Source organism: Gobius niger, assembly GCF_951799975.1.
Source record: "Gobius niger genome assembly, chromosome: 3".
Lineage (NCBI taxonomy): Eukaryota > Metazoa > Chordata > Actinopteri > Gobiiformes > Gobiidae > Gobius > Gobius niger.
In genome coordinates, this window is record NC_136854.1 from 43,681,634 (window position 1) to 43,753,110 (window position 71,477).

Below are 71,477 nucleotides of genomic sequence, written 5' to 3' on the forward strand. Positions count from 1 at the left end.
TGCGGAGAAGCAGCGCATGTACTCCGTGACCCAGGGGCCGTCGGCCACCGAGAGCTGGCTCCTCCGGATCTTCTCCAGGTCGGCGGATCGGGCCCGGCGCATGAGGGAGCGCAGTCCCGTTTTAGGACGTCCCGTTTGGACACAGGCGTCCGACGTGTGGCTCTGAGGGACACACGCAGGAGACACGTTCAAAAAGCGCAGAGGAAACATCACCGTCAAACCTTTGCCTGGACATTACACACTTATTACTCCCAAGTTTGATTCCTCGGCTACCAGGAGTAGTTCGAAATCCGCACAGTAAAGTGAAGATTACTGTGCGGATGCCAAACTACTCCTGGTATTATTACGCCTTACAATATAGTCCCCCCTTTTATCCGCTTAGAAAATCCACATTGTTTAATTGTGTGTAATTATACTTTGTAGTGGAACACTTCACGTAACCATATTTAAATAGGGGAAACGTGGAAGAGCTTGGTAGCTTCTATCTTGACCTGTTTTGGAGCTATAGAGGAGAGAGGGAGAGGCTAAATGCTAACGCCGTCTGCGCTGTGTTTACGTGACTGAAGATCAGACAGGTCCTAAAGAACTCGTCACAGCTCAGGTAAGAACATATCTCAGTGTGGAAAAACGGTGGCCTGTTCCTTTAAGCTCGTGCATGAGGCACTTCGGACCCGAATCAACGCCTTTTTTAAGTGACAGTGCAGGATTTTAGAGGCTTTAAAAACAAAAAGTGTCGACAAATCACAAAATAATGAATATACCAGACGAATTTGCTTTGTTTTTTTCCAGTGTTTTTAGAACCCTTTTTGCAATTTTTTAGAAAATGGCCACACTCTCTGTCACTACTGGCAACTCCTCCGTAAACAGTTCACACTTTTACGTGGATTTCAAACCCACAAACATGTGACTTTATGTCAGAACTGAGACACGTTAAACTTGTGTCGAGTTGTCGTCGCCCACGCTCAGTTTCACTTGCACTGTCGCCGGTGTAAAGTTCAGACGTGTTTCCGAACTCCACACGGCTCTGGCTTATTAATGAGGCGGCTCCAGTGTCTCAGGGGGATCTGGTGTCCTGGAGGAAAAGGCTTTACTGACCCACATCCCCCACGTTCTACAGGAGCGCCAGGACTAGCACTTCAGGAACCGCTAGAGCCGTGGTAGTTTTTAGTTTACAGATATTGTTTCAGTGGAGAAAACGCTCCTAAAGGGGGATTTGGACCATTATATTATCTTACTGTTAGGGCTGTGCAATTAATCGAAATTCGATTACGATTTCGATTACAACAGTAAACGATTACAAAATTAGCATAATCGCAAAAAATCGATTATAATTTTTTTTTTCAATGTTTTTTTTTTTTTCAATGTTTTTTTTATTATTTTTTTCCACATTTTTTTTCTAATTTTTAATTTTTGGATTTTTGTCACTTTTTTATATGGATTTTTTTCTTTTTTTTGATGGATTTTTTTCTTTTTTTTTAATGGATTTTTGTCTTTTTTTTAATGGATTTTTGTCTTTTTTTATGGATTTTTGTCATTTTTTTATGGATTTTTGTCATTTTTTTAATGGATTTTTGTCATTTTTTATGGATTTTTGTCATTTTTTAATGGATTTTTGTCATTTTTTTAATGGATTTTTGTCATTTTTTTGATGGATTTTTGTCTTTTTTTTAATGGATTTTTGTCATTTTTTTGATGGATTTTTGTCTTTTTTTTTGATGGATTTTTGTCTTTTTTTTGATGGATTTTTATCATTTTTTTTGATGGATTTTTGTCTTTTTTTTATGATTTTTGTCATTTTTTTGATTGATTTTTGTCATTTTTTTTATGGATTTTTATCATTTTTTTTATGGATTTTTGTCTTTTTTTTGATGATTTTTGTCATTTTTTTTATGGATTTTTGTCACTTTTTTGCTGGATTTTTGTCATTTTTTTGATTGATTTTTATCATTTTTTTTGATGGATTTTTGTCTTTTTTTTATGGATTTTTGTCTTTTTTTTGATGGATTTTTGTCTTTTTTTTGATGATTTTTGTCTTTTTTTTGATGGATTTTTGTCATTTTTTTGATGGATTTTTGTCATTTTTTTGATGGATTTTTGTCATTTTTTTGATGGATTTCTTATCATTTTTTTGATGGATTTTTGTCTTTTTTTATGATTTTTGTCATTTTTTTGATTGATTTTTGTCATTTTTTTTATGGATTTTTATCATTTTTTTTATGGATTTTTGTCTTTTTTTTGATGATTTTTGTCATTTTTTTAATGGATTTTTATCATTTTTTTTATGGATTTTTGTCTTTTTTTTGATGATTTTTGTCTTTTTTTTGATGGATTTTTGTCATTTTTTTGATGGATTTTTGTCATTTTTTTGATTGATTTTTGTCATTTTTTTGATGGATTTTTATCATTTTTTTTGATGGATTTTTGTCTTTTTTTTTATGATTTTTGTCATTTTTTTGATTGATTTTTGTCATTTTTTTTATGGATTTTAATCTTTTTTTTTATGGATTTTTGTCTTTTTTTTGATGATTTTTGTCATTTTTTTAATGGATTTTTGTCACTTTTTTGCTGGATTTTTGTCATTTTTTTGATGGATTTTTGTCATTTTTTTTGATGGATTTTTGTCATTTTTTTTGATGGATTTTTGTCACTTTTTTGCTGGATTTTTGTCTTTTTTTGATGGATTTTTGTCACTTTTTTGATGGATTTTTGTCATTTTTTTTGATGGATTTTTGTCATTTTTTTGATGGATTTTTGTCATTTTTTTGATGGATTTTTTTAAAGGCAACAAATAATCGTTTGAATAATCGTGATTTCAATTATGACAAAAATAATCGTGATTATTATTTTTTCAATAATCGAGCAGCCCTACTTACTGTTACTTGTTATTTTCATGTAACTGTGAATCACTTTGAGCACATTTCACTCAGTGACCTTGAAGACTTTCTGACGTCCCGTGGAAACCCTGTGGTCACTCACGTTGTTGGGCGTGCGCCGGGCCTCCATGTGCGTCTCCGTCCAGTCCAGCCGGTCCCGGTCCCGGCTGCTGGTCGGGGGCTGGCTCTTGGCTCTGGCCTTTCGTGCCACGGCGTCGCAGCTCTCCCCGTCCCTCAGGGTTTGAGCCGTGGCCGACCGCGGGGGGCGCCGTCGAGGCCTCTGTCTGGGCCGCGGCCGCAGGACCTCCCCGTCGGACGAGGCGCTGTCGACCGGGCCGTTGTCTGTCGTCGTGTCGTTGTGGAAGCCGTTCACGTTGTTCACTTCGCTGGGGCCGTTTCCTACGACTGTCGCCTCTGGTTACACACAGATCCAGCAGAGAACGATGAAGTTAGAACAGGAACATCACAGGAACATCACAGGAACATCACAGGAACATCACAGGAACATCACAGGAACATCACAGGAACATCACAGGAACATCACAGGAACATCACAGGAACATCACAGGAACATCACAGGAACATCACAGGAACATCACAGGAACATCACAGGAACATCACAGGAACATCACAGGAACATCACAGGAACATCACAGGAACATCACAGGAACATCACAGGAGCATCACAGGAACATCACAGGAACATCACAGGAACATCACAGGCCCAGCACTGGGACTGCACAACACTGAAGAAACATACATGTGTGCAAAAGGATTTTTCACAAACCGCTTCAACCATGTTCCAATTCAAACAAATCATACATACTGTCATTTACGGCCTATAAGACACTTCAATATATACTCAAATATCAACTCAAATGAGAGTCAGCATCATTTTCAAGTCTTTCACTGTTAGAGGATCATTTAAATGTAAATTCAATTCTGTTTCAATACCTTTTAAAGCTTGTAATGAACTGAAAATGGTCATTTGTCATCCTAAAGGGGCCGACCATCTCTCTCCTCATGATTCTGACTCCGCCCCCTCCTTACTGACGTCACAGCCTTGTTGGGACATTGTGGTCGTTCACCTCCATCCACTCCTCCATCCATCTGACCATCCAGGGCTACACGGCCTCATCAGTGAACAAGACTGTTTGAAAATGAGTCTCATGTATTTCTGAGCCACTGCAGCCGTTTCTGCTTCAGCTTCAATGAAAAGCTAGCAAAACTATGTGTATGTTTTTCTCTAAGTCGGCAACCAAAGAGAGCGACCCAATAGTCCTGGTGGACGGGCAAGCACTACAAGTGGTGCAAGAATACAAGTATTTAGGCGTCACCATGGATTCCCAATTATCATTTAAAAAACATGTTAAGAAATTGCGGAACAAAATTAAATTCAATTTAGTGAATTTTAAACATATTAGAAATAACTTAACGGCTGATGCTTCAAAATTGTACCTAAACGCCACAATTCTCTCGCATATTAATGACGAGCTGGTCTCAGGCCAACAAGACCACACTGTGCCTGTAGAAAGACTTTATAAGCAGACAGTAAAAACATTAGACAAAAAGAACAATTCTTATCATTACTGTAAAGTCTTTACCAAACACATTTTTTTGTCTTTTTATGTCTCTGTGATGGTGTTTGTCCTGTCATGGCATCAACCTGCCAGGGGACGATGGATGAAAATTAGCCTATATGTCTAACTCCGGCACATTTACATGTTGAAGAAACACATGTTGATTAATGTGCACTGTCCCAATTCAAATAAAGATATAAAAAAATAAAAATAAAAAAAAGAACAGTTTAGGGGAGGCCGGATAGAAGGTTTATGCACAACTGCAGCCTCTGGAGGGTCCGACCCCTTCATGTTCAGAGACTCCAGAGGCACCAGCAGCTTCAAATACCTGTCTGCTGTTTTGTAGCAGCTGTTCTCTTAATCTGATGTGTTTGTCTGGCAGAAACCGTCCATATTGTGCCTTTATCTGCACAAACCTGTGTGTGTCTGAATCATCCACATATCTCTGATCAGTTCGATGATTACGCTTCATCTTTCATGAAATATCGAAGGTTTTCATACCTAGACCAAGACATTCAACTATTTCACACTTTTCTTCAGCAGAAAGATCCTTGTTCTTTCCCATATTGCTTGAAAATGATGATCTGCTTAATAAAGTGGAACATCCTTTTTCAGTAGTTTTTCCCTTAACTGGGCTTAACCTGAAAACTAATCATCCCAGGTCTCTGAGATTAATGTCAGTGATTCAAAGAGACACAAAACCATCCTTTTTTTTAACCTTTTTGACACTGAAATACAGTTTGCATAATAATTTGGACACATTAGGACATGGCTGGAACATGCAGGGGGAGTAAAACACATCATTGTAACATTTTGAAACCCCTTGTAGAGTCCCTTTAACCTGGACCGTCTCACCTCCTCCGCCTCCTCCTCCGCCTCCTCCGCCGGGCTCCCCCTCCGGCTCCTCGGCCCCAGAGCAGCGCTTCGATCCCGGGCTGGTCCTCAGCTCCATCAGCCTCCGCGTCACCTCCGCCGTGTCCGGAGGCGGCATGGCGGCGGGGGACAGGGGGCCCACGCGGTGGCCTCTGCCCCGGGGGGTGGACCAGCCGCTGGACTCGGAGCTGCTCTCCCAGCCGCCCCACAGCCAGGGCCGGTGGCTGCCCTCCATCACGCGGCGGGACAGGCGGTACTTCACACAGTCCTCGTAGCACTTGGAGAAAGAGTCCCACTTGGGGTCTTTGAACTTCTTCATGTACTCCGTCCTCGACTTCTTGGTCGCCATGGCGCCGCGGCGTTGTCCTCGGCTGAAAGAGGAACTGGAAAACCAAGACAGGGCGTTTAGTGACATTTCAACAGCACCTTATTCAGTCCAAATGATGAAACAAACACTTAATCCTAGGGCTGTGCAATTAATCGAAATCCGATTACGATTTCGATTACAACAGTAAACGATTACAAAATTAGCATAATCGCAAAAAATCGATTATAATTTTTTTTTTTCAAATTTTTATTTTTTTTTCAATTTTTTGTTTTGGTTGTTTTTTCCACATTTTTTTCTAATTTTTAATTTTGGGATTTTTGTCACTTTTTTTTATGGATCTTTGTCTTTTTCTGCTGGATTTTTGTCTTTTTTTGATGGATTTTTGTCATTTTTTTAATGTATTTTATCATTTTTTTAATGTATTTTTGTCTTTTTTTTTAATGGATTTTTGTCTTTTTTTTGATGGATTTTTGTCTTTTTCTTGATGGATTTTTGTCTTTTTTTTGATGGATTTTTGTCTTTTTCTTGATGGATTTTTGTCTTTTTTTTGATGGATTTTTGTCTTTTTTTTGATGGATTTTTGTCTTTTTCTTGATGGATTTTTGTCTTTTTTGATGGATTTTTGTCATTTTTTTAATGTATTTTATCATTTTTTTTAATGTATTTTTGTCTTTTTTTGATGGATTTTTGTCTTTTTTTGATGGATTTTTGTCTTTTTTTGATGGATTTTTGTCTTTTTTTGATGGATTTTTTTAAAGGCAACAAATAATCGTTTGAATAATTGTGATTTCAATTATGACAAAAATAATCGTGATTATTATTTTTTCAATAATCGAGCAGCCCTACTTAATCCATTATGAAAACTAGACAATAATCTGATGTTTTGACTTGACTAAACCAAATTTTTTACCAAATTATTCCCCATTTTTCCCCACACATTTCTTGACATTGGAGATGAAGATGGAGATTTCACATTTAATTGTTCTTTTTAGATAACAAATATTTTAGTATCGGTCTCGGAAAAAGCATCGTTCAGGTTTCGGCATCGAAAACCAAGTATTGTTAAAGTACAGGTGTAAAAAAACACTATTATTACCCCACATCTGTGCCTTTTCGGTTTCAAAGAAATCCACTCAACAAACTGCTGAAAGTGAACTCTGACGTGATGAATTTACATCAGTTTTTTGTCATATTAATCCATTTAAACCAATGTGATCAACACTTTGAGTACAAATGTTGTCAGGCCTGTCCTGAGGTGTGATTTCTCTTCTTGGTGAAATGTGTGAACGTTGTACATAGAACTACAAGAAAACCAAAACCACCGGCTGGACTGGACGGAGACGCACATGGAGGCCCGGCGCACGCCCAACAACGTGAGAGACCACAGGGACGTTAGAAAGTCTTCAAGGTCACTGAATGAAATGTGCTCAAAGTGGTTCAGAGTTACATGTAATAACAAGAAGGTAAATCAGTCCATGAAACAGTGATATAATATAATGGTCCAAATCCCCCATTGAAACAATATCTGTAAACTAATAAATGAATGAAACTTATTCATAAAGCAGCAGTTATTCATAAGTCACAAAGTGCTTCACAATGAAATGAGTGACTAAAAGCTCGTCTGTACAGCTGTTTTTTTAAAGGATCAACAGAGGAAAGTCACACCACAGTTTAGGAGCAGCGGCTTCAAAGCACAAGCCTCCTCTGGTTTAAAAGTGGGTCACTGGGACAGGGAGGAGGTTCTGGCCGAGGACTGGAGGAGCGACCGGAGGAGCAAAAGGCCACAGCAGGTCAGACACATAAGGCCTGACCACACAAGGCTCTGAAAGTCAAAACTCTCATTCACTCTCATCAATCTCACTTTGAAATGATATGGAGTCAGTGCAGAGAATAAAAGTCCAGACAGAACATCCTAATATAACTAAAGATCTGTCAGATCTTTAGTTATATTAGGCTATATTATTGTGCAATGTATTTTTGCAAAAACTGAAAGACTGAAACAGCAAACGGCAGACTGAGAAAGTCTGTGGAGAAGTTCATGCCTTTGGAGCATTACTAAAGTGATACACCTCAAAAGGTTGTGTTTATAGAAAATTGTAGTAGTAGTAGTAGTAGCAGGAGTAGCAGTAGCAGCAGTAGCAGTAGCAGCAGTAGTAGTAGTAGTAGTAGTATTGTTAGAGGTAGCTTAGTAGTAGCAGCATATAAACTAAATTACTGCGTCTTTAAAGCAGCATTATGAACCTTTTATGTAAAAGAGTTATAACGAGTGCTAACCGCTGCGCCACCGTGCATTATACATATACGTAACCATGGATACGGGACGGGTCAATCAGTGAAAACCTAAAAAACAATCCTGGAGCGTCCCACAGGTCATCGGGACGGCTGCGCGAACCACCCAAGCATCCGCGGGGTCACTAAAGGTCAAACACGTATTGGAACAAAATATCGGATCCAATACCAAATATCGATACTTTATCTAGTGTCAAAATAGGGACAAAAAGTGACAAAAATATGACTAAAAAGTGGGGAAAAAAGTGACGAAAAATGTGACGAAAATGTGACAAAAATGATAAAAATATGATGAAAAAGTGACAAAAAAGTGACAAAAATGTGACGAAAAAGTGACAAAAAAGTGACAAAAAATTGACAAAAATGTGAAAAAAAAATTGACAAAAATGTGACGAAAATGTGACAAAAGTGATAAAAATATGATGACAAAATTGGTGAAAATGTGACAAAAAAGTGACAAAAATGTGATGAAAAAATTGACGAGAATGTGACAAAAATGTGACGAAAAAGTGGAAAAAAAAAATATGAAAAAGTGACGAAAAAGTGACAAAAATATGATGAAAAAGTGACAAAAAAGAGACAAAAATTTGACAAAAATGTGAAAAAATTGTCAGTGTCACAATAATTTCAATGCTCCTCGTGTTTGGAGGCATTTTGATCCTGCACTTTGTTACGTTTTCAGTCACAACTCGTCAATAAATGTTCAATGGAAGCTGGTTTATAAACTCTGGACACATAATATTTTTTTTAACATAAAAAGTTGCACAGTGCACCTTTAATGTTTGATCCGACCGGGTGTTTTAGCAGCAAAAACCCCTTTAATCCACAGGTTTGCTTGACCTCCCCGTGAACATCCTTCAGCAGCAGATTAGGGCGAGGATGAGCCTGATTATGGACTAACTCCAGCTCTCTCTGCTGCACACGAGCACACTGCCTCATTATCTCACTCACCTGCTCTAATTACCTGCACATTCACCACAATAACGCTGCCAACGCTTTAAACACGGCCATTAGATCAGCAACAAATAAAAGAGTTGCATGATAATTCCCCATCGGGCCCTTTGGATCATACAAAACACCAAAGCTTTTCAGTGAGATGTGACACTGTGCCTATTAGGGCTGTGCAATTAATCGAAATTCGATTACGATTTCGATTACAACAGTAAACGATTACAAAATTAGCATAATCGCAAAAAATCGATTATAATTTTTTTTCTCAATTTTTTTTTTTTCTTCAAATATTTCTTTTTTTTTCAATTTTTTTTTTCACATTTTCTTTTCTAATTTTTAATTTTGGGATTTTTGTCACTTTTTTGCTGGATTTTGTCACTTTTTTGATGGATTTTTGTCACTTTTTTTGCTGGATTTTTGTCACTTTTTTGCTGGATTTTTGTAACTTTTTTAATGGATTTTTGTCACTTTTTTAATGGATTTTTGTCACTTTTTTAATGGATTTTTGTCACTTTTTTGATGGATTTTTGTCACTTTTTTTGCTGGATTTTTGTCACTTTTTTGATGGATTTTTGTCACTTTTTTGCTGGATTTTTGTCATTTTTTTGCTGGATTTTTGTCACTTTTTTGCTGGATTTTTGTCACTTTTTTAATGGATTTTTGTCATTTTTTTGCTGGATTTTTGTCATTTTTTTGCTGGATTTTTGTCACTTTTTTGCTGGATTTTTGTCTTTTTTTTGCTGGATTTTTGTCACTTTTTTGATGGATTTTTGTCTTTTTTTTGATGGATTTTTGTCACTTTTTTAATGGATTTTTGTCACTTTTTGTTGGATTTTTGTCACTTTTTTAATGGATTTTTGTCATTTTTTTGCTGGATTTTTGTCACTTTTGTTTGCTGGATTTTTGTCACTTTTTTGATGGATTTTTGTCTTTTTTTTGCTGGATTTTTGTCACTTTTTTGATGGATTTTTGTCTTTTTTTTGATGGATTTTTGTCAATTTTTTTTGCTGGATTTTTGTCTTTTTTTTGCTGGATTTTTGTCACTTTTTTGATGGATTTTTGTCACTTTTTTGATGGATTTTTGTCATTTTTTTTGATGGATTTTTGTCACTTTTTTGATGGATTTTTGTCTTTTTCTGCTGGATTTTTGTCATTTTTTTGCTGGATTTTTGTATTTTTTTGCTGGATTTTTGTCTTTTTTTTTGCTGGATTTTTGTCACTTTTTTGCTGGATTTTTGTCACTTTTTTGCTGGATTTTTGTCACTTTTTTGCTGGATTTTTGTCATTTTTTGCTGGATTTTTGTCTTTTTTGATGGATTTTTATCATTTTTTTGATGGATTTTTGTCTTTTTCTGCTGGATTTTTGTCTTTTTTTGCTGGATTTTTGTCTTTTTCTGATAGATTTTTGTCACTTTTTTGCTGGATTTTTGTCTTTTTTTTTGCTGAATTTTTGTCACTTTTTTGCTGGATTTTTGTCTTTTTTTGCTGGATTTTTGTCTTTTTTTTGCTGAATTTTTGTCACTTTTTTGCTGGATTTTTGTCTTTTTTTGCTGGATTTTAGTCACTTTTTTGATGGATTTTTGTCTTTTTTTTGATGGATTTTTGTCTTTTTTTTGCTGGATTTTAGTCACTTTTTTGATGGATTTTTGTCTTTTTTTTGATGGATTTTTGTCTTTTTTTTTGCTGGATTTTTGTCACTTTTTTGATGGATTTTTTTAAAGGCAACACATAATCGTTTGAATAATCGTGATTTCAATTATGACAAAAAATAATCGTGATTATTATTAGCCCTAGTGCCTATAATGTATAAATACCCACACACACACATGGGCCTGGTATGGTTTTAATGCGATTGTATGACGACAAGCGGCGCCTTTACCGCTGTCACCTGACATGGGGGGGCTTTGTGCACGAGCGATGCTGCAAATGTATCGTATCTGAAGGTGGTGAAAACAACAGCCTGATAAAATAATATTACAACTTGCGATTTTGTGGGTGAATTTTGCTTTTAGAACGGTCCAGACCCGCCGCTCACCTGCGCGCGCTCCTGCGTAAAAAGCAACAGACGGAGCGAGAATCTCCCGTGTCACGGTTTAGTTTCTGCTCAGGTTTTATTGTTGGGTAAACGTGGACTCACCGAGGCTTTTGTCCGAGGATGTGGAGGGTTTTACAGCCAGTTATTCCCGTTTGGAGCCGCGGGCATCGCTGCTTTCTCCGTTTGACAGAAAACAGCGAGACGCACGAGTGAAGTCAGACACGGAGGCGGAGCTGCTTCCGGGAGGCGCTTTCACAATAAGAGACAGGATCGCGTTAAAGGGGGTGTAGTTTGGATTTTTAACATGAGACAAGATAATCCTGTGTTGAGCTCACAATGGAGAGATTCTTATTTTCTGCTTTACCCAAATCTAAAAGATTCTTGAAAAAAGTGTCAAAATAAGGACAAAAAATGACAAAAATATGACTAAAAAGTGATGAAAAAGTGACAAAAAAATAAAGAAAAAGCGACGAAAATGTGACAAAAAATTTACGAAAAAGTGACAAAAATGTGATGAAAATTTGAAAAAAAGTGATGAAAAAGTGATGAAAAAGTGACAAAAATGTGATGAAAAAGTGACAAAAATGTGATGAAAAAGTGACAAAAATGTGATGAAAAAGTGACAAAAAATTTGACAAAAATTTGACAAAAAAGTGACAAAAATATGATGAAAAAGTGACGAAAATGTGACAAAAATGTGACGAAAATGTGATGAAAAAGTGACAAAAATGTGATGAAAAAGTGACGAAAATGTGACAAAAATGTGATGAAAATGTGACAAAAATGTGATGAAAAAGTGACGAAAATGTGACAAAAATGTGATGAAAAAGTGACAAAAATGTGATGAAAAAGTGACGAAAATGTGACAAAAATGTGATGAAAAAGTGACAAAAATGTGATGAAAATGTGACAAAAATGTGACAAAAACGTGATGAAAAAGTGACAAAAATGTGATGAAAAAGTGACAAAAATGTGATGAAAAAGTGACGAAAAAGTGATGAAAAAGTGACAAAAAAATTGACAAAAATGTGATGAAAATATGACGAAAATGTGACAAAAATGTGATGAAAAAGTGACAAAAATGTGATGAAAAAGTGACAAAAATGTGATGAAAATGTGACAAAAAAGTGACAAATGTGACAAAAAAAGTGACAAAAATATGATGAAAAAGTGACAAAAAAAGTGACAAAAATGTGACAAAAAAAGTGACAAAAATGTGATTAAAATGTAAATCACAAAAAAGTAAAAAATAAAATAAAAATAAACTGACTTTTTGCTGTTGTGTTCTATCCTTTGATCAACTATGTCGTTTATTACAAATAAAGTTGGATTGGAACTGTTGTCAGAGTCTTATTTTGAAGGAAAGGCTTTCAGCTTGAATGTGCGAGTCTTCCTTGGAGCTTTATTCCCTTCTATCATAAACAGAGGAGAGTAATAACTACAGGACCTGCTCCGTAAAGATGCGGGAGCCTCTTCTGCGCATGCGCACCATCTGTTCAGAGGTGAAGAGGTCCACCTGCTGACCACGTGACTTCATAACACTTACTTAATTTACAATTGTTTAGAAGCATCAATAAAATGAATTAAAATGCCCCGACAAACAGAGTCAAATGCATAACAATCATTTATTTAAAAAAGAGGCAGTTTCTCGATACAAAACACATTAAACATTCTTTCTAAAGCTCATGGAGGCGCAGCGGTCCGGCCCCGTCACATCTGGATCTGCAGATAATGTTCGTAATTCGCTCGAAGCACAAACTCGAAATACGGTTTGGACTTTAAGACGCTCAGTTCGTCCAGATCCAGGAGGTCTTTGACGTCAGGGAGATACGTCTGCAGAGGCACGCCTACAAACAGAACAAACCGTCAGGGGCGTTATGGGCTGGTATTGGTTAAGGTACGGCTTTGTAACAGGAGACAAAACACTGAGAACTATTACTTTCTAAGAGTTATTGAAAAGACAGATGCTTTTTAAATCGATATATTAATTTAAAGAGGGGGTGTTCTGCTTTTGTCAGTCCCATAGCACCAGTCTATATCTCACTACAATGATGACAAACCTTCTGTTGGTCTGTAAATGCAGTAAATTAGAATAACTGCCTTGTATAAAATGTCTCTCTCAAAATGGCTGTCGTGAATGTCTTGAAATAGGCCTCTGTCTCTTTAAGAACCTCTGAGCCTTTAGACACGCCCCCTCCACACGCTGTCTGTGGCATCAGTGGGGAGGGGGCTCTGCTGAGGAGCAGTGGTTGGTTACTTTTTACAGATTACTCAGAAATACGTGAATCTGCCAAGGCAACACTTCAGCCATGTTTTTAATGAGGGAATGACATAATAACATGATGGAAAGCTTGAAAAAGTCCATTTTGCAGAATACCCCCCCTTTGAAAGCCTTAAACTATGGAAGCCCGTTTCCGCCATGTTAAAAAAATAAAAGCCCAACAGGAAGTCGAAATTACGAGTTTAAATCTCAAAATTTTGAGTTTAAATCTCGAAATTTTGAGTTTAAATCTCGAAATTACGACTTTTAAAACTCAGAATTTCGAGATTTAAACTCGGAATTACGAGTTTTTCAGATCCGTGATCATAGACGTCTGTACGGCGGGACAGCGGAACCACTGGTGCAGATGTAAACAAACAGTCATGGAGGTTTAGCTTCATCGTGTTGTGAACCGGAGCTACAGCAACTCTGGGACAAAGACACAGAAGTGTTTATTTTACCTCAACACCCAGGATTAAAAGCAGTGACAAGAAAAGTTATTAAAAATGTCTGTATCCACGATAGGAATGTGTTTAGGCCTTGATGATGCAGGACATTCCCAAAGCTAATGCTACGATCGCTAACATTATGAACTTCGATGAACTTCGGATGATCATGATCATGTGAAAATGGGAAATACGCCTGAATAAAGTCAATAAAACCACCGTCTACATAAAGCATCCCTTTAACACCGTCTACATAAAGCATCCCTTTAACAACGATCACACACTGAGCCGGGCTGGTTGAGTTTGCAGTTTATGGCCGTAGCCGATTGCTTAGCACCCGGAGCTAACTAGCTTCTTAGCAGCTCTAGCATCAGCTCCAATAATGGATCTTGTGGAATTAGGTATTTTACACTAAACACGTCACTAAAGCCGTAACCACATAATGCAGCCTTGAAGATGATCACACACTGGTTCAGGATTGGTGCATTGGTGGTTTTATCAACAATGAGGTGTTTTGCACATGCTAACCGGGCAAACTAGCCATTGTCCACCGGCATCGCCCTTTTATCATGGGGGAGACCATGGGGGGGTCCATAAGACATGACAGAGGCAAAGAGGCACGAGTTTGCCCCAAACTAGCAGTTGTTTTTCAGGCATGATACGATTCCAAGACACGGCTCTGCCAGATCAAGCTCCACAGTTCAGACGCATCAGACAGGAAAGAGAACGGCAACAACATCCGGATTTTCAAAGTAAAATAGGGCTGACGTCTATGATCACGGATCTTAAAAACTCAGAATTACAACTTTAAATCTCGAAATTATGACTTTTAAAACTCGTAATTTCGAGATTTAAACTCGAAATTTTGTGATTTAAACACGAAATTATGACTTTAAATCTCGTAATTTCGACTTCCCGTTGGGCTTTTATTTTTTAACATGGCGGAAACTGGCTTCCATATTAAACTGACTATAGGTACAGTACAGTGTTAATTTTGACAACATATTTTAATTTAGTTTGAGTCTTAGTTAGTCAAAAAAAAAACTTTTTACTCTAGTTTTAGTCGACTAAAATTGCACGTCAATATATCATGGAGCTGCTGCACATGAACAAAGCACAGCCCTGATCCTTTGGCAATGAATGTAAATGATCTGAGGCTCTTTCAGACGCTCAATAGAAGTTTGGATAATTTTAGTCGCTCCTTTTCATTTTTATTTAGTCTTATTTTAGTCGACATTTCAGTCATAGCTTTAGTCTCATGAGAAACTTTTAATTTAGTTTTAGTCCAATTTTAGTCGTCAAAAACATCACCTTGACTAAAATTAAGACAAAATATTTTAGTCGACGAAATAAACACTGGTACAGTATCAATAAAAATCTAGGCTGCAATTCAAGAAAAAAAGCTACAACAGCTCCAAGACGTGTGATCAAGAATCTCTTTTTCTGGGGAGTGCCGGCCACAGAGGGGAACCTGTTGTTGATGTTTTTAGTGAAGCCTAGACACGGGGAGAACACACAAACTCCACAGAAACAAGTAGGGCTGCTCGATTATTGAAAAAATAATAATCACGATTATTTTTGTCATAATTAAAATCACGATTATTCAAACGATTATTTGTTGCCTTTAAAAAAATCCATCAAAAAAGTGACAAAAATCCATCAAAAAAAGACAAAAATCCATCAAAAAAAGACAAAAATCCAGCAAAAAGTGACAAAAATCCATCAAAAAAAGACAAAAATCCATCAAAAAAAGACAAAAATCCAGCAAAAAAGTGACAAAAATCCAGCAAAAAAAGACAAAAAATCCATCAAAAAAAAGACAAAAAATCCATCAAAAAAAGACAAAAATCCATCAAAAAAAGACAAAAAATCCAGCAAAAAAAAGACAAAAATCCATCAAAAAAAGACAAAAAATCCATCAAAAAAAGACAAAAATCCATCAAAAAAGTGACAAAAATCCATCAAAAAAAGACAAAAATCCAGCAAAAAGTGACAAAAATCCATCAAAAAAAGACAAAAAATCCAGCAAAAAAAGACAAAAATCCAGCAAAAAGTGACAAAAATCCAGCAAAAAAAGACAAAAAATCCAGCAAAAAAGTGACAAAAATCCATCAAAAAAGTGACAAAAATCCAGCAAAAAAAGACAAAAATCCATCAAAAAAAGACAAAAAATCCATCAAAAAAAAAGACAAAAATCCATCAAAAAAAGACAAAAAATCCAGCAAAAAAATGACAAAAAACAAGCAAAAAAATGACAAAAAACCATTAAAAAAAAAAGACAAAAATCCATCAAAAAAAGACAAAAAATCCAGCTAAAAAAGGCAAAAATCCATCAAAAAAGTAACAAAAATCCAAAAATTAGAAAAAGAAAAAAAAAAATTGAAAAAAAAAAAAATTGAAAAAAAAAAATGTAATCGATTTTTTGCTATTATGCTAATTTAGTAATCGTTTACTGTTGTAATCGAAATCGTAATCGAATTTCGATTAATTGCACAGCCCTAGAAACAAGTGCATCGTAACATCAAGAAAGAAAGAAAGAAACTGACGAGTGGTGAAGTTGTAAAAATCTCACCTTCTTGTATGAGTTTGAGCAGGATCTTGACAAACACACTGTCCTTCGCGGCTTCCAGAGGGTCGTCGCTTCCATCGGCCGCCGACCAGCTGAGACAGAGAACACGGTTAGATCCAGACTGTGTGAGAACGTGACGCGGCGCTAATGACGGACTCGTACTCGTCTTTGCGCAGAGATTTGCCGAGGATTTCACACTTCAGAGCGTCGATGTCCGCCTCGTCCTCCTGCAACAGAAACGCGGGCCGTGATCTCAGTGTTCAAAACGCTTGGAATAATAAAACCGTGGTTAAAATCGGCACCTCCTCGATGTACTCGAGCAGGTCCAGCGCTTTCTTGAAGTCGTACTCGTTCGCTCGTCGGTTGTCGTCGCAGATGTACAACTGTGGACAGATGGAAAACAAGAAGCAGAAGAAAAGGTCAGCAGGTCATGAGGTACAGCAGGTTCTCGTTACCTTATACTGTAGAACTGTAGAACTGTATAACTGTATAATTGTATAACTGTACTGTGTATGACCACGGCCTCTCTCTAAACGCAGCTACATCTCTGTGGAACGACACAGGGTTTTGCTTTGCATTTCGCATGACAGTCAAACATGATGCAGACTCACATCGGAGCTGAGAGAGCGGTAACTTGGATAAATCCACGAAGGACCGAGAGGGAGAAGGAGGCGCGGTGCGTTACAAACCCACGTCCTATAGTGCAGGTTTCAGAGACGTACGAAGTGAACTGATGTGAACGACGTGCAGTTAGTATTGCCTCTTTCACAGTGAACAGTTCACCCTCTGTATATTTTAATATTAACCTCTTAAAAGGGACTATACAGAGTTTAAAAATGTTAAATTTAAGTATTTTCCTCCCCCTACATGTTCCAACAATGTCCTAATGTGTAGTGTACTGCCCTCGCTATATGTGCCATGGCAACGTGAAAACAGGAAGTGACCTCCCTCTCTCCTGGTGCAGCTGAATTGTTTGCCTTTTTCAGCGAACCACGTTGTTTTTCTGGATACTTTTGTACGTCTTTACCGTGTTTTCGTGGAGGTTTGGTGGATTTGTTTACTTTGAGAGTCCAAAATGGTCCTGAAGAAAGCAGCTTTTTGAAGGTAAACAAACTGCTAGCTTATCAGCTAAACCCATTTGAGATCTACAAACATCTTCTTCTGAGACACTGAACAGTGAAGAGGCACCAAGAGCCCCCACACCTGCAGCACGGAGGAGGCGTCACAAGAGGAGCTACAGGAAACAACAAAAGGGACCAACGAGGAGATGGTGATAGACTGTGGAGGGAGCTGTGCAGGAGGAAGAGGAAGGACGAGGTGGAGCTGACCAGTGCAGGACACCACGCTCTGAGAAGGGGACAAGCCCAGGAGGCGGTGCACCGTTTCAGATGATCAGAGGAGACAGAGGGCAGCTACAGTTTCTCCATCCTCCAAGGTCATGCGGGTGGAGTGGCTGAAGGACAACGAGATCATCGACCCGGCCGAGGAACTTCTACATCACCGTGGACCTGATCATCAAGCAGGCGCGTCTGTCCCACACGGCCAACTACACCTGTGTGGCCAAGAACATCGTGGCCAAGCAAGAGCTCCACCGCCGTGGTCATCGTCTACGGATTTCCCATCAACCAGTGCTCCTCCTGTGACCAGAACAGTGAAGATGGCGGCCGCGACACAACCATCTTTCACCAAAGAAAAAAAAGAAGGAAAAAGAGTGGTGCCACTGAATGGGTGCTGCTGCCGGATGCTCTCTCATCGAATGCAATTTCTCCATCTGTGAGATCAATAAAGTATCATCTTATCTTATATAACTAGACAGTCAGCTAAACTCCTTCTCGACATCAGGACTCTGAAGACCAATATGACGTCCACAGGTTTATTGATGTGGCAAGAAAAGGTGAAACCACGATGCTTCCAAGGACATCTGATGTTGCAGATTACACTGGATGATTACACGAGAACAGCTCAGGGCCATGCTTCACTATACTTCCTGAGTCAGGTGACCTCCTCTGTCTAACATTTTCTTAAAGGGGCCACAACTGAAAATACTTCAGGCAAAAATAATACAGTAAACAGTGCCCTCATGTGGACAAAACTAAAACATGTAGAATGAGCTCAGACATGGCTCAGACCTGTTCACCACAACTGCCTCGAAAATCCTGCACTGTCACTCAGAAAGGTGTTAATTCGGGTCTGAAGTGCCGTCATGCACGAGCTTAATATAGAAGGTGCAGTTACACGTATGACCTGAGGTGGCAGTAGTGAGTATAAAATGGCTAACTTGCATCTAGCCCCTTTAACCCTCGCCTTTACCAAGCACAATTTCTCCAATTCGGCTTTACCAAACTCATAGGTTTACAGCCTACAGGCCTGTCGCTCTTTTGTCACTTTGTTACATTTTCATCCCCGTTTTTGACATATTGTGACGCTTTTTCCAAGAAGCTTTTAGATTTGCGTGATGCCGACATGGAGAAAATGTGCTTGGTTAAATCTGCCTTAAGCGACGTCTTTTTTAATTCTTTTCATCAGTAGGTGGAGTAGTGAACCCTGCTCTGCTCCCCCTCCCCTCACCTGGCCACGCCCCTCACTCCACACTGTTCAGACCACACACTGCTCTGATTGCATTTAATGAACTATGGAAATCTCAATCTTGTGTGAGACAAACATTCATCCACATAAATCAGATATGTACAAAGTAAATATTTGGAGATTTACATTAATTTTTTTGGACATTTCTAACATAATATTTCCATTTAGAACTAAGTTTACAGAGCAGTACTTTTTTTCCCCGCAACTCTTGAACGCCTCAGCCTCTGCTCCGGTGCTGCTTTGCTTTGTGCAGAAAAAGACCTGAAGCTCCTGTAGATACTGGACTAATAAACAGGAGGATTTCAGCTGCGTCAGAGCAGGTCGGTCACATGTTTGCGGGGGGGCATGTGGGGGTGAGGGGTGTGTTCTGTTGCTGTGAGGTGAGGGCATGGATCTATTATATAATAAACGGGTGAGGGAGGTGCAGGTGCAGCGCCGGTCTCCTTCTGCTGTTTGCATGTGTGCCGCACCTAGAGGAGCTTATTGGTACTGCATCTGTGCCGGACCGGCAAAACGGGATCGCTTTGAGCAGCTTTAAGGCGGGGGTTCAGAGGTTACGTTCAGTTTGAGAAAATGCAGATAAGCTGATATTTGCATTTGTAATAGTGAAATATGAGCCTTAATATTGAAGACAGATGATGCTCTGAATAAATCGCCCTCCGAGACTTTTACACATTTAACCTCTTAACTCCCGCCTGAACCGAGAGGATCTTTTTCCTCACGTCAGATTTTTTTGTTGGGTAATCAACTAATTTTTGTAACTTTTTTGTAATTTTTTGTCAATTTTTTGTAATTTTTTGTCAATTTTTTTTTTTTGGGTGTCTTTTTTTGTAATTTTTTTTGTAAAATTTTTATCATATTATTGTATTTTTTTTGTAACATTTTGTCACATTTTATGTCATTTTTTTGTCATTTTTTTAATAAAAATTTTGTCGTTTTTTTGTCCATTTTGTATCGAATTTTTGTCAAATTTTTGTCACATTTGTCATTTTTTTTTCAAATCTTTGTAATTTTTTGTCAAATTTCTATCATTTTTTTTGTAACATTTTGTCACATATAAGTCATTTTTTCATCAATTTTGTATCACATTTTTGTCATTTTTTTTCGTCAATTTTTTATCAAATTTTTGTCAATTTTTTGTCATTTTTTCGTCCATTTTTTATCACATTTTTGTCATTTTTTTCGTCAATTTTTTATCACATTTTTGTCATTTTTTTGTCAAATTTCCATCATTGTTTTCGTCTCAGTTCTGTTGCTATTTTCACAGCTTTCTTCCAGAAGCTTTTGGATTGGGGTAAAGCCAAACTGGAGAAAATGTGCTCGGTTCAGGCGGGAGTTAAGGGGTTAACACATTTCTGTTGCAAAATAAAATATCTCATGACAGGTTTTATTACGACCCTTTATTATCCATAGATCTGCAGATTTAAAGCCAGTTATGTAATGTAGTGTTTTAACCCCTGGCGTCACCTGGATGAGGTTGTGGGCGCTGAGCACTGGCATCGTGTCCGGGTTCTGCTGTTTCTCCTCCAGCAGCTGCCGAGGGAGCGTCTCCTGATGCAGCAGGAAGCGCTCCTGCTCCACGATGTCTGCAGCACGGGGGCACACAGACAGGACGGTGAGGCGGACTCAAACGCACAGACAGCAGCGCTCACGCCGCTCAGCCTCACCTTCCACGTGTTTGTTGACGTCCTCCTCGTCCAGGTCTGAGGCCAGAGCCGTGAGTTTGCTCAGAGCCAGGAGAGTTTTCTTCTTGGTGAAGTATCGCGTCTCGGTGTTGGCCTGACTGTAGAGCGTCTGGTGAGCCTGAGGAGGGAGTTTGACACTGAGTCAGCTAAGAATAATGTTATGGTAACTATGGTAACGGTCAAAAAGCCTAATTTTGGACTTGGTCTATGGTTAATACCAAACGGCTGGACCCATCTACATGAAAGTCAGCGTCTTCTCTCTCAGCACATATGAACTAAGGTCACATGTCATAAAGGCGTCCAAAAGTGGAGACAATATTCAAAATGATGTGTTTGATTTTGGCCAGAACAATGTTTCAGGTTTGTCCAAATCATGATCTGGGGAAACATTTTCTGTTCAGCTCCAGATGAAATGATGACGCGACAGGTCAGTGTTAATGTGAAAAACATATTTCAATGTAGTTTTAGTTCTTTGACAAAACTGTCATTTAACTAAATTTGTCTTAAAGGGACTACACGGAGTTTAAATGTCAAAATGTAGTATTTTCCTCCCCCTACATCAGGCCCACTCAATCAGTGTTAATTTCGTCGACTAAAATATTTAGTCTTAATTTTAGTCAAAGTGATATTTTTGTGACTAAAATTGGACTAAAACTAAATTAAAAGTTTCTCATGAGACTAAAACTGTGACTAAAATGTCCAGATATTTGAGTCGACTAAAATCAGACTAAATAAAAATGAAAAGGAGAGACTAAAATCATCCAAACTTGTATTGAGCGTCTGAAAGAGCCTCGGATCATGTTTAAAGGATCAGCTCTGAGCTTTGTTCATGTGGAGCAGAAACATGAAGCAGAGGAACAACATTAAATATGATTAGAATCAATATTATAAATGCAAAGTCCACTCAATTAGTCTTAAATTTAGTCGACTAAATTTACTTGCAATTTTAGTCGATTAAAACTAGACTAAAATTGAAGATATTATTTTGACTAAAACGAGACTAAAATCGAATTACATTTTCGTCAAAAGACTAAAACTAAAATAAAATATGTTGTCAAAATTAAAGCAGTACTAAGTAACTCTTCCCCCTAGAGGCCATAAGCGCAACTGCAGGTGTCGTAGCAAGTTACGATTTTTTAACTTATTAATTGTCTTGGAGAGTAGACAGGAAAGGCGAAGGGAGAGTGTGTTACTGTGCATCCAATTATACAACGGAAATATTTTTTTCACTCAAACTTGGCTGTAAATACTGTTTAAAGTGACGTTAGCCCGCAGTTAGCTTTGCCCGTTAGCATGTTAGCTTCTTCTTCGTGATTCCATTAGTGTGTGTTGCTTTCTCCGCACCAGGGGCAGTCAAGTTGCAAACATGGTTTTCTGTCCAGAGACACCAGGGGGCGACGAAAGACCCTCCAATCATCCCATAAATACTTGTATCACCCCCACAGGGACTACGGGGAGGATTTATTAAGGTAAACACGTTACTTAGTGCTGCTTTAACACTGCACCCAATAGGCGGCCCGCGGGCCAGTTCCGGCCCGCCTACCAATTAAATCTGGCCTGCGCCTCATTTTCCATAAGGCTATATCTATATCTTTAGTCTTTTGACTAAAATGTAATTTAATTTTAGTCAAGATTTAGTCAAAAAAAAACTTTTCAATTTTAGTCTAGTTTTAGTCGACTAAAATTGCATGTCAATTTAGTCGACTAAAATTAAGACTAATTTAGTTGACTTATATTTATAATATTCATTATCATCATATTTAATGTTGTTCCTCTGCTTCATGTTTCTGCTCCACATGAACAAAGCTCAGAGCTGATCCTTTAAACATGATCTGAGGCTCTTTCAGACGCTCAATACAAGTTTGGATGATTTTAGTCTCTCCTTTTCATTTTTATTTAGTCTTATTTTAGTCGACTCAAATATCTGGACATTTTAGTCATAGTTTTAGTCTCATGAGAAACTTTTAATTTAGTTTTAGTCCAATTTTAGTCACAAAAATATCACTTTGACTAAAATTAAGACTAAATATTTTAGTCGACGACATTAACACTGTTTTTTTTGGGAGATTTCTCACAAAAACGTTTTTTCTCCCATCGCTTTGCTCCACCTGACACTATGACGGCATCACATTCTAGACCAAACCTGAACCATGTCTGTTCCAGGTTGTCTGTATGAGGCGTCACCTGGTGGTAGTTGTGCACGTGGATGTGGTGCAGCCAGCTCAGGTGCTGGTGCGACTGGAGGAAACTGGCCAGGTGCTGGTGCTGCGCGGCCGGCTGGGACAGGAGCTTCCCCCTCTTCCCCTTCTCCATGTACCAACGGAACAGGAAGTCTGCGAAGTTCTGCAGAGACACGTGAGAACAGTGACTGAGACGTCCCTCTGCGGACAGCGGCGCCGGTGTGAGGCTGTATACGTGCGTTTCCAATTACATCACACATAGCTACGGCGGCCATTTTGAATACCGAAGTAGCATTATGCAGTACTACAACCTGCGACAATATCTGTACTCAGGATGAAAATGAAAGACAACTGATTAACAGTGGCATTTTTATGTACTCGTAATCATTGCCCAAGAAGAAAACAGTTGAAACACAGAGACGTTTTGTGATATAACCAGGAAATGTCGCAGCTCTGTCTGTGGAGCTACGGCAGGATTTACTAAAGATCTGCTTCACTCCTTAGACCAGTGGTTCTCAACCTTTTGGAGGCGCGACCCCCATTATAACAGTTCATTAGGATCGTGACCCCCACCTGGGTCAGACCATGGGAATAACAGGGACATTAACCTATATCATTCTTAAAAAGCAAAGAAAGAATAATGGCTAAAACAAAATTAATCAAATTTAGAACAAATATTATTTTTCATTTTATTTATTTGTTTATTTGACAGGGACAGTACAAGGAAACATTGCCAACTCGTTGGCCGATGTTCTGTACATAAGGCGTCTAAGCCATCGGCTAATTTGCAGCCCCCGTCCCTGGTTAGGCTTTTGAAAGGGTTTATAAAATAACAGAAAAATGAAAAATCTGTGAAAAGCATCAAACAATACAACAATAAAAAGAAAGAAGAGAAACATATCTGACCATTTCCCATCCCAAGTTCAGCCTCACAGTTCAGTGTTCACATTTTTGTTTGTTCTTCAGCCACAGCTTCAGCTTTTGAGAGACTTTAACTCCAGTGGCAAAGCGTTCCATAACTGAGTCCCTTTCACTGGCACCCTGTAAAATAGCATGTATGCTACAAACCATAAAAAATAATATATATCTTTATCTATATGCTTTGGCGACCTCCCAAATCACTTGGGGGTCCCGAACCCCAGGTTGAGAACCCCTGCCTTAGACAAACTAACACATCAAAGGGGAAACAGAAAACCTTTCTCTATGATTTTTACAGTTTTCAGTCTCAGTCAGTGTTTAAGTTGCTCAAGACGTTAGCATGCTACCAGTTAGCAACTCTCATTAATCAACTGTCATAGCTACAACACGATAAACACATGTGTGGCTCACATCATGAACACTGAGGAAATACTACAGTAACAGCTCAGCTCTGACCTCTGACCTCTGACCTCAGTCACATGTTGAAGCCAAGGTTTGGGGTTTTGTTCAGGGCTTTATCTTGGAGAGGTCGGAGCTGAGCTGTTGAAGCTAAATGCTAACCGGTAGCATGCTAACATCTTACACACTGACTCACTGGTTTCTTCATAAATGTGCGTCTCTGGGGTTTGTGTATTTACTGTTATCTGCTTGAGCGATGAATACGAGTACATTAAAATAGAACTAAGTAACTCTTCCCCCTTGAGGCCATAAGCGCAACTGCAGGTGTCGTAGCAAGTTACGATTTTTTAACTTATTAATTGTCCGTGAGAGTAAATACTACGCTGACAGGAAAGGCGAAGGGAGAGAGGGGTCATTTTTTTTCACTCAAACTTGGCTGAAAATACTGTTGAAAGTGACGTTAGCCCGCAGTTAGCTTTGCCCGTTAGCCTGTTAGCTTCTTCTTCGGTCCGGTGGCAGTCAAGTTGCAAACATGGTTTTCTGGCCAGAGACACCAGGGGGCGATGAAAGACCCTCCAATCATCCCACTTGTATTACCCCCACAGGGACTACGGGAAGGATTTATTAAGGTAAACACAAGGCCGTGGGAACCCAGGGTGCTGAGGGGGCTGCAGCACCCCCTGTTGGATAGTTTGGGAACAGCAGGCAATATTAACCCCTTAACTCCCACCAGAACCGAGCACATTTTCTCAAGTTTGGCTTTACCCCAATCCAAAAGCTTCTGGGGAAAAGGTGTAAAAATAGCAACAAAACTGAGACGAAAACAATGATGGAAATGTGACAAAAAAGTGACGAAAAATGTATGAAAAAGTGGCAAAAATGTCACAAGAAATTGACAAAAATGTGATAAAAATTTGACAAAAAAGTGACGAAAATATTGATGAAAAAATGACAAAATGTGATTAAAAAAAATTACTACAAAAATGTTATAAAAATGTGACAAAAAATGACAAAAAAGTTACAAAAATGAGTTGAATACCCAACAGAAAAATGATGGAAAAACAATCTGATGACGTGAGGAAAAAGATCCTCTCGGCTCAGGCGGGAGTTAAGAGGTTAATACTAATACCACCAAAAAGAGCAAAACAAAGTGTGCAATATCTCTTCTGGATCTTTAGAATCACAGCATTAAAACAAATTACAAGGAATTGGCGATCAATAAAACTTCCAAACGTTAAGAACTGGCTCGAAACTATAGGAAGCAAACAACGTATGGAAAGATTGACTCATGTAATAAATGATAAAGAAGCTGAGTTCCAAAACAAATGGTCTCTATTCAACCAAGACAGATTTCATATAGTAACATAAAATAAATGAATAAATAATAATGATAATAAAAAATGTGTATATAGGTGTATATATAGTATATATTAGAATATACACATTTTAAGAATTAGAATCCCATGATGGGGAGTCCCTTTCCATTTTTTCCAAATACATGGCAGCTTTGATGGATTATAAAACAAGGAATTAATATTATTATTTTTTTCTCTGTGTTTTTTTTTTTCTCTGTGTTTTTTTTTTATTTTTTGTATTATTATTTTTTGTCTTATTTTTTTTTAAATTATTATTATTATTATTATTATTTTATTTTTTTTCTAGCTAAAATGTATGAATTCGAACCACTGTCACAGCGCATCAGGTATGTAATAGCTCCTTTTGTTTGTTAATTTTATTTGCTACACAAGGGGAGAAAAAAAAAAAAAAAAGACTAAATATTGTGTGTAATAACAGAAATGTAAAAATGTACACATCTGAAATGTGTACACACAATAAAGTAATAAAAAAGAAAAAAGAGGTTAATAAATAGGAAATACGCACAGAAAAAGCGTTTTGGGGGTACATTCTGTCCCTCAGCGCCCCCTAGCTAAAATATCTTCACACGGCTCTGGGTAAACACGTTACTTAGTGCTGCTTTAAAATGTCACTGTCAATCAGTCTTTCTTTTATATATCCTGAGTAGAGATATTGTTACATGTCGTAGTACTGCATAATTCTACTTCAGTGTTCAAAATGGCCGCCATAACCACAAAAGGCACATGACTGAAAGGCTTGTGTAGTACGTACTTGGTTGGCGAACTTGCTCATGTAGTGCTGCAGGCGGCTCTGGTTGTCCGTCTGCTCGCACATCTGCACCAGGATATCGAAGTCACAGTATTTTTCAGCCAACGCCGCCACCCACTGGTACTGCCCCAGCTCCACTGCAGAGAGAAACAACGCTGTACAAACAAAGAAAGGAAGCGCTTTTCTTCAGTGGGGAACGTTTGACTCACGCAGCAGCCCCAGCGTGTCCGCCCTGCGCTGCGTGTACTCCAGCTCCAGCGTGTTGAAGCGCTCCTGCTGCCCGGGCCTCTGCTGCTGCACGGAGTTCAGCTGGGACACGTATCCGCCCAGGTAGATGTCCAACAGCGCCACCAGCTGCTCGCACAGGGCACTGCGCAGCTGCGAGTCGGCCTGAGGGTAGACGGAGCGCAGCAGCAGCTCGTGCTGGCGAGAGATCACGGAGCGGACGACGGGGGAGGCTGAGGGGACAGATTTACACATTTATTCATTCATATATTTGATCTTTTATCAGATGGACTTTTTATATCAGACATTGTTTAAACAGTGATTTGATGAGAGAGGAATGTCAATGTGAACTGACATGAATAAGAGGGAAAATGTATTAGAAGTTTTCTGTTGTTTTCTGTTTTCATATAAAAGACATTTTATCCATAAAAATGGCCAAAATTGCCAATATATTCAAACACAATTTGGGCAACTAACCATTTTGGATTAATTGATTAATCGCTTGGCGCACAAAAATGTCATTTTTTCAAAACTTTTTCCCACATGAAGCCTAAAGGGATGTTTCAGGATGTTTGACATAGGGCCTCATTTCCTCGTTATCCAGAGTGTTGCTGATTTCTGGAGATATTTTTTTTGTAATTCATGCAGTTCTTATATTTGAAGAGTTTCGTGGCGCTAGGCTAGTGCTAGGCTAGTGCATTTCTATGGTATCAGCTAGCCTGCATTAACCCCTTAACTCCCGCCTGAACCGAGCACATTTTCTCCAATTTGGCTTTACCCGAGTCCAAAAGCTTCTGGAAAAAAGCTGTGAAAATAGAAACAAAACTGAGACGAAACAATGATGAAGATGTGACAAAAAAGTGAGAAAAAAATTGACAAAAATGTGACAAAAAATGACAAAAATGTGACAAAAAAATGACAAAAATTTGATTAAAAATTTACAAAAAAATAACCAAAAATTGACAAATGTGACAAAAAATGGCAAAAAAATGACCAAAAAAAATGACCAAAAATGACAAAAATGTGACAAAAAAATGACCAAAATTTGACAAAAAAGTTGAGTTGAATGAGTTGAATACCCAACAAAAAAATGATGGAAAAAAATCTGATGACTTGAGGAAAAAGATCCTCTGGGTTCAGGCGGGAGTTAAGAGGTTAAAAACAGTGTGACCCGCTCCACAGAGCACCTGAGTCACTTATAACACCAGACTAACCATATAAATGTCTGTGTCCATAGAGTCATGTTTGGATTATAACTGACCTGCATCACATGAATGATCGTATTTTGAGGGACTATTTTCTAGCAGATCACTCCGCCGCTGCGTAGCTTATACAACCACGAAGCTGATGCTGCTCAAATATAAGGTCTTTTAAATGCAAAATGGTTAAAACTAACGCTAACGCTGTAAATAACTTGTGTTTGAGCAGCATCAGCTTCCTGGTTGTATAAGCTACGCAGCGGCGGAGTGATCTGCTAGAAAATAGTCCCTCAAAATGTGATCATTCATGTGATGCAGGTCAGTTATATTCCAAACATGACTCTATGGACACAGACATTTATATGGTTAGTCTGGTGTTATAAGTGATTTGCCTCAGGTGCTCTGTGGAGCGGGTCACACTGTTTTTAATGCAGGCTAGCTGATACCATAGACATGCACTAGCCTAGCACTAGCCTAGCACCACGAAACTCTTCAAATATAAGAACTGCATGAATTGCAAAAAAAAATATCTCCATAAATCAGCAACACTCTGGATAACGAGGACATGAGGCTCTGTGTCAAAAATCCTGAAACATCCCTTTAATATTAAGGTGTAAAAGAAAAAAACTAGTCAAAAAAGTCAATGTCCCGTCGTATGAAGAGCTCGTAGTCACCTGTCCAGGGGATGTACTCCGGCTCAGACGCCGCTCGCTCTGACGCTCGGTACATGGAGACTTTAGTGTCCCTGTACTGCAGCGCCGCCTGGAGGACGTCCTGGGAACACACACAGAGGGATTAGGACAAACGCAGAGGGTAAAACCAGGATGAGACGCGTCTGAAGAAGCTCTAACTCTGAACCTTGAGGATGTTGTTGACGGTGAGGACGACCTCGGCCCACTGGACCGAGTCCACGGGGTTGTCCTTCAGGCTGCGCTCCTCTTCCTCCAGCAGACACTCGAACACCGAGCCCATCTGAGACACCTGGGACACACAACCACGCAACAATAAATGAAAGCAGAGACTAGTTTGTAGTTTCATCAAATCAGAAATTCTCTTCACGCCCAGTTCGGAAAATGTGGCGGTGATATTTTGACACAGAAAAACAAAATGTCAATATTACGACAAGTTAACCACCTCCTCATTAACACGTTCTCTGCTCTGATCTCAACTCTTTCTCTTTCCTCCTCACAGCACGACACTGTACCTTTATTGATTCACTCTATACTAAGTTGCTATTGTAGCTACAGACTGACTGAAGCGAGGCTGCCGACCTGCACCACCCGCCCCTCTGACCATTGTAATTTATTGTACTGTCCATCCATCCATTTTCTTCCACTTTTCCGTTTCCAGGTCGTGGGGGCAGCTGCTGGAGCCCCTTATGGCTCCTCCTGCAGGTGGTGGGTCCACAGAAGGACGGCCTCATGGTTCTAACCGGGCCTGTTGGTCTCTCATAAGGAGTTTCTGACCCGCTCCTTGTCTGACCCGTCACCTACAGGACCTGTTTGCTCTGGGAGACCCGACCAGGGACATGAAGCCCTGACAACAGAGCTCCAGGATCATTCAGGCTCAAACCCTCCACCATGTTAAGGTGGCGGGTCCAGGAGGGGTATACGTATTGTATATTGTGAAAATATAAAATATTTCTTTAAAGGGGGGGTATTATGCAAAATGGACTTTCTCAAGCTTTCCATCATGTTATTCTGTCACTCCCTCATTAAAAACATGCCTGAAGTGTTGCCTTGGCACATTCACGTATTTCTGAGTAATCTGTAAAAACTCTGATGGCGGCCATTTTAGGGATAGGTTTGCCTGAGTCCTCCTAGGAACGCCCCCACCTCCTGGAGACGCCTCCGAGCTTTGGTCACCAGCCGAGTAACCAACCACTGCTCCTCAGCAGAACCCCCTCCCCACTGATGCCACCGACAGCGTGTGGAGGGGGCGTGTCTAAAGGCTCAGAGGTTCTTAAAGAGACAGAGGCCTATTTCAAGACATTCACTACAGCCATTTTGAGAGAGACATTTTATACAAGGCAGTTATTCTAATTTACTGCATTTACAGACCAACAGAAGGTTTGTCATCATTGTAGTGAGTTATAGACTGGTGCTATGGGACTGACAAAAGCAGAACACACCCTCTTTAAATAGTCAATCATGTAAATGTGGGTATATACAAATCTCACATTGGTTCAAATCCATATTTTCTACAAACCATAAAAGGGTTCTTACTATCGTTTTAAGTAGATTACTGAGCTGCTCGGATGACACAATTTCCCTTGTGGATCAATAAAGTCTAAGTCCATCACCAACTACTCAATTCGAACCGCCAACCTCACAGTTACAAGATCTCAAGTTCAACTATCTGAGCCACTGTCACTGTGAGCCACGGGGAGCTTCTTGTCTCTGACGTGGGACTTGGTAAAATAAGGAGGAAGTCTCTGGGAAAACCCAGGACCCGCTGGAGGGACCAGGTCTCTGAGGTGGTGTCGTCTCAGATCCTCCCAGAACATCTGGAGGAGGTCAGTGTGGATCAGGAAGTCTGAGCATCTCTGCTCAAACTGCTGACTCCACGACACGGCCCCGGATTAAGCGGAAGAAAATGGATGGAAAACAACTCTTCCAATCACAACAGTAACACCTCATTTCCACTGAGAGAATCACGTTTTCTGATGTCATGTCCTGAAAAGCTTCTGGTGTTAGTTTTCCGTCTCGTACCTCCCTGAAGAAGACGTCTGCGGGGGTGAGGCTGGGCGGGACGGCGGCGCTCCTCTTGTTCAGGGCGGAGTTTATGGCGCGGGTCATGAGCTCCGGGTGTTTGGAGTGCTGGTTCTTCAGCACCATGGCGGCCTGGAGCTTCTCCGCGTGTTCACACAGCAGCAGACGAGTGGCCATCGGGGAGGAGCGCACCTCCACCGAGCCCAGGCGGTCCAGCAGCCCCACCTACAGCAGAGACACGGGAGATACGCATCAAAGAGCAGAAAACTATCACTCTCCTGGGTCTGCAACACACGTTAAAACCCAAAGCAATGAGGAACAAACACCAAAGCCAGATGTGTCTCAGTCAGAGGAGTCATCACACATCCTTAAACGCTTTCAAAAAAATGTTCAAATCTAATGTAATGAGTAGTTATAAGGCACTAGCGCTAACTCACATATAAACTCTCCTGTGTTCACTATATTTTGTCTTTACATCACATTATTGATTGATGTGTGACTTGTGCGAATTCATTTTGTAACTAATTGATACAGAAACAAAATCATTTTGTCCTCGTCTTGCAGATGGTAAAACTGCTGTAGACTCTAAGTTGCTATTAAGTTGCAATAGGGTTTGGCTTTAGATCAGTGTTTCACTTCAGCCAAAACCCTTTTCAGTCATTGTTTCAGTGTTTTCATGTTCTGTAGTCAACCGTGTCTGTGTGAAGATACTGACTGAAATAAACTAAACTAAACTAAAAAAAAAAGGTAGTTTTTCTGTCTTCCCTCAAAATGAAAGTGTGAATTAAACTCTGCAACAAAGTGAACATGGATTTCATTCCCTCCCATCTCTTCCTGTTGCATATTAAAGGTCTGTTTGGAACATTTTAAAGATCCAACCATGCACAATGTACATTTTTGCCAGTACTAAGTAACTCTTGCCCCTAGAGGCCATAAGCGCAACTGCAGGTGTCGTAGCAAGTTACGATTATTTGACTTATTCATTATCTTGGAGAGTAAATACGACGTTGACAGGAAAGGCGAAGGCAGAGAGGGTTACTGTGCATCCAATTATACAATGGAAATAATTTTCTTCGCTCAAACTTGGCTGTAAATTTTGTTTAAAGTGACGCTAGCCTGCAGTTAGCTTTGCCCATTAGCATGTTAGCTTCTTCTTCCTGATTCCATTAGTGTGTATTGGTGGCTCCGGGCCGGTGGCAGTCAAGTTTCAAACATGGTTTTCTGGCCAGAGACACCAGGGGGCGATGAAAGACCCTCCAATCATCCCATAAACACTTGTATTTCCCCCACAGGGACTACGGAGAGGATTTATTAAGGTAAACACGTTACTTAGTGCTGCTTTAAGCTTTTGATCAGGACTGTATTTATATGATTGAAACTTTAACTATAATAAATGTTTAATTATAGGCTATTTGAAAGGTGATTAAAGACAACATAAAATTGACACTGTGAATAACTTCAAATCATAAAAACGCCCAAGAAGTGACTTCCTGTTTCAATCCAGCACACCGAAACAAAAGCACCATCTAATTGGCTTGTTGCACAATGTGGCTACGCTAGTTCCTCTGAGCTGAAGTTGTGGGCGCTAGTACTTCCTGTTTATATTCTTTTCCATTAAGATTAGCTTAGACCCGTTCGAATCATGGTGTTTCCTACAGTTTCTGGTAGATGATCACTTCCTCAGGTTAACGAGTTGCTGTAAAGAGTAAATATTTATGTTTATAAGGATCAGTGAGTTTGTCTTGAAGCTAAAGGCTAACATTAACTTCATGCATTAACCCCTTAACTCCCACCTGAACCAAGCACATTTTCTCCAGTTTGGCTTTACCCCAATCCAAAAGCTTCTGGAAAAAAGGTGAGAAAATAGCGACAAAACTGAGACGAAAACAATGGTGGAAATGTGACAAAAAAATGACAAAAATCAACAAAAAAATGACAAAAAATCGACAAAAATTTGACAAAAAAATGATGAAAAAATTTGACAAAAAATTACAAAAATGTGACCAAAAAATGAAAAAAATAAATAAATAAAATAAAATGACAAAAAAGCTGCAAAATGAGTTAAAACCCCCCCAAAAAGATGGAAAAAAATCTGATGATGTGAGGAAAAAGATCCATTTAGATGAGTTTTGTAGATCTTAGCTTTCAAATGAGGCGTTACACTGGCCTACAGGATTTGGGTAAAGCTGAACTGGAGACAATGCTCTCGGTTCAGGTGGGAGTTAAGAGGTTGAACATTTGAAATAGTGCGTTTATTCAGTTCTTTCATAGCATGTTCGCCTTTAGCTTCAAGACAAACTATCGATCCTTTATGATCTCAGGCGTCTCCTCTGAACTCATCAAGATTTGAACACAGTAAATGATCATCGACCGGGAACTCACCGCCCACAACATAATCTTTAGACAATATGATGATTATTCCAGGAAAAGAATACAGACAGGAAGTACTGGCGCTCACAGTTTCGGGTCAGAGGAGCCAGCATAGCCACACCGTGCAACAAGCCAATTCATTAGTTCAGCTCATTAGTTCAACTTTCTTTCTGCTTAACTATTAACAGACAAAAGACTTAAAATGTGTGTATTTAATTATATTCTTGTAACGTTACAAGTACCTGCTGAACTAAATGAGACGAGCGATTTATTTAGGTGCTGGATCGAAACAGGAAGTCACTTCACGTCTAAGGCACTGTTGTTATGATATGAAGTTAGACACAGAGTCCATTAAATGACTTGCTAACCCCCAATGTATCGGTATTGGATCCCAAAAATCCTTATCGGTTGGGCCCTACATTGTAGCCCACGTTTCTCTTCTGTGTAATAACATTTCTCAAAAGGAGCCAGAGGTTCTACGCTGGAGGGGCGGATTTTTAGGAGATGCTAAGAACAGCCAATGGGGAAGATGAGTTCACCTGCAGCAGGAAGTCCATGAAGCAGCCGTGAGCCTTCATCTTGTCCTCGAGTTGGTGCAGGATGATCAGAGACGTGAGCGGGAAGCCTCCGCTCTCTGAAACGAAACAGAAATGCTCATTTAGCCCGACAGATACAGACGCCATGTTTGGAATCGCTCATATATCATGTTCAAAGCAGCCAGAGGGAAAACAAAACTGACCGTTCTCACATTTCTCCACCATTATTCCAACAAATGCAACAATTATTAATATATTTTTGTACTAAACAAAGTTAGCTTCATGCTACATATGCTAACGTTAGCTAATGAGGTCTGTTTTTTGCTTCTACTGAACAATTCGCTGTAAAAATCAGAGCCGGTGCTGGCCCTTCTGGGGCCCTAAGCAAAAATCCACGGGGGCCCTACAGTACCTACGCAACACATGGTTATTTGATGAAGACTGAACCCATTTACGGTCAAAAACACTTCACTGTGCAGTAGTGCAGGGCAGAAGTGGAACATAATGACCTCAACTCAGGCCCCGCTCCCTGTGTGAGAACCACTAACCACTAAGCCACTGTGACACTGGGATTTAGGACGACTACTTTTTAAAGGTCCTATATCCTGCAAAATCGACTTTTTGGAGCTTTTAGCCATGTTGTTCTGCTATTTCCTTATCAAAAACACCCCCAGAGTGGTTTGCGGCTTCATTCACGCAGCTCTCAGTAATCCTCCTGAATCCTGCTCTCTGAGGCTCCGCCCTCCTGCTCTCTGAGGCTCCGCCCTCCTGCTCTCTGAGGCTCCGCCCTCCTGCTCTCTGAGGCTCCGCCCTCCTGCTCTCTGAGGCTCCGCCCTCTCCTGGTGAACGACTGAGTGTTCAGTTGTGTCGTCACAGCGGAACGGAAGTGCTCGACGTCTGTAAAGCAATGTCTTACAGCCTGATTTTAATTTGTAAAACAGCTTTTTCATTATTTCTGTCGTAAGAGAGATGAAACAGGAAAAAAAATAAAAATAAAAAGGATGTGCCCGAGGTGCTTCCAGGGCAGCTGAGGCCAAAACAAACACATCCCTGAGCGTCTGAACAGATCAGTCATGTTTGCGCTGCAGCTGAAGATGGAGCTCGTTATAACTGGACACACCTGTTCTTTATTCTTACCTAACGATCATGTCACGGAGAAAAAGAAGCGTGTTTGGCTACGAGGACGAGGAGTTTATATTCAACCTTTTCAGGAAGAGGCCACTCAGCTGTTTTTTTCTCCGGGATTCAGCGACTTTCACCAAAATATTGTTTTTCTGTGACTGTCAAGTGGATTAACTTTTATAACCAACGCGAGTCCCACAATGTAAACAGCGATGGAGCAGAGGGTGAGTCAGTCCAAACGCGGGTTAGCTTGTGTGTTAGCATATTAGCATGTGTGTTAGCATATTAGCATGTGTGTTAGCATATTAGCATGTGTGTGTTAGCATATTAGCATGTGTGTGTTAGCATATTAGCTTGTGTGTTAGCATATTAGCATGTGTGTTAGCATATTAGCATGTGTGTTAGCATATTAGCTTGTGTGTTAGCATATTAGCATGTGTGTTAGCATATTAGCATGTGTGTGTTAGCATATTAGCATGTGTGTGTTAGCATATTAGCATGTGTGTGTTAGCCATTTATGAAGCTGTGTTGCAGATGTCAACTCCGTATAACTGCATCGTGAAGTAACTTCACTTATTGCTGTTTATTTATATTACGGTAAAGTATGCGCGGAGAGAGGGGGCGGAGTTAACTGAATCGAAGCGTTTTGTCTTCCGGGTTTGAAAAATACCTCCAGAAAACACTTATATTTATCACAAAAATGAGTGCTCCATAATGGTACTTTGGAATGGCTAAAATAGCATGATATAGTCCCTTTAAAATAGTAAATGGCAAATGGTCCCAGTCTCTCACCTCTGGTCCCTGACCCACAGCTCTGCTTTAAAACGAAACCTGCACCTGGCGGTTATTTCTGTCTGACCACTGAGAATCAGCCTGTGAGTCGCCCAATTCACTTTAAACTGTGGACATTCAGAGAACCAGAGTTACTGTAAGTAACTGCGCTCATGAGAACCGTGTGGATTCAGCTCCTCTTTGAGACAAAAAGGGAGCAGGGTAAAGCTGCAGACCCGGAGCCGAGACAGAAAAACCGTGAAGCGGATCCACCGTGATAGTGCGCCCTCTCCTGGTACAGACGGATACACGACGGTATCAGGTCTGGGGAAGATTGATTTGATCGACTCAACGAACGTGAGACTTTAACCGAGTTATTTCATTTTTTGATTTCTTATGAACCGATATAGAAATCGTAGATGCTTCTGTTGTTTGATAAAGATATGATGATCGTTTATGCTCGTTGTAAAGGAGTAAAAACAATAAATAATCCCAGTTACATGCTACCCAAAAAATGCAATTGCAGGCTGTAAAGTAAATATAGAATTTATTCATAATTATGTATTACGGGAACCTTTTACTTTCTGTGGCTAATTATTGCATATTTTAGTTTTAATTTTGTTTTAGTGAAGTCGACAGAAAGATGCTGCTGAATTTAGGAAACAGGGAAGACCCTGACGGTACAAATGTTATTTTTTGCTTTGTTTTTGCATCTGCAAATTAACATTATTAACCCTATGATTTCTCTCCTTTCTTTACTGATTACAGCAATGGCCGTTACCACAATAAACATGTGATTTTGTTCCAAAATATGGTCTCTGTCCCTTGTTGAACAAATGAAGGCTCTGTCCTACAAAATACAATGAAAGCAGTAAAACATACAGTTTTAATTTCATAAAATAACCCAAATAATAGCACATGTAGCCTACACTAAGTTACATGTCAACACATTCTAAATTACACAAAATAATCCCAACGATACAACTGTAAAACATGAGCTAAATACCGTCGTATATCCGTCTTTGCCAGCAGAGGGCGCACTATCACGGTGGATTCGCTTTTCACGGTAGATTTGTCTTGGCTCCGGGTCTGCAGCTGAACATTATTGGCTTGTTGCACAATGTGGCTACGCTAGTTCCTCTGAGCTGAAGCTGTGGGCTCTAGTACTTCCTGTTCGTATTCATTTCCATTAAGATGAGCTCAGACCAGTGAGTTTCTGGTAGAAATATTTCCATATAGGAGACGTTTATGTTTGTGAGGATCAGAGAGTTTGTCTTGAAGCTAAAGGCTAATTTGACCTCTTAACTCCCGCCTGAACCGAGAGGATCTTTTTTCCTCACGTCATCAGAATTTTTTTTCCATCTTTTTTGTCATTTTTTGGTCACATTTTTTTTATTTTATTTTTTTTCGTCAATTTTTTGTCACATTTTTGCCATTTTTTGGTCAAATTTTTATCATATTTTTTTGGTCATTTTTCGTCAATTTTTGGTCAATTTCTTGTGACATTTTTATCACATTTTTGCCACTTTTTCATCAATTTTTCGTCCCTTTTTTGTCAATTTTTTGTCACATTTTTGTAATTTTTTGGTCATTTCTTTTGTCATTTTTCGTCAATTTTTTTGTTTTCGTCGAGAAAACGTGCTCGGTTCAGGTGGGAGTTAAGGGGTTAAGGCATTACACAACTTGAAATAGTGCCTTAATATATATATTTTTTTATAGCATGTTAGCCTTTAGCTTCAAAACAAACTATCAATCCTTTATGATCACAGGTGTCTCTGTGAACTTGTTCTTCATGATTTGAACACAATAAATGATCGTCTACCGGGAACTCACCGCCCACAACATAATCTTTAGAAAATATGATTATTATTCCAGGAAAAGAAAACAGACAGGAAGTCCAGGCGCTCACACCTTCAGGTCAGAGGAACTAGCATAGCCACACCGTGCAACAAGCCAATTGCAAAAAGGCCACGGAGAACGGCTTTACTCTCGTCTATTCACCAAACTACTGTCCTGATTCTCCGCTAGAGACGATAAGAAGAGAGTAATGAGAGTGGCCGATGCCCGAGTCCATGCGCGGCCCTTGCGGCTGCGGGGGCCCTACTCAACTTGCGTAGTTTGTGTATAGGAAAAAACGGCAAATAAAATGGTAAAAATACATTCATGTGAACCAGATTGTGGCTTGACTTTGTTTGTTTGTGATAAACATGTTTATAGTTGGCCAGAAAACGTCTAAAAACAGTGAAAAATGGTGACTCTGCTGTGACGCCGTTGTCTGTGCTCACCGTCCGGAACAGACTCCGCCCACCGCGGGTCTGACGCCGGGTAATCGTCCACCAGATCCAGGTCGATCTGGGTCACCATGGAGTCAGGCTCCGCCCCCTCCTCCGGGAACAGCTCGTCAGTGACGCTCTGCGCCCCCACCAGGTCATTACTGGAACAGACACGAACACACACGACATGGATCGAGTTATAATAACGTGACGATCCTTTTGAAATAGTGTCGGCTTTGCCAAAGCAACTAAAAAACACGTGTTTCTGGATGTTTTACCGACAGAACTGGAGAAACGCCGCCTTCAGCAGTTTGGTCTTGTCTTCTTCAGCCACAGTCTCAGCTCGACTCGGAGTCTCCATCACAGACACCTGACACAGACGCCCATGAAGGTTAGTCACAAAACTGCTTCTGCTCAGGCGTAAACAGTCTCTTATCTCCAGCACAGACACCTGACACAGACGCCCATGAAGGTTAGTCACAAAACTGCTTCTACTCAGGCGTAAACAGTCTCTTATCTCCAGCACAGACAGATGTTGTGAATAGGGCTGCTCGATTATTGAAAAAATAATAATCACGATTATTTTTGTCATAATTGAAATCACTATTATTCAAACGATTATTTGTTGCCTTTAAAAAAAATCCATCAAAAAAGTGACAAAAATCCATCAAAAAAGTGACAAAAATCCAGCAAAAAAAAGACAAAAATCCAGCAAAAAAGTGACAAAAATCCAGCAAAAAAGTGACAAAAATCCAGCAAAAAAGTGACAAAAATCCAGCAAAAAAGTGACAAAAATCCAGCAAAAAAGTGACAAAAATCCAGCAAAAAAAATGACAAAAATCCATCAAAAAAAGACAAAAATCCATCAAAAAAAAGACAAAAATCCATCAAAAAAGTGACAAAAATCCATCAAAAAAAAGACAAAAATCCATCAAAAAAGTGACAAAAATCCATCAAAAAAGTGACAAAAATCCATCAAAAAAGTGACAAAAATCCATCAAAAAAAAAAGACAAAAATCCATCAAAAAAAAAGACAAAAATCCATCAAAAAAAATGACAAAAATCCATCAAAAAAAAGACAAAAATCCAGCAGAAATGTGACAAAAATCCAAAAATGTGAAAAAAATATGTGAAAAAAAAAATTGAACAAAAAAAAATGAAAAAAATAAAATAAAAAAAATGAAAAAAATTATAATCGATTTTTTGCGATTATGCTAATTTTGTAATCGTTTACTGTTGTAATCGAAATCGTAATCGAATTTCGATTAATTGCACAGCCCTAGTTGTGAAGGTTGCGTTTGCGTCACCTCTGGAGCAGCGGCGAGGGAGGAGCACAGCGAGTCCTCCATCGTCTCCGGGAGGATGGAGGCGCTTTCTCGGCCGACCAGCGCCACCAGCCCGCTGCTCTGGGAGAAGAAGACCGGCAGGTTCGAGCAGCAGCCGCCGCCTCGCACACCGTCTCCTGAAACACGGCCCAGAGGAGAGACGTTTTTAAAACAACTGAGGGACAACGCACAGCAGCGATCCAGAGTTTATACATAGGCCTTTAACATTGTATAACAAACGGGAATATTCAGTGTGTAAAGGTCACACACACACAGACAGCCGCGTGTCAAAGTTTAGGAATCCTAGATCAAGATTTCTAATAATGTGAATAATGAAGCAAGGGGAAGATGAAGGATCCTACTGACACCTACTGATCACAGACATTCCAAAAGACATAGCGGAGTGTAGCTTTAAAGGAACAGGCCACCGTTTTTGTCTGGTCTTCCCCCGTGCCTTCAGTCACGTAAACACAGCACATTAGCGTTAGCATTTAGCCTCTCCCTCTCTCCTCTATAGCTCCAAAACAGGTCAAGATAGAAGCTACCAAGCTCTTCCACGTTTTCCCTATTTAAATATGGTTACGTGAAGTGTTCCACTACAAAGTATAATTACACACAATTACACAATGTGGATTTTACTGTGCGGATGCCAAATTACAAAAAAAATGACCAAAAAATGACAAAAAATGACAAAAAAATGACAAAAAATTGACAAAAAATTGACAAAAAAATGACAAAAAAATGACAAAAAAAATGACAAAAAATTAACAAAAAATGACAAAAAAATGACTAAAAAATGACTAAAAAAAAGACAAAAAAATGACAAAAAATGGACCAAAAACATTGACAAAAAATGACAAGAAAATGACAAAAAACCCAAGTTCGAAATCCGCGCAGTAATCTTCACTTTACTGTGCGGATGCCAAACTACTCCTGGTATTATTACGCCTTACAATATAGTCCCCCCTTTTATCCGCTTAGAGAATCCACATTGTTTAATTGTGTGTAATTATACTTTGTAGTGGAACACTTCACGTAACCATATTTAAATAGGGAAAACGTGGAAGAGCTTGGTAGCTTCTATCTTGACCTGTTTTGGAGCTATAGAGGAGAGAGGGAGAGGCTAAACGCTAACGCCGTCTGCGCTGTGTTTACGTGACTGAAGATCAGACAGGTCCTAAAGAACTCGTCACAGCTCAGGTAAGAACATATCTCAGTATGGAAAAACAGTGGCCTGTTCCTTTAAGGATTAATTGTGACTTGAGGATTAAAATAAGGATCTTTGGCAATCAAATTCCTATTAAATGTGTCGACTGCAACAAACATTTTATTAGATGCTTCAGTGTGTTGTCAGTGTTACCGGGTGAGTTGAACGCGATCTTCTCGTCCGGCGGCGCCGCTCTCCCGGTGCCGGTGGAGCAGGCGAACACCAGCTCAGAGTTAAATATGAACGCTGCAAACCCAGGGGACGGAGGCAGGACCAACCGCACCGACTGAAGAGCCTCTTCACTCTGCAACAACAAACCGTGAACCTCTGCTCTGACTGAACACAGCTCATCTGCATTCACAAACCTACAGCTCCTCTGCAAACCACTGTGGGAAACGGACTTTAACCACGGACTGCACGGGTTAAGTCGTATAATAATGTTATAAATGTATCAAGATTAAAGCAGTTTCCTCATTGAAGACTTGAGCATGAGTCTGATTTGAAGAAAGGTTTGAAAATCAGCAACGAAACATGTCAAACAATACAATAATCAAGCAAGCTCCACATGAAATATGCAAAGGTTTATGTGGATTTAATTATTTACTTGATTTTGTGTTTAAATAAATATTGAATTGCAAGATGCAGTGACACACATATTCTAGGTTAAGTTGCCTTTATTGTCACACAAATGTACAACAAACTGTGCCCTCTGCATTTAACCCGGGGACGATCTCCAGAGGTGGAGCTGATGGTTTGAATCAACTTTTTTTTTTTGGGGGGGGTAAAAAGGGAAACTAGAGCTCCCATGGAAAACCCATCCAGACATGGGGAGAGAAACATGCCTTTTATGTCTTTGTCCCCGCTGTAAACGAGATGCTGCATCTCAAAGGGCTTTCCCTACAAATACATAAACAAACAAATAAATATGCAAACTCCACACAAGGAGCCTGTTAGCTTCTTCTTCCTGATTCCATTAGTGTGTATTGGTGACTCCGGTCCGGTGGCAGTCAAGTTTCAAACATGGTTTTCTGGCCAGAGACACCAGGGGGCGATGAAAGACCCTCCAATCATCCCATAAACACTTGTATTTCCCCCACAGGGACTACGGGGAGGGTTTATTAAGGTAAACACGTTACTTAGTGCTGCTTTAAGCTTTTGAGCAGGACTGTATTTCTATGATTGAAACTTTTACTATAATAAATGTTTAATTATAGGCTATTTGAAAGGTGATTAAAGACAACATAAAATTGACACTGTGAATAACTTCAAATCATAACATCGCTGCCCAAGAAGTGACTTCCTGTTTCGATCCAGCACAACGAAACAAAAGCACCATCTTGTTCATTAGTTCAACTTTCTTTCTGTTTAACTATTAACAGACAAAAGACTTAAAATGTGTGTATTTAATTATATTCTTGTAACGTTGCAAGTACCTGCTGAACTAATCAATGAGACGAGCTATTTATTTTGGTGCTGGATCGAAACAGGAAGTCACTTCACGTCTAAGGCCCTGTTGTTATGATGTGAAGTTAGACACAGAGTCCATTAAATGACTTGCCAACCCCCAATGTATCGGTATTGGATCCCAAATATCGTCACGGTCCGAACCGCTCTGCCACTGTTTGTTACGTACGTCTCTTCCGCTCTTATCAGGGTAAAGTGGAAACTCTTCCCCGAGTTCTCCCTTGTGGGAAAGTGAGTGAAAGAAGAGCTGGCGCCAAAAGAAGCACCAAAAACAGCAAAGGTTCCTGCAGTCCGAAAACTAAAGCAAAACATTCTGCCTGGTAAAAAAGTCCAAAGTAAAACATTAAAGCATAAGGACATCACGCCTTTGCTGTGCCCGATCCCGTCAGATCTGTGAAGCAGGAAGGGCCTGGTCGGTACTTGGTGAATGTAGTGAGTGAGCGGTTGGTTTTGGTCGTTGGTGCACATTGGCAACTTTACCACCACAGAGTAGGGCTGTGCAATTAATCGAAATTCAATTACGATTTTGATTACAACAGTAAACGATTACAAAATTAGCATAATCGCAAAAAATCGATTTTAATTTAATTTTTTTCCAAAAAAAAAATTCAATTTTTTTCAAATTTTCAATTTTTGGATTTTTGTCTTTTTGTCTTTTTTTGATGGATTTTTGTCTTTTTTTTAAATGTATTTTTGTCATTTTTTTTAATGTATTTTTGTCTTTTTTTTTGATGGATTTTTGTCTTTTTTTGATGGATTTTTGTCATTTTTTTGATGGATTTTTGTCATTTTTTTATGGATTTTTGTCTATTTTTTAATGGATTTTTGTCACTTTTTTGCTGGATTTTTGTCTTTTTTTGATGGATTTTTGTCTTTTTTTGCTGGATTTTTGTCACTTTTTTGCTGGATTTTTGTCACTTTTTTGCTGAATTTTTGTCTTTTTTAGCTGGATTTTTGTCACTTTTTTTATGGATTTTTGTCACTTTTTTTGATGGATTTTTGTCTTTTTTTGATGGATTTTTGTCACTTTTTTGCTGGATTTTTGTCACTTTTTTTGATGGATTTTTGTCTTTTTTTGATGGATTTTTGTCACTTTTTTGCTGGATTTTTGTCTTTTTTTGATGGATTTTTGTCTTTTTTTGATGGATTTTTGTCACTTTTTTTGATGGATTTTTGTCTTTTTTTGATGGATTTTTGTCTTTTTTTGATGGATTTTTGTCTTTTTTTGATGGATTTTTGTCTTTTTTTGATGGATTTTTGTCACTTTTTTTGATGGATTTTTGTCTTTTTTTGATGGATTTTTGTCTTTTTTTGATGGATTTTTGTCACTTTTTTGCTGGATTTTTGTCTTTTTTTGATGGATTTTTGTCTTTTTTTGATGGATTTTTGTCACTTTTTTGATGGATTTTTGTCTTTTTTTTAATGGATTTTTGTCACTTTTTTTGATGGATTTTTGTCTTTTTTTGCTGGATTTGTGTCTTTTTTTTAATGGATTTTTGTCTTTTTTTGATGGATTTTTGTCACTTTTTTGCTGGATTTTTGTCTTTTTTTGATGGATTTTTGTCTTTTTTTTAATGGATTTTTGTCACTTTTTTGCTGGATTTTTGTCACTTTTTTGATGGATTTTTGTCACTTTTTTTGCTGGATTTTTGTCTTTTTTTGATGGATTTTTTTAAAGGCAACAAATAATCGTTTGAATAATCGTGATTTCAATTATGACAAAAATAATCGTGATTATTATTTTTTCAATAATCGAGCAGCCCTACCACAGAGTATGGAGTGAATGAATAACGCAATGTAAAGAGTCTTTGAGTGAACAAAAAAGCGCTACATAAAGCCAATGCATTATTATCATTATTATCATTAGTCTTGACCTGGAATGGCGTGGTGAACTTGGTGACCTCCACAGTGACCTGCTCAGAGACAGAGGCTCCAGTGTCGGTGAGAGTGACCAGGCAGAAGTACAGCAGGCAGGGCGTGTCCGAGGGGTGCCACGCTGCTGCCAGGGCCACCAGACCACAGCTGCAGAGAGAGAGAACTCCTTAGTTAAAGACAAATCTTAAATTACACACGGTTCAGATGATGTATTTTCAACAGTGGAGCTCACTGTCCGTGTTTCAGGTCGAGGTACGTCACGTTGGCTCCTTCCTTCATCTCCTCGAAGTTGGTCTCTGAACCCTACGCAACATCCAGACACCGTTATCAACAGAGCAGTTCAAACAGGAGAAGGACTGTCCGCAATGTCCCACAGTAATGCCCCACAGACCCAGATGGCGTCGGCGATCCGCTCCGTCAGCGCCTTGTGCTCCCAGCTGAAGACGTGCTGCTCGTGGGAGTCGTCCAGAGCCCATTTGTTGAGGCTGGAGCTGGACAGAGAGAAGAGCGAGGAGGCGGAGGGCGCCCAGAGCACGCTGTGGAGCTGCGGGGCAGAGGGAGGTGTTGAGAAAATAGACTTTGGCAAATGATGAGGGAAATCGAAGAGAGCTGTTGCCAGGTATCAGCAGCCAAACCCCCGTAGACTCACCGTGTCGCTAGTCGGTGGAGACAGAATCCCAAAGAGGCTGGACACTCTGCGCCCGATCCCAGAGAGCATGCCCTGTCCCTGGGGCAGACAGTGGGACTGCAGCCGCCCGGAGGAGTCTGCGCAGGCTCTGAGCAGACGACTCTTACAGGAGGACGCCACGAAGCCCCCGCCCTGAGACAGAGAGGGGAAATTAAAAACTTACAGACAGTACAGAAAGACGCCAGTAAAAACCTTTAGCCTGACTCTCCGTCTATGACAATAATGACAACTCTATTCTCTATTAAAAACTTACAGACAGTGCAGAAAGACACCAGTAAAAACCTTTAGCCTGACTCTCCGTCTATGACAATAACTCTATTCTCTGCGCTCACCCTGACGGCCACCACGGAGAGCGCGAGGTCTCCCAGGTCCAGCTCCGAGTCCGAGTAGACGCCCTCCTGAGACAGACTGGGCCAGAACCGGGCCGTCCCCTCCATGGACAGGGCCAGGACACAGATCGACTGCAGCGGCGCCGAGTTCATGGGAGATCCAGACTTTTTTGCTGGATTTTTGTCACTTTTTTGCTGGATTTTTGTCACTTTTTTGATGGATTTTTGTCTTTTTTTGATGGATTTTTGTCTTTTTTTGATGGATTTTTGTCACTTTTTTGATGGATTTTTGTCATTTTTTTGATGGATTTTTGTCACTTTTTTGATGGATTTTTGTCTTTTTTTGATGGATTTTTGTCACTTTTTTGCTGGATTTTTGTCACTTTTTTGCTGGATTTTTGTCACTTTTTTGCTGGATTTTTGTCACTTTTTTGCTGGATTTTTGTCACTTTTTTGCTGGATTTTTGTCTTTTTTTGATGGATTTTTGTCTTTTTTTGATGGATTTTTGTCACTTTTTTGCTGGATTTTTGTCACTTTTTTGCTGGATTTTTGTCACTTTTTTGCTGGATTTTTGTCACTTTTTTGCTGGATTTTTGTCACTTTTTTTGCTGGATTTTTGTCACTTTTTTGCTGGATTTTTGTCATTTTTTGATGGATTTTTGTCATTTTTTTGATGGATTTTTGTCTTTTTTTGATGGATTTTTGTCTTTTTTTGATGGATTTTTGTCACTTTTTTGATGGATTTTTGTCATTTTTTTGCTGGATTTTTGTCACTTTTTTGATGGATTTTTGTCTTTTTTTGATGGATTTTTGTCACTTTTTTGCTGGATTTTTGTCACTTTTTTGCTGGATTTTTGTCACTTTTTTGCTGGATTTTTGTCACTTTTTTGCTGGATTTTTGTCACTTTTTTGCTGGATTTTTGTCTTTTTTTGATGGATTTTTGTCTTTTTTTGATGGATTTTTGTCACTTTTTTGCTGGATTTTTGTCACTTTTTTGCTGGATTTTTGTCACTTTTTTGCTGGATTTTTGTCACTTTTTTGCTGGATTTTTGTCACTTTTTTTGCTGGATTTTTGTCACTTTTTTGCTGGATTTTTGTCATTTTTTGATGGATTTTTGTCTTTTTTTTGCTGGATTTTTATCACTTTTTTGCTGGATTTTTGTCACTTTTTTGCTGGATTTTTGTCACTTTTTTGATGGATTTTTGTCACTTTTTTGATGTATTTTTGTCTTTTTTTTGCTGGATTTTTGTCTTTTTTTTGCTGGATTTTTGTCATTTTTTTGCTGGATTTTTGACACTTTTTTGCTGGATTTTTGTCATTTTTTTGCTGGATTTTTGTCACTTTTTTGCTGGATTTTTGTCACTTTTTTGCTGGATTTTTGTCTTTTTTTGCTGGATTTTTTTAAAGGCAATAAATAATCGTTTGAATAATCGTGATTTCAAAATCACGATTATTCAAAAACTTTTTTTTTTCAAAAACTTACAGACAGTACAGAAAGACACCGGTAAAAACCTTTAGCCTGACTCTCCGTCTATGACAATAATGACAACTCTATTCTCTATTAAAAACTTACAGACAGTACAGAAAGACACCAGTAAAAACCTTTAGCCTGACTCTCCGTCTATGACAATAATGACAACTCTATTCTCTATTAAAAACTTACAGACAGTACAGGAAGACACCAGTAAAAACCTTTAGCCTGACTCTCCGTCTATGACAATAACTCCATTCTCTGCGCTCACCCGGACGGCCACCACGGAGAGCGCGAGGTCTCCCAGGTCCAGCTCCGAGTCCGAGTAGACGCCCTCCTGAGACAGACTGGGCCAGAACCGGGCCGTCCCCTCCATGGACAGGGCCAGGACGCAGATCGAATGCAGCGGCGCCGAGTCCAGGGGAGATCCAGAGGAAACGGAGACCAGGTCCGAGCTGAACGAGTACTCGCTGGGCGGCAGCTGCAGCTCTTTACACACCGACAGCTACGGGGAGGAAGAACACATTACAACATGATGTATGATCCTGATTCAAAGCCCCTGAGGATTCGTCTGGTGTAGGGGTTATAAGTTAAAACAGGGGATCTGCAAAGTTGGACAAGTCAAATTGAAGACTTTTTAAGACCTTTTTAAGACACAAAATCTTAAAAATAAGACCTGTTTTTGAACGCGCGATATATAAAAGAATGTAAAGAAAATCACTGTCACAAAATCCAAGAGTCAAACTGTTGTTTTTGATTTCACAGTGGGATGAACAAATGTAAGAACTTCATTTTTCACATTAGGCATTTTAACCATTCAAGTTTTAACCTTATCCCATAATAAGAATATTGAGATTGAATAATTACTCACAATTATCGACTGAATGAAAGAAAACAACAGATATTTAGTTTGTGTATTTAAAATGCTTTGTAATACTTTGTAAACATTCACTGTTTCTAAAAATAAAAGCAGCTTTTCCACTCGTTTGCCTAGAACAAAACACTGTCAACTTTACAACTAATTATTATCATAATTATTTTAATTATATTATTATTAGGTCAGAATCTAGTCTAGGTTTTATGTTTTCTAAACTTGTTATTGTTATTGTTGTCAGATGTTTTGATGAACAAAGTGAGAAACGTGTTTCTAACTTTCCTTCTGTCCCTGAGCAGAGGAGCGTTCGCTTTGTGTTTCCCAACATTTGGACAAACTTTATTGTGATGATGCCGTTCATGACCTTGAGTTGGATATTTACAGTGAAGGATTATCTCCACGTTGTTTCATATTGGACGTATCAGCGCATTTTGCTGCAACTTTCCACCGACAGCAGCATTACGGATCCATTAGCGACAACACCTTGGTCATGTTTTGGATTCCTAAACTCTGCTGACTTCAGTTGTTTTTATTGGGCGGATAAAGCTCTGAAGGAGAGTCCTTCTGCCTCGACTATTGCTGAGTTTACGTTTGTGGCGGCGGCCAGAGCATCAGCGTCGCTTCGGCCTCTCGGACCATGAGGCACCGGCGGCTCCTCATCGCTGCTTCTGGGACTTTATTCGTCTACTTTTAAACTAAATTGTGCGCAAATAATTGGGTCGTTGAACGTTCATTTTTAAGACCAGTTCACCCTGGATTTAAGCCCAAATAGGCCGAATTTGAGACTTTTTAAGGCCTTGAATTTGGATTCTTGAATTTTAGACTTTTTAAGACTTTTTAAGACCCCACGGATACCCTGTATAAATTGCAATTAAAACATTTCTAATTTACAGATTAGAGCTGAATATAATTCTAAGATCTGTTTGGTCTTACCTTTGCAACAGCAGTTTGAGAGATCTTCCAGATGATGAGCTTCTCTCCACAGACCATCCAGGCCCAGCCACTGTCGTCCACCTTCACAGAGATCTGCTCATCAGCTGCAGAGACAGAATAGACAGGGTTTAAAACTGTGCACGGTTAAGTGGAAAGAGGGAAACAGAGGTCCTGCGTATTAGGGCTGCTCGATTATTGAAAAAATAATAATCATGATTATTTTTGTTATAATTGAAATCACGATTATTCAAACGATTAATTGTTGCCTTTAAAAAAATCCATCAAAAAAATGACAAGAAAACATTTAAAAAAAAGACAAAAATCCAACAAAAAAATGACAAAAATCCATCAAAAAAAGACAAAAATCCATGAAAAAAAGACAAAAATCCATCAAAATAAAAGACAAAAATCCATCAAAAAAAAAGACAAAAATCCATTAAAAAAAGACAAAAATCCATCAAAAAAAGACAAAAATCCATAAAAAAAAAGACAAAAATCCATTAAAAAAAGACAAAAATCCATTAAAAAAGGCAAAAATCCATCAAAAAAAAGACAAAAATCCATTAAAAAAAAGACAAAAATCCATAAAAAAAAAATAAAAAAAATCCATAAAAAAAATGATAAAAACATAAAAAATATTATAATCGATTTTTTGCGATTATGCTAATTTTGTAATCGTTTACTGTTGTAATTGAAATCGTAATCGAATTTCGATTAATTGCACAGCCCTACTGCGTATTCACTCACTCACCCACTGTGCAGGAGCGGTGTGAGGGGAGTAAAGCATGTGCACTTACTTGACAGATACATAAAAATGCCTCACCTTCCGCCACGGTGAGGGCCTCCATGACTTTAACGGGCAGAGAGGAGCCGAATGGTTGGACATCGTAGCTCAGAGGCTCCGGGGCCAGGTGGCTCTGAAGTCGACTTGGCGTCCTGTGCAAAATAAAATGGCATTTGGTGGTGGTTTCAGTAATCTACAAAACAATCCTGCGCCGACCCCGTCTCCTCTGCTCCCTCACCAGCCAACTTCATGATCTCTTTACACAAACTCTATAAATAAATCCTCCTGTCAGCTCCAACTTCAGCATCTTATCCCATCCATTCACCGGCCTGTCCAAATATTCTCAATTCAGACACAAAGAAAAGTAGAATTCCATCCGCTTGAGGATTTAAAAATAAGTTGCAGGACAATTAGATCACTGCACAAAGTTGTAAAGCGGCTTGGAGCATCTGGAAAAGCACAATCAGTTTTGGTAACAACCCTGATGCCGGATTTTTATTTATTTTTTCAACCAATTAAAGAGGAAGCAACTAAATGATGTTAGTTCAGTTGTAGTCCAAACTCATCCCGAAGTTTCCGCACCTTTCTAGCATCCCAATTCTTTCTTTAGGGAGTTTAAACACATTTCGCAATTTACAGGGTCACCACCTGAACTTAAAGGGGGGGTATTCTGCAAAATCTACTTTTTCCAGCTTTCCATCATGTTATTCTGTCACTCCCTCATTAAAAACATGGCTGAAGTGTTGCCTTGGCACATTCACGTATTTCTGAGTAATCTGTAAAAACTCTGATGGCGGCCATTTTAGGGATAGGTTTGCCTGAGTCCTCCTAGGAACGCCCCCACCTCCTGGAGACGCCTCCGAGCTTTCGTCACCAGCCGAGTAACCAACCACTGCTCCTCAGCAGAACCCCCTCCCCACTGATGCCACAGACAGCGTGTGGAGGGGGCGTGTCTAAAGGCTCAGAGGTTCTTAAAGAGACAGAGGCCTATTTCAAGACATTCACTACAGCCATTTTGAGAGAGACATTTTATACAAGGCAGTTATTCTAATTTACTGCATTTACAGACCAACAGAAGGTTTGTCATCATTGTAGTGAGATATAGACTGGTGCTGTGGGGCTGACAAAAGCAGAACACCCCCTCTTTAAACAGTCACGACAAAGCAATAACATCAGCAGCTTTTAACCATCTGAAAAACATGGCTAAGATCCGAGGAACAGTGTCAAAACCAGAGAGAGACTTATCCATGTGTTTGTCTCCAGCAGGTTAGATACTGTAACGGCTGCTCACTGTCAGAGCTGCAGAACATCCAGAACCAGGAAGTACGAGCGTATTAGTCCAGTGCTCCGGTCTCTGCACTAGCTTCCTGTCACTCAGAGAATAGACTTTAAAACAGCTCTGCTCTGACATGTTAGAGCCGTATGAACCATCTCGGGCCCTGAGAACTTCAGGGAGGGGGAGACAATAATAAACACACTGAGGCCAAAGCTAAAATCTGGAACAGTCTTCATGAGGATGTGAGACAGGCCTCAACTCTGACAATGTTAAAATCCAGGCTGAAAACAGTTCTTTTTACCTGTGCATATGGCAACTGAAAGCATTTTATCTGCACTCTTACCCTTTACTGTAATTAATTCATGTTTATGTTGATGTTTTATACTTTCTGTATGAATTGTGCGCTACAAATAAACTTGCCTTGCGTTCATAGGTTCATTTTTACAAAAAGAAATGACAGAAAACAAACGTCTAAGTTTATAATACAGGATTAATATTGGTCCGCTACTACTTGAAAAAAACAAAACAAAACAAAATCAGGTATAGTGCCCTAACCTACTTGTTTTGCATTCTGACAAAACGTCTCAATCGTTTCACACAACTGTCTGAAATCTTGACGGCTGGACGGAGACACACCAGCAGCGGTGGCTCACACTCACCTGGCCCCGGAGAGAGGCGTCCTGCGCGGGGAGAACAGCAGGCTGGAGCCCGCTCCGCCGACACTCCTCCGGGCAGAGGGTCTGTTCGACTGCCTGCGGCCGGAGCTGGGACCTGGGCGGGGTGTGAACATGTCTGCGAGGCTGTAAGACCTCCGTGCAGAACAGAATAAACGGTGTTTTATTCCAAAAATGAGCTGCAATGTGGTTAATTCAAAGCGGAATGGCCAAACAGCGCGGCACGGTCGGTTATTAACTACGTCATCAGTACGCGCCGCATAATTTTGTAAACAAATAAAAAATATTAAAGAATATTCTGCAATTTAACATTTAGTACAATAAAACGACGCCATGGTCATGGAAATGACATAATAAAAAATATCTCTTTGTATTTGTGTAGTTTAAAAAAATAAAATTAATAGTCGATCACAGAAAAATCCACCGCAGCTCAAGAAGCCGCATCAGGAAACTCAATCGATCTTTAGCATCTTAGCAACATAGCTAAAGCTTTAGAGAAGCAGAGATGGAGCTTCACGCATTATCCCTTTAGCAGCGGGATTTAAAACCTGGAACAAATCGCACCTTGTAACTTAAAACATATTCAGGAGTGACGAGGAAAGACGCGACATGCAGTAAGTGGTGATTTTTGAGCTGCGAAGTGTCGAAGCCAGAGTTATCCCGCGGAAAGTTCACATCGGGCCGCACAGAAGGAACAGTTAGCCGCTTTAGCTCTGCTTTATAAATACACCTGACATGCATTATGCATAAGCATTACAGTTTTATATTATTGCACTGTCTGCAGTTTATTACAAAAGTATAATATTGAAAAAGAGACCATGATAATATCGCCTGTCAGTTGATGCAAAAGCAATAAAATAAATATGGAAATGCGACTTCAACACTACTATTTTAGTACTTTTTCAAATAACAACTTCGTTATGAAACCTACATTTGGTTTAATTATGTTTTTTAATGCTGATAATTCAAATGTATTCTAAAATTATAAAAGTATAATGGGCTAAATTAAGTAAATTTGTGAAAACTGTAGATATAAAAAAACACAAAACCCATCAAAGCAGAAGGAAATAAAGTTCACCTGCAATAATGATCTTTGGTTAGAGATAGTGATATATTTTAGTTGTAAGTACATACAGATGTAACTCGAAAAATACATACGGGTGAAACTAATGACGATAGACTCATCATGTCATGAGTCTATCATATATTAGTTTCACATTTTAAGTTGAATTACAGAAATGGATACACTTTTGAATGATATTCTAATTTTTGGAGTTTCACCTGTCGATAAATGCAGTAACTGGTACGATTTCTTCATCAGTTAATCCATGTTGTTGTTTTCTGTGACAAGGCCATGAAGCGCGTGCGTACGGAGCAGATCCAGTACACGGTGGCCCAGTACCTGAAGAGGAGGCAGTATGTCGACACCGAGAGCTCACTGAAAACAGCCAAGCTCTGCCAGACGCCGGAGGAGATGGCTGCCAGTCTCACAGGTACAGATCAATTCATGAGGTTAATGATAAGTGCTTAGAGAATCATGAGAAGATGTGTTTGTGTGTTTTGCTCATGAACCCGTGTCTGTCTCTTCAGTGCAGACAGAGTCGGGCTGCACGAACGTGGTGTCGGCCGCTCCGTGTCAGTCCGACCCGCAGCAGTACGAGACTCAGTTCTCCAGACTGCACTCCTTCCTCACAGGTAAACATGTGCAGCACTTTGTTTAGAGAACGTGCTACAGAAATGAAGTGGAAACATCACGTAGGGCTCGGCGATACTGACAAAAAAATGTACATCTCAATACTTTTGGGGACCAACGATGACGAAATATGTAAAACATGTTCATTTACATTGTCATTAAAAAAAAAAATGTTCTGGAAAGACATAAAAGGCTAAAAACGTTCTAGATTTTTTTTCCCAGGATTTTTTCTCAATGTTTTCCATTTTTATTATTTTGTCAGGTTTTCTCAATTTGTATTCATTAAGGAAAATAACATTTATTTATTGTTTACAATATGTCCCTAATTTTTTCATTCCCCCCCACATTTTTTCCACTTTTTCCCCATTTCCCCCATTAAAAAAAATGTTCTTTCCCCTAGGGCTGCTCGATTATTGAAAAAATAATAATCACGATTATTTTTGTCATAATTGAAATCACGATTATTCAAACGATTATTTGTTGCCTTTAAAAAAATCCATCAAAAAAATGACAAAAAAACATTAAAAAAAATGACAAAAATCCATCAAAAAAAGACAAAAATCCACCAAAAAAAATGATAAAAATCCATCAAAAAAATGACAAAAATCCATCAAAAAAGTGACAAAAAATTATCAAAAAAGTGACAAAAATCCAGCAAAAAAGTGACAAAAATCCAGCAAAAAAGTGACAAAAATCCAGCAAAAAAATGACAAAAATCCCAAAATTAAAAATTAGAAAAAAATGTGGAAAAAATAAGAATAATATAAAATTTGGGGGGAAAAAAAAATGTGAAAAAAAAAATTATAATCGATTTTTTGCGATTATGCTAATTTTGTCATCGTTTACTGTTGTAATCGAAATTGTAATCGAATTTCGATTAATTGCACAGCCCTACTTTCCCCCTTATTTTTCCCAAAAACTTTCCCCATTTTCCGCTTTTAAAAAATCCAATATTTTTTCTCAATATTTACTAAATTTGTTCTTCATTTCGCCCCGATTTTCCCTCATTTTTTATTTGTCCCTATGTTTCCCAATATTTCCCCCATTTTTTTCCCCCAATTTTCTTTTTAAATTTTTCCCACTCCCCCCCATTTCCCCCTATTACATTTTTTCCTCATTAAAAAACAAAACACATTTTCCCTTAATATTGTTTAGTTCTATAGTTATAGTTAATATATTGCACCTGTTACTGGACTGTGTTTTCTCTCACATCTGTGCACTCGTTTAAAACGTTCATCTGCCGCATAACAACCCCATTACTTTCAGCATTTGTTGGATGAATCTCTGTTATCCCTGCGCTTCAGAGACGGAGCTGCCGTGGGCGAAGGAGGTGAGCTCGGTGCTGTTCCCGCTCTTCGTTTACTTACACCTCGACATGGTTCGCTCGGGGCTGAAATCCGCCGTGGACAGTTTCTACAGCCGCTTCCACTCGCACTTCCTCCAGGACCCGGATCAGAGGGCCATCGTGGAGCTGCTCCGGCACGTCCTCAGCTCACAGGTGACTTCAGGGCAGGGTTTCATGATGGTGACCTCCATTTTGGCTGTGAATCACAATAAACCGATAATAACTCCCTGTGTTTCGTTCTCCAGGACATCGGCTCGAGCCCCAAACTCGGCGCGTTCCTGGAGAATAAGTTCGTGGTGCGCCTGAGCGAGCCGGCGTACAGCTACCTGCTCCGCTTCCTGCAGAGCGAGGAGAACAGCGCCCTCTGCAGAGCGCTCGGCACACAGCTGCAGCTGGAGGTGACCACGGCCCCGCGCACGGACTACCAGCTGTACGGAGCCCCCGGCGCCGCGGCCTCCGCCCCGAACGCCGCCTCCACCTGGGCCGGGGTGGACGGGGCGGAGGCGGGCGCGGAGGGCGTGGCGGTCCCGGCGGAGATGCCCCAGAACGAAGCGGCTTTAGACGCTCTGCAGGACGTGATCAAGAAGGTCCGCGAGGGCCCGCCGTCGCTGACCACCGTGTGCTTTTACTCCTTCCACCACACGGAGGCGATGCTGAACACGGCCGAGGTCTCGCCCGACAGCCGGCTGCTCGCGGCCGGGTTCGACAGCTCCGCCGTCAAGCTCTGGAGCCTCAGGGCCAGAAAACTGAAGGCCAAACCGCACCAGGTCGACGTGTCCCGGGTCCGACTGGCCTGCGATGTCCTGGAGGAGCAGGTCTGTGTTTTTCTTAACAAAGGTCATTTTCAGTTTTGAGGGTCAGTTCTCAGTTTTACCTAAATCTAAAAGCTTCTTGACTGGAGCTTACAGATAACAAATTGACCAGTAGAGATTGCAATTTTCATTCAGTATTGATGAATAAGCAACTACCTCTCAGCTGTTGATTTCTGAAAGAGAAGGAAAATATAATTTAAGGGGCTTGGATCACTTTGAAATTGCCCATGCCCGGACATCCAGAAAAAGTTTCTGTGTGTCCGTTTGTGGTCCTAAAATATGGAATAAATTACACGTAGACCTCAAACGATGTCCAAATATCAGACAGTTTAAATATCAATACAAAGAATTCTTTGTATTTATGTAGAAGAATTCTATAAGTTTGTATCGGAAGAAAATATCTGACATTTCATGTTCAGCTGTTGTGTTGTAAACCTGATGTTGATTGGTAGGTAGTATCCACACTGTATATGACAACTTGATTTAGATCACAGTGCTCAAATTATTGTTTTAAAGAGGGGGTGTTCTGCTTTTGTCAGTCCCATAGCACCAGTCTATATCTCACTACAATGATGACAAACCTTCTGTCGGTCTGTAAATGCAGTAAATTAGAATAACTGCCTTGTATAAAATGTCTCTTTCAAAATGGCCGCCATCAGAGTTTTTACAGATTACTCAAAAATATGTGCCAAGGCAACACTTCAGGCATGTTTTTAATGAGGGAGTGACATAATAACATGATGGAAAGCTTGAAAAAGTCGATTTATGCTTAAGGAAGCATAAAAAGTAAATAGAACAAGAGACTGACAGCACTTAAAAGGGGTGGGACTAAATAAGTGTTTACTTCACCCCGCTCCTTTTCGGACAGTCTCATTTAAAATGTGCAACAATCATGGCAGGTTGTATTTTGAGTTCGTATGAGTTTGTGTTTTTTATGTTTTGTTTATGGTCCGAATAAAATCTTACAATACAATACAAAAAATTTCCCAGCCCAGAATATGTCAACAACAGTCGGCAGCTCCTCCTCCTTTTCAGCGAAGATGCAAAGCCAGAGCCTGTTCGTTTCCCTTTCTGTCTGTATTTAAAGAGGGGGTGTTCTGCTTTTGTCAGTCCCATAGCACCAGTCTATATCACACTACAATGATGACAAACCTTCTGTTGGTCTGTAAATGCAGTAAATTAGAATAACTGCCTTGTATTAAATGTCTCTCTCAAAATGGCTGTAGTGAATGTCTTGAAATAGGCCTCTGTCTCTTTAAGAACCTCTGAGCCTTTAGACACGCCCCCTCCACACGCTGTCTGTGGCATCAGTGGGGAGGGGGTTCTGCTGAGGAGCAGTGGTTGGTTACTCGGCTGGTGACCAAAGCTCGGAGGCGTCTCCAGGAGGTGGGGGCGTTCCTAGGAGGACTCAGGCAAACCTATCCCTAAAATGGCCGCCATCAGAGTTTTTACAGATTACTCACAAATACGTGAATGTGCCAAGGCAACACTTCAGCCATGTTTTTAATGAGGGAGTGACCGAATAACATGATGGAAAGCTTGAAAAAGTACATTTAGCAGAATACCCCCCCCCCTTTAACCCCTGTGTCTCCCCCAGGTGGACGAAGAGGACGGCTGCGGCTGCGAGCTGCAGACGCTCCGCGCCCACAGCGGCCCCGTCTTCCGCACCGCCTTCCTGTCCGACTCCTCCGGCCTCCTCTCCTGCTCCGAGGACTCCACCCTCCGCTACTGGGACCTGTCCAGCTTCACCAACACGGCCCTGTACCGCGGCCACTCCTACCCCGTGTGGGACGTGGACATCAGCCCCTCCAGCCTCTACTTCGCCAGCGCGTCCCACGACCGCACCGCCCGCCTCTGGACCTTCTCGCGCACGTACCCCCTGCGGGTCTACGCGGGGCACCTGGCGGACGTGGACTGCGTCAAGTTCCACCCCAACTCCAACTACATCGGGACGGGCTCGACGGACAAGACGGTGCGGCTGTGGAGCACGCAGCAGGGGGCGAGCGTGCGGCTGTTCACGGGGCACAGGGGCCCGGTGCTGGCCCTGGCCTTCTCGCCCAACGGGAAGTACCTGGCGTCGGCGGGGGAGGACCAGAGGGTGAAGCTGTGGGACCTGGCCTCCGGGACGCTGTTCAAGGACCTGCGGGGCCACGTGGACAGCGTCAGCAGCCTGTCGTTCAGCCCCGACAGCAGCCTGGTCGCCTCCTCCTCCATGGACAACTCGGTGCGCGTGTGGGACATCAGGGGCTCGCACGGCGCCGCCCCCCCGGACGGGTCCTCGCCGGAGATGGTGGGGCTGTACACGGGGAACACCAGCAGCGTGCTCAACGTGCAGTTCATGGCCTGTAACCTGCTGCTGGTGACGGGGACGGCGCCGGAGAAGTGCGAGCAGTGACGGCGCCGACTCTGTCACAGGTTTTCTCTCAGAATAAAGGAAGGAAGAAAGAGCTTTTGGGTGTTTATCACGTCTTTAACCTCTTAACCCCCACGGGAACCGAGCACATTTTCTACAGTTTGGCATCAAAAAAGTGACAAAAATCCAGAAAAAAAAGGCAAAAATCCAGAAAAAATATTGACAGAAATCCAGAAAAAAATGACAAAAATCTAGGACAAAAAGGGCCAAAAATCCAGCAAAAAAAGACAAAAATCCAGAAAAAAAAGGCAAAAATCCAGAAAAAATATTGACAGAAATCCAGAAAAAAATGACAAAAATCTAGGACAAAAAGGGCCAAAAATCCAGGAAAAAAAAGACAAAAATCCAGAAAAAAATGACAAAAATCCAGAAAAAAAAAAGACAAAAATCCAGAAAAAAAATGACAAAAATCCAGAAAAAAAAGACAAATATCCAGCAAAAAAAAGACAAAAATCCAGAAAAAAATGACTAAAATCCAGCAAAAAAAAAAGACAAAAATCCAGAAAAAAAAAGACAAAAATCCAGAAAAAAAAGACAAAAATCCAGAAAAAAAATGACTAAAATCCAGAAAAAAAAGACAAAAATTCAGAAAAAAATGACAAAAATCCAGCAGCCTGTCGTTCAGCCCCGACAGCAGCCTGGTCGCCTCCTCCTCCATGGACAACTCGGTGCGCGTGTGGGACATCAGGAGCTCGCACGGCGCCGCCCCCCCGGACGGGTCCTCGCCGGAGATGGTGGGGCTGTACACGGGGAACACCAGCAGCGTGCTCAACGTGCAGTTCATGGCCTGTAACCTGCTGCTGGTGACGGGGACGGCGCCGGAGAAGTGCGAGCAGTGACGGCGCCGGAGAAGTGCGAGCAGTGACGGCGCCGGAGAAGTGCGAGCAGTGACGGCGCCGACTCTGTCACAGGTTTTCTCTCAGAATACAGGAAGAAAGAAAGAGCTTTTGGGTGTTTATCACTATCTTTAACCTCTTAACCCCCACGGGAACCGAGCACATTTTCTACAGTTTGGCAGATTAACCGAATCTCAAAGCAAAAAAGTGGCAAAAGAGCAATAAAAATGTGCTGGAAAAGCAAAAAATCACTAGGGATGCACCGATACCACATACTCGTTCATCAGGTCCCGATCAGTGTTCATTTTGTCAACATATACGTTTTAGTCGACTAAATTTAAGACTACTTTAGTGGACTTTGCATTGATAATATTCATCATAATCATGTTTAATGTTGTTCCTCTGCTTCATGGAGCTGCTCCACATGAACAAAGCTCAGAGCTGATCCTTTAACAGAGGATTTACATGATCTGAGGTAGGGCTGCTCGATTATTGAAAAAATAATAATCACGATTATTTTTGTCATAATTGAAATCACGATTATTCAAACGATTATTTGTTGCCTTTAAAAAAATCCATCAAAAAAGTGACAAAAATCCAGCAAAAAAAGACAAAAATCCAGGGAAAAAATGACACAAATCCAGAAAAAAAGTGACAAAAATCCAGGAAAAAAAGTCACAAAAAACCAGCAAAAAAAGACAAAAATCCAGGGAAAAAAAGTGACAAAAATCCAGGAAAAAAAGACAAAAATCCAGATAAAAAAGTGACAAAAATCCAGAAAAAAAGTGACTAAAATCCAGAAAAAAAAGTGACAAAAATCCAGCAAAAAAAGACACAAATCCAGAAAAAAAGTGACAAAAATCCAGGAAAAAAAGACAAAAATCCAGGGGAAAAAATGACACAAATCCAGAAAAAAAATGACACAAATCCAGAAAAAAAGTGACAAAAATCCAGGAAAAAAAGACAAAAATCCAGAAAAAAATGACTAAAATCCAGAAAAAAAAGTGACAAAAATCCAGAAAAAAAAGTGACAAAAATTAAAAATTTGGAAAAAAAAACAATTGAAGAAAAAAAATTATAATCGATTTTTTTGCGATTTTTACTGTTGTAATCGAATTTTGATTAATTGCACAGCCCTGATCTGAGGCTCTTTCAGACGCTCAATACAAGTTTGGATGATTTTAGTCTCTCCTTTTCATCTTTATTTAGTCTGATTTTTGTCGACTAAAATATCTGGACATTTTAGTCACAGTTTTAGTCTCATGAGAAACTTTTCCTTTAGTTTTAGTCCAATTTTAGTCACAAAAATATCACTTTGACTAAAATTAAGACTAAGTATATTAATCAATGAAATTAACACTGGTCCCGATGCTCTGAACCGATACCACCTGACGTGTGTCCAACGAGGAGAGAAATAACAACAAGCTGGAGAATAGTTTAGTGTAAATCCAATAATCCACATAGAGCTGACTTTATTACAGACACTCCCTAAACCAGAGTCTGAGCTGGATTTAACCAGAGCTGAATGTCTGCAGTGTTTACAACATACAGGCTAACGATGCTAACTCATGGCTAACAGTTCTGGCGATTCTTACTCCGTTTTATGCCCAGGGGTTTATTCATCTGAAAAACTAACCCAGCGACTAAAAAGTCCTCAGAAAAAATCCAAAATAAAGACATACAGCATGTTTATATTGAGCCAAACAATCAAAATGCTGAAGCTACTGGATAAGTTACTACAAACACACGAGAAAATCCACACGGAGCTGAAGTAAAGACGAAAAGAGAGCATTTATCTGCAGTAATAAGTAACATCTCAATACTATTGTTAAATGAATAAAGCACAAGCATTGAGGAGCTTTAGGACATGAGCTGTTCTGTCTGTGATGGACAGAGACATAAAAATATCTGTTCAATTCTGATGTAACTTCTCTTAAAAGTGTCGCCTCCTTTACTTCAGGAAATGTAAATGAGTAAATGAACTAATCACTAACGAAGTCTGTCTGTAAACCGTCTTTTCACTTCAAAAAGTCTGTTGAAGAAAATGCCTTGTATTCGGTATCGGCGAGTACTTATGTCAAAGTACTCGTACAGTAACTCGATATAAAGAGCGACAAAAACACAACTAAGGAGTGATGAAAACACAACAAAAATGTGGCAAAAGAGCAACAGAAAAACAATGAAAAGAAACGTCAGTGAAGCGGAAGTGGAGGAAATGCACTTGGTTTTAAGGCGGGGGTTAAGAGGTTAATATATCCGGTAGTTTTTGCTTCCTGATTTTCACACGATCTCTTCATAAGCTCCGCCCCTTTGCTGTGCGGCTGTTTCTGTAAAGAGGGAAAGGAGGGGCCTCAGGAGGAGCAGCTGATTACGGCTCAAAAGTCTTTCCCTCTGAAGAAATCTGCACACGATGAAGAAAGAGCCTGAGGGTGAGAGCGGAGAGAGCGGAGAGTTTCGTGGCGCTAGGCTAGTGCAAGGCTAGTGCATGTCTATGGTATCAGCTAGCCTGCATTAAAAACAGTGTGACCCGCTCCACAGAGCACCTGAGTCACTGATAACACCAGACTAACCATAGAAACGTCTGTGTCCATAGAGTCATTTAAAATAACTTATATTTGAGCAGCATCAGCTTCCTGGTTGTATAACCTACGCGGCGGCGGAGTGATCTGCGAGAAAATAGTCCCTCAAAATGCGATCATTCATGTGATGCAGGTCAGTTATATTCCAAACATGACTCTATGGACACAGACATTTCTATGGTTAGTCTGGTGTTATGAGTGATTTGCCTCAGGTGCTCTGTGGAGCGGCTCACACTGTTTTTAACCTCTTAACCCCCGCCTGAACCGAGAGGAGCTTTTCCTCAAGTCATCAGATTTTTTTCCAGCATTTTTTTGTTGGGTATTCAACTCATTTTTGACCTTTTTTTTGTCATTTTTTTGTTATTTTTTGTCAATTTTTTTGTTATTTTTTTGTTATTTTTTTGTCACATTTTTGTCATTTTTTGTCAATTTTTTTGTCACATTTTTGTGACATTTTTGCCACATTTCCATCATTGTTTTCGTCTCAGTTTTGTTGCTATTTTCACAGCTTTTTTCCAGAAGCTTTTGAATTGGGGTAAAGCCAAACTGGAGAAAATGTGCTCTGTTCAGGTGGGAGTTAACGGGTTAATGCAGGCTAGCTGATACCATAGAAATGCACTAGCCTTGCATTAGCCTAGCGCCACGAAACTCTTCAAACATAAGAACTGCATGAATTACAAAACTCCCACCTGAACCGAGCACATTTTCTCCAGTTTGGCTTTACCCCAATCTAAAAGCTTCTGGAAAAAAGGTGTGAAAATAGCAACAAAACTGAAAAAAGTGATGAAAAAGTGGCAAAAATGTCACAAGAAATTGACAAAAAATTGACGAAAAAATGACAAAAATGTGACAAAAATGTGATAAAATAAATGACAAAAAATTGACAAAAACGTACAAAAATGAGTTGAATATCCAACAAAAAAATGATGGTTCAGGCGGGGGTTAAGAGGTTAACCAGAGTCGTTCTCTCTCCTCTCGAAGAAAAGCAGCCGAGGTTTCTGATTTTCGTTTTCACGGTTCTCTCTTGTGTTTCCCTCTGACTGACTCTCCTGTGGTTCACTTTGTTACAAGAAAAAAAAAATCTTCTTAGTTTGTACTTTTGTTATGACGATTTGAATAAAAAGTATTTAATTTGTTAATGAAACGCTGTGTCCGTGGTGCCTTCAGTGTTCAGCGTAAACCCCAGTGCAGATTTTTCTGCCCCAGGGCGGCTGTGGCTACAATAGCAACTTGCTGCCATCGAGTGAATGAATAATGACTTAACGAAGCACTTTGAGAAACATGTGACAGACTGATAAAGCGCAATAAGTGTAAGCCGTTATTTATGAGGCCACAGTTCCAAAACAAGTTCAACACACCCGCCTTAAAGGAACAGGCCAGCGTTTTTACATACTGAGATATGTTCTTACCTGAGCTGTGACGAGTTCTTTAGGACCTGTCTGATCTTCACCTGTGTCTTCAGTCAATAATACCAGGAGTAGTTTGGCATCCGCACAGTAAAGTGAAGATTACTCCGCGGATTTCGAATTACTCCTGGTATTATTACGCCTTACAATATAGTTCCCCCTTTTATCCGCTTAGAAAATCCACATTGCGATTGACTGCGGAATTGCGGGAAGCGAATGCAGAAATTGCATAAACTCTTCAATTTGCATAATGTAATTTGCATAAACTGGTAAAATGCATAAAATGTCATGTTGCATAAATTGTATAAACTGCATAAAGTGGTAAAATGCATGAATGGGTTCATTTGCATAAATTATGTAAATTGCATAAACTCTTTAAAATTCAAAAGCCCTAAATGGCATAAACTCTTAAGTTGCATAAACGCTTTAAAATGCATTAACTGGTTAAATCCCATAAAGTGGTTACTTTGCATAAATTGTTAATATTGCATAAACTTTTATATTCCATAAACTGGTCAAACTGTTGAAATGGCCTCAGTGCTTGATTGGCAGAAGCACAAATGGCTGAAAGGCGGAGTTTCCCCATTGGCTGGATTCCCACATACACACTAATGCAAAAATTTCAAACTCTCGTATAAAAAAACTGGAAAACTGCAGAAGGACAATTTTTTCTCAAAACCCACAAGTTGCAGAAGCTGAACCTGCACAAAGTGCAGAAATTGCAGAAAATGCAGAAAAAAGTGCAGAAAAGCATGGATTTGCGGCAGCCCCATTATAAGTCAATGGGAAAAATCTCCGACATTTTGGCCGATTGTGGAAAAACCGTAAGTTGCAGAAGTCCCAAAAGTAACAGCACCTTCTCCTCAACATGCGGAACATTTTGATGCATAACTTGCATAAATTGCACAAAGCATGAAGGTGCTGAAAGCTGGAGAAAATCGGGAAAAAGATGGAAGAGGAATAATAATAAAGAACATGAAAACCAATAATTGACTGCGGAAGAATTCCGCAGTCAATCAAATAGGGAAAACGTGGAAGAGCTTGGTAGCTTCTATCTTGACCTGTTTTGGAGCTATAGAGGAGAGAGGGAGAGGCTAAATGCTAACGCCGTCTGCGCTGTGTTTACGTGACTGAAGATCAGACAGGTCCTAAAGAACTCGTCACAGCTCAGGTAAGAACATATCTCAGTGTGGAAAAACGCTGGCCTGTTCCTTTAATATAGAAGGTGCAGTTACACATATGACCTGAGCTGGCAGTAGTGAGTATAAAATGACCAACTTGCATCCAGCCCCTTTAACGCTGTCCTTGGACCGACAGCATCAACATGTCAAAGCCCGACTGCTCTGTGTTCGTGTGGGAGAAGAAACATGAAGCTGGGGAGGGGAGACTCTACAGGCAAAACTCAATTTTTTCAGTTTTCAGGTTTTGGGCCAAATCTGTCTCTGAACATATAAGCTTTCACCCGGAAACAGAAAATATGCCTAATCTTCACAATAACATGTTTAAATATTGCGCTGATTCAATGTTCCCCCATAGACTTATATGGGAGAATGCAATTTCAAGGGCCTTTTTCTCAAAACACTTTTTTCTGTCATTGTGGCGACACTTTGTCCACGTCAGTCGGACCTAAAGACTTCACATTTTCCAGCCTCGGACTGAACAATGTTTGGAAGATTTTTTCAGAGGGATTTTTTATTATTTAATCCCTTAAGCCCCATTTATTGAGTTTTGAATGTCAAAAAATAAGGCGGAAATTAAAATTTTACACATTTTTACACTAAAAAACAGCTTATTTTAAAACTAAACAAGAAATCCAAAATCCGCTCTGAGAAAGTCTCGGTAACTCATTCATCAATAAAATGAAACCATACATTTGAGCTCTGTCCATTATTCAGATTTTGGCGCCGAAAAAGATGGGAAATTTGGGGCATTTTTAGGCATAAAACACCTTGTTCTTATATGAAAAGATAAAATGACAGAAAACTTGCCATGTATTTTTTTCTCACATTTATGCCAGTGATCGACAGCAACAGTTTCAAATTGATATCTGTAAATATACATGTTTTCCCCTATTCACCTGCAGCGTCTCGCCTTAAATATGTTTGAATACAATAATACAAAGCCGACTCGATCAGTTTAAATGTTTTACAGACAACAGTGTTTCGTTTGTCTGAATTTACATGAGGTTTTTGATTAAAACTAATACTGGCACAAAAAAGCTCATTTGTTAAGAGATTTGGAATTGTGCCAAAATACCTTTAAGCCTTAAAGGAACAGGCCACGTTTTTTTTCACACTGAGATCTGTTCTTACCTGAGCTTAGACGAGTTGATCCGTACCTGTCTGGTTTTTGTGCGTGCCCTCAGTCATGCAAAACGACCAAAGATGTTGTTAGCATTTGGCCTCTCCCAGTGTGTTCCTATGGCTCCAGACAAGGTGAAGTTAGAACCGACCGAGCTCTTCCACGGGCACAAAGACCAGACAGGTACGGATCAACTCGTCTAAGCTCAGATCATGTCTCAGTGTGGAAGAACTGTGAACTGTTCCTTTAACCTCTTAACTCCCACCTGAACGGATCCCATTTTCTCCAGTTTGGCTTTACCCTTATCAAAAGGATTCTTGGGGGAAAGAAGCACCAAAACAGCCACAAAAAATGAGAAGAAAACAAGGATGTAAACGCAACAAAAATGTGACAAAAATTCAACAAAAATTTGATAAAAACTCAACAAAAATGTGACAAAAATTCAACAAAAATTTGATAAAAATTCAACAAAAATTTGATAAAAATTCAACAAAAATTTGATAAAAATTCAACAAAAATTCAACAAAAATTCAACAAAAATTTGATAAAAATTCAACAAAAATGTGACAAAAACTCAACAAAAATTTGATAAAAATTCAACAAAAATTTGATAAAAATTCAACAAAAATGTGACAAAAATTCAACAAAAATGTGACAAAAATTCAACAAAAAAGTGACAAAAATTCAACAAAAATTCAACAAAAATTCAACAAAAAAGTGACAAAAATTCAACAAAAATTCAACAAAAATTTGATAAAAATTCAACAAAAATGTGACAAAAATTCAACAAAAATTTGATAAAAATTCAGCAAAAATGTGACAAAAAAAAACATAAAAAGGTGACTCAACACAGCAACAACGTGAGGAAAAAGATCAGTTTTGTGAGTCTTAGCTTTCAAATGAGGTGCTACACAGGCCTATAGCCAAAGAGGACAGAAGACATTCGGTTTAGGCGGGGGGTAAGAGGTTAAAGTGACAGTCTGGAAGTCTAAATGTTTTACAAATTTCATAAAATGCGCAAAATTGACCACATCTTTATGTAAAGTATGTAATAATATATATGTTGTTTTTTGTCCCTCCTTCCCGGATCTAATCAACTAATCCGAGTCTAGCATCCTCCCGCGTCGACCAATGAGACGAGCCTTTCTTTTTCATTTTTTAGCAAACTAAGAAGGGCTTTCTGGTTGAAAAGGGGAGGAGTTTGATTGTTTAAAATTCCTCTCCGTCTCTCCTCACTTTGCAAACTTCAGGCTTCGATGCGGATCTTCACGTGACCTGAGTTTGAACTTCTCATGTCCCACATTCACTTCTGTTTGACTGAGTTTTATTTTGAAGGTCCAGCTCTTCCTCAGAGAACAGGAAGCAGCTGAAACTGTTGGACCGGTTTGAGTCTGTCTCCACTGAGCTCAACCCGGACTTCAACAAGGAACTCTTTACGTGAGTCTCATCATTTCATTTCATTTCAAATATCTCTCCTCAGTATTTACTTTGAAATAATGAAAAAGTACTCAGTCATACTCGTAAAGGGAATGTAAAATACTATGTCTTAACTTTGTATAATTATATATAAATAACAGGAACAGTCAGAGGTGACCAGTAATACTTTTACTGAAGCTCAGAGTTTTTGAGGAACTGTACTTTACTGGTGTAGTATTTTTGTTGAGAACTTTGTACTTTTACTTCTCTACATTTGAAAGATAAATATAAGACTTTCTACTCCACTGCATTAATGTAAAGGCTTCAAAGCAAGAAGTCAACCTTAACTGAGTGTATTTCTTCTCCAGATCAGCTTTACCCAAATCTAAAAGCTTAAAGCCTATTGCGTTTGCCACATTCTTAAGCATTTTTCATCAATTTTTTATCACATTTTTGTCACATTTTGTCAATTTTTTGTTATTTTTTTGTCACATTTTTGTCAGATTTATGTCTGTTTTTCGTCAGTTGTTTGTCAATTTCTTGTGACATTTTTGTGACATTGACATGACAAAAAATTCAACAAAAAAGTGAAAAAAAATTGTTAAAAAAGTGACAAAAATTCAACAAAAAAGTGACACAAACTCAACAAAAATGTGACAAAAAATTGATAAAAAAGTGACAAAAATTCAACAAAAAAGTGACAAAAAATCAACAAAAATGTGACAAAAATGTGATAAAAAAAAGTGACAAAAATTCAACAAAAAAGTGACAAAAAATCAACAAAAATGTGACAAAAAATTGATAAAAAAGTGACACAAATTCAACAAAAAAGTGACAAAAATGTGATAAAAAAGTGACACAAATTCAACAAAAATGTGACAAAAATTCAACAAAAATGTGACAAAAATGTGATAAAAAAGTGACACAAATTCAACAAAAATGTGACAAAAATTTAACAAAAATGTGACAAAAATTTGATAAAAAAGTGACAAAAATTCAACAAAAAAGTGACAAAAATTCAACAAAAATGTGACAAAAAATGTGATAAAAAAGTGACACAAATTCAACAAAAATGTGACAAAAATTCAACAAAAATGTGACAAAAAATGTGATAAAAAAGTGACAAAAATTTAACAAAAATGTGACAAAAAATTGATAAAAAAGTGACAAAAATTCAACAAAAATGTGACAAAAATTCAACAAAAAAGTGACAAAAATTCAACATGAATGTCACAATAAGTCAACCAACAAGTGACAAAAAAAAAATAAAAGTGACAAAAACTCAACAATAAAAAAACATACAAAAGGTGACACAACACGGCAACAATGCGAGGAAAAAGATCAGTTTTGTGAGTCTTAGCTTTCAAATGAGGTGTCACACAGGCCTATAGCCGAGGAGGACAGAAGGCATTCGGTTTAGGCGGGTGGTAAGAGGTTAACACTAATTAAAGTCACACTTTGATTAACCTTTTATTTATTATTTATTAAGCTTTTAGATTTGGGTAAAGCCAAACTGGAGAGAATGTGCTCAGTTGAGGTGGGGGTTAAGAGGTTAAAAGCCTGATCATGCACACTCCAGGACAGGAGGTGGCGCTGTGCAGATGTAACTGTCAAGTGCCACTGACTCACAACAGAGAAGAAGATTTGTCCCCGTCGTGTTGCCGTACGGAGGCGGAATTCGAGTACTTTTTTTTTCCTACTGCAAATACTTGATTAGAAATTTCATGGAGGAATATCTGACTAATCGTATCTGTACTTTTACTCGAGTAACGATCAAGTACTTTGAGCTTCGCTGAACAATTTCCAACACAAGAACAGACAGAAAAACTCGGAAAATTAGAATATTGTTTATAGTAAGTTCACTTCTGTAATTCAACCTCTTAACTCCCACCTGAACATGTTTTCAACAAATCTAAAAGCTTCTTCAAAACAGAGGGAAAAAAACGAGAAGAAAATGAGGATGAAAACGCAACAAAAAAAGATAAAAAGTGACACAAAAAAGTGACAAAAACTCAACAAAAAAGTGAGAAAAATACAGCAGAAAAAAAAGACAAAAATCCAGCAAAAAAAAAGACAAAATCCAGCAGAAAAAATGACAAAAATCCAGCAAAAAAGTGACAAAAATCCAACAAAAAAATGACAAAAATCCAACAAAAAAAATGACAAAAATCCAACAAAAAAATGACAAAAATCCAGCAAAACAAATGACAAAAATCCAACAAAAAAATGACAAAAATCCAGCAGAAAAAATGACAAAAATCCATCAAAAAAAAGACAAAAATCCATCAAAAAAGTGACTAAAATCCAGCAAAAAAGTGACTAAAATCCAGCAAAAAAGTGACTAAAATCCAGCAAAAAAAATGACAAAAATCCAACAAAAAAATGACAAAAATCCAGCAGAAAAAATGACAAAAATCCAGCAGAAAAAATGACAAAAATCCAGCAAAAAAAAGACAAAAATCCAGCAAAAAAGTGACAAATATCCAGCAAAAAAGTGACTAAAATCCAGCAAAAAAGTGACAAAAATCCAACAAAAAAAGACAAAAATCCAGCAGAAAAAATGACAAAAATCCAGCAAAAAAAATGACAAAAATCCAGCAGAAAAAATGACAAAAATCCAGCAAAAAAGTGACAAAAATCCAACAAAAAAATGACAAAAATCCAGCAAAAAAAATGACAAAAATCCAGCAAAAAAAATGACAAAAATCCAGCAGAAAAAATGACTAAAATCCAGCAAAAAAGTGACAAAAATCCAACAAAAAAATGACAAAAATCCAGCAGAAAAAATGACAAAAATCCAGCAGAAAAAATGACAAAAATCCAGCAAAAAAGTGACAAAAATCCAACAAAAAAAGACAAAAATCCAGCAAAAAAAAGACAAAAATCCAGCAAAAAAAAGACAAAAATCCAGCAAAAAAGTGACAAAAATCCAGCAGAAAAAAGACAAAAACTCAACAAAAAAAGACAAAAACTCAACAAAAAAGTGACTAAAATCCAGCAGAAAAAGTGACAAAAATCCAGCAAAAAAGTGACAGAAGAGCAGCAAAAAGTAGTAAAAAAGTAACAAAACACATAAGGGAAATAAAAAGTGACAACACTGGCCTAGAGGAGAGAATGGATTTGGTTTTGGCGGGTGGTAAGAGGTTAAAGAGACTAGATGCAAGTTGGTCATTTTACACTCACTACTGCCACCTCAGGTCTTACGCGTAACTGCAGCTTCTATATTAAGCTCGTGCATGACGGCGCTTCAGACCCGAATCAACACCTTTTTGAGCGACAGTGGACGTTGGGACATGGCTGGAACATGTAGGAAAATCTGAACAAACTGTGAAACTAATATTTTTAAAAGTGACCAAAAAATTGACAAAAATCCAGCAGAAAAGTGACAATAATTCAGCAAAAAAGTGACAAAAATCCAGTAAAAAAGTGACAAAAATCCAGCAAAAAAAGACAAAAATCCAGCAGAAAAAGTGACAAAAATCCAGCAAAAAGTGACAAAAATCCAGCAGAAAAAGTGACAAAAATCCAGCAGAAAAAGTGACAAAAATCCAGCAAAAAGTGACAAAAATCCAGCAAAAAAATGACAAAAATCCAGCAGAAAAATGACAAAAATCCAGCATCAAAGTGACAAAAATTCAGCAAAAAAATGACAAAAATCCAACAAAAAAACGACAAAAATCCAACAAAAAAAAAGACAAAAATCCAGCATCAAAGTGACAAAAATCCAACAAAAAAATGACAAAAATCCAGCATCAAAGTGACAAAAATCCAACAAAAAAATGACAAAAATCCAGCAAAAAAGTGACAAAAATCCAGCAAAAAAATGACAAAAATCCAGCAAAAAAATGACAAAAATCCAACAAAAAAATGACAAAAATCCAGCAAAAAAGTGACAAAAATCCAGCAAAAAAATGACAAAAATCCAGCAAAAAAATGACAAAAATCCAGCAGAAAAAAGACAAAAATCCAGCAAAAAAGTGACAAAAATCCAGCAAAAAAAAAATCCAGCAAAAAAAGACAAAAATCCAGCAAAAAAATGACAAAAATCCAGCAAAAAAGTGACAAAAATCCAGCAGAAAAAAGACAAAAACTCAACAAAAAAAGACAAAAACTCAACAAAAAAGTGACTAAAATCCAGCAGAAAAAGTGACAAAAATTCAACAAAAAAGTGACAAAAAATCAACAAAAATGTGACAAAAATGTGATAAAAAAAAGTGACAAAAATTCAACAAAAAAGTGACAAAAAATCAACAAAAATGTGACAAAAAATTGATAAAAAAGTGACACAAATTCAACAAAAAAGTGACAAAAATGTGATAAAAAAGTGACACAAATTCAACAAAAATGTGACAAAAATTCAACAAAAATGTGACAAAAATGTGATAAAAAAGTGACACAAATTCAACAAAAATGTGACAAAAATTTAACAAAAATGTGACAAAAATTTGATAAAAAAGTGACAAAAATTCAACAAAAAAGTGACAAAAATTCAACAAAAATGTGACAAAAAATGTGATAAAAAAGTGACACAAATTCAACAAAAATGTGACAAAAATTCAACAAAAATGTGACAAAAAATGTGATAAAAAAGTGACAAAAATTTAACAAAAATGTGACAAAAAATTGATAAAAAAGTGACAAAAATTCAACAAAAATGTGACAAAAATTCAACAAAAAAGTGACAAAAATTCAACATGAATGTCACAATAAGTCAACCAACAAGTGACAAAAAAAAAATAAAAGTGACAAAAACTCAACAATAAAAAAACATACAAAAGGTGACACAACACGGCAACAATGCGAGGAAAAAGATCAGTTTTGTGAGTCTTAGCTTTCAAATGAGGTGTCACACAGGCCTATAGCCGAGGAGGACAGAAGGCATTCGGTTTAGGCGGGTGGTAAGAGGTTAACACTAATTAAAGTCACACTTTGATTAACCTTTTATTTATTATTTATTAAGCTTTTAGATTTGGGTAAAGCCAAACTGGAGAGAATGTGCTCAGTTGAGGTGGGGGTTAAGAGGTTAAAAGCCTGATCATGCACACTCCAGGACAGGAGGTGGCGCTGTGCAGATGTAACTGTCAAGTGCCACTGACTCACAACAGAGAAGAAGATTTGTCCCCGTCGTGTTGCCGTACGGAGGCGGAATTCGAGTACTTTTTTTTTCCTACTGCAAATACTTGATTAGAAATTTCATGGAGGAATATCTGACTAATCGTATCTGTACTTTTACTCGAGTAACGATCAAGTACTTTGAGCTTCGCTGAACAATTTCCAACACAAGAACAGACAGAAAAACTCGGAAAATTAGAATATTGTTTATAGTAAGTTCACTTCTGTAATTCAACCTCTTAACTCCCACCTGAACATGTTTTCAACAAATCTAAAAGCTTCTTCAAAACAGAGGGAAAAAAACGAGAAGAAAATGAGGATGAAAACGCAACAAAAAAAGATAAAAAGTGACACAAAAAAGTGACAAAAACTCAACAAAAAAGTGAGAAAAATACAGCAGAAAAAAAAGACAAAAATCCAGCAAAAAAAAAGACAAAATCCAGCAGAAAAAATGACAAAAATCCAGCAAAAAAGTGACAAAAATCCAACAAAAAAATGACAAAAATCCAACAAAAAAAATGACAAAAATCCAACAAAAAAATGACAAAAATCCAGCAAAACAAATGACAAAAATCCAACAAAAAAATGACAAAAATCCAGCAGAAAAAATGACAAAAATCCATCAAAAAAAAGACAAAAATCCATCAAAAAAGTGACTAAAATCCAGCAAAAAAGTGACTAAAATCCAGCAAAAAAGTGACTAAAATCCAGCAAAAAAAATGACAAAAATCCAACAAAAAAATGACAAAAATCCAGCAGAAAAAATGACAAAAATCCAGCAGAAAAAATGACAAAAATCCAGCAAAAAAAAGACAAAAATCCAGCAAAAAAGTGACAAATATCCAGCAAAAAAGTGACTAAAATCCAGCAAAAAAGTGACAAAAATCCAACAAAAAAAGACAAAAATCCAGCAGAAAAAATGACAAAAATCCAGCAAAAAAAATGACAAAAATCCAGCAGAAAAAATGACAAAAATCCAGCAAAAAAGTGACAAAAATCCAACAAAAAAATGACAAAAATCCAGCAAAAAAAATGACAAAAATCCAGCAAAAAAAATGACAAAAATCCAGCAGAAAAAATGACTAAAATCCAGCAAAAAAGTGACAAAAATCCAACAAAAAAATGACAAAAATCCAGCAGAAAAAATGACAAAAATCCAGCAGAAAAAATGACAAAAATCCAGCAAAAAAGTGACAAAAATCCAACAAAAAAAGACAAAAATCCAGCAAAAAAAAGACAAAAATCCAGCAAAAAAAAGACAAAAATCCAGCAAAAAAGTGACAAAAATCCAGCAGAAAAAAGACAAAAACTCAACAAAAAAAGACAAAAACTCAACAAAAAAGTGACTAAAATCCAGC

General features: G+C 38.9%; 4 protein-coding genes across 5 annotated transcripts in view; 2 read left to right on the plus strand and 2 right to left on the minus strand.

Annotated features, from left to right (window-relative positions):
- Window positions 1-5,680, minus strand: part of ccsapa (centriole, cilia and spindle-associated protein a) — a 5,715-nt gene extending 35 nt beyond the window's left edge. The window contains exons 1-3 of the mRNA XM_079552789.1: window positions 5,301-5,680; window positions 2,977-3,285; window positions 1-162 (exon numbers count right to left, since the gene is read on the minus strand). The exon at window positions 1-162 is cut by the window's left edge and continues 35 nt beyond it. Coding sequence (XP_079408915.1) covers window positions 1-162; window positions 2,977-3,285; window positions 5,301-5,675 — 846 coding nt within the window. The 5' untranslated portion in view covers window positions 5,676-5,680. The remainder of the gene's footprint in view (window positions 163-2,976; window positions 3,286-5,300) is intronic.
- Window positions 5,681-12,529: 6,849 nt separating this feature from the next.
- On the minus strand, window positions 12,530-50,442 carry nup133 (nucleoporin 133). 2 transcript variants are annotated; one of them, XM_079553315.1, is made up of 25 exons: window positions 50,192-50,442; window positions 48,296-48,408; window positions 47,473-47,576; window positions 45,937-46,170; window positions 43,824-43,994; window positions 43,566-43,718; window positions 43,407-43,477; window positions 43,174-43,321; window positions 39,989-40,139; window positions 38,611-38,765; window positions 37,582-37,673; window positions 37,316-37,464; window positions 33,141-33,235; window positions 30,232-30,456; window positions 28,379-28,501; window positions 28,195-28,294; window positions 26,306-26,554; window positions 26,100-26,233; window positions 22,660-22,818; window positions 20,458-20,593; window positions 20,258-20,376; window positions 16,507-16,587; window positions 16,367-16,431; window positions 16,208-16,296; window positions 12,530-12,776 (listed from the first exon to the last, which is right to left on the minus strand). In XM_079553315.1, exons 1-25 carry the CDS (start codon window positions 50,320-50,322, stop codon window positions 12,640-12,642), a joined length of 3,384 nt encoding a protein of 1,127 aa, XP_079409441.1. In that variant the 5' UTR covers window positions 50,323-50,442; the 3' UTR covers window positions 12,530-12,639. The 2 variants fall into 2 exon arrangements, with proteins under 2 accessions (XP_079409441.1, XP_079409440.1); XM_079553314.1 differs by lacking the exons at window positions 45,937-46,170; window positions 47,473-47,576; window positions 48,296-48,408; window positions 50,192-50,442 and adding an exon at window positions 44,195-44,350.
- A 209-nt stretch (window positions 50,443-50,651) lies between these two features.
- On the plus strand, window positions 50,652-56,511 carry taf5l (TAF5-like RNA polymerase II, p300/CBP-associated factor (PCAF)-associated factor). The gene is made up of 6 exons (XM_079553790.1): window positions 50,652-50,820; window positions 51,558-51,699; window positions 51,797-51,901; window positions 53,204-53,397; window positions 53,490-54,059; window positions 55,654-56,511. The coding sequence occupies exons 2-6, from the start codon at window positions 51,561-51,563 to the stop codon at window positions 56,449-56,451; spliced, it is 1,806 nt and encodes a 601-aa protein (XP_079409916.1). The 5' UTR covers window positions 50,652-50,820; window positions 51,558-51,560; the 3' UTR covers window positions 56,452-56,511.
- Window positions 56,512-64,917: 8,406 nt separating this feature from the next.
- The window catches only part of LOC306960520 (E3 ubiquitin-protein ligase pellino homolog 1-like), a gene marked incomplete at its 3' end in the record, with an annotated part of 22,872 nt that continues 16,312 nt past the window's right edge, over window positions 64,918-71,477 (plus strand). The window contains exon 1 of the mRNA XM_079552950.1: window positions 64,918-65,028. The remainder of the gene's footprint in view (window positions 65,029-71,477) is intronic.

Coding starts and splice junctions, on each gene's coding strand:
- nup133 (XM_079553315.1), bottom strand. CDS start 50,322: ATGTTCACACCCCGCCCAGGTCCCAGCTCCGGCCGCAGGCAGTCGAAC. Junction 43,995..45,936: donor TCTCCGTGGTGGCCGTCCGG/GTGAGCGCAGAG, acceptor TCTCTGTCTCAG/GGCGGGGGCTTCGTGGCGTC. Junction 33,236..37,315: donor GGCGGAGTCTGTTCCGGACG/GTGAGCACAGAC, acceptor GTTTCGTTTCAG/AGAGCGGAGGCTTCCCGCTC.
- taf5l (XM_079553790.1), top strand. CDS start 51,561: ATGAAGCGCGTGCGTACGGAGCAGATCCAGTACACGGTGGCCCAGTAC. Junction 51,902..53,203: donor ACTGCACTCCTTCCTCACAG/GTAAACATGTGC, acceptor CCTGCGCTTCAG/AGACGGAGCTGCCGTGGGCG. Junction 54,060..55,653: donor GCGATGTCCTGGAGGAGCAG/GTCTGTGTTTTT, acceptor TGTCTCCCCCAG/GTGGACGAAGAGGACGGCTG.